This window comes from Moschus berezovskii, chromosome 3, assembly GCF_049115385.1.
Source record: "Moschus berezovskii isolate FMDL1 chromosome 3, NW_MosBer_1.0, whole genome shotgun sequence".
Classification (NCBI taxonomy): Eukaryota; Metazoa; Chordata; class Mammalia; order Artiodactyla; family Moschidae; genus Moschus; species Moschus berezovskii.
In genome coordinates, this window is record NC_142462.1 from 93,163,883 (window position 1) to 93,235,971 (window position 72,089).

Below are 72,089 nucleotides of genomic sequence, written 5' to 3' on the forward strand. Positions count from 1 at the left end.
AATCTTGAATGGGATTTTAAAAGTCTCTCTGTTTAGCCCTTCTTTCAGTTTACTAGTGAACTGACTCAAGGAAGCTTCACAAAATTTCTACTGTACTATTTTTATATATGGGAGAATTGTGTTATTTATGAGTATTCCAAAATATGCAGAAACTCCTGTTTTGCTTGCAAACGGCATTCCTCGGCAATTTTAAGGTTAAGACCTTGTAAGCCAGTCACCAGGGCAGCTTTCCTAAGTGACACTGTAAGCCTTGACTCCTTATAAATTTTGTATGTCAATTTTGTATCCTGAAACATCAAATCTGTTGATTAGTTCTATGAGTCTTTTGGTGGAGTCTTTAGGTTTTTCTCTATATAACATTAGAGACAAATAGATATAGCATTTGTCTTTTATTATTTTTTAGTTTTTGACTAATTGCTTAGACTAGGACTTCAGTGCTGTGTTGGATAGGATCGTTGATAGTGGGCCCACTTGCCTTGTTCTTGATCTCTGGGAGAAAATTGTCAACATTTCACCACTGAGTGCAATGTTGTCTGTGGACTTGTTATACCAGAGTATGTTCTTTCTATACCCACTGTGTAGACAGTTTTTATCATGAGCAGTTATTTAATTTCACCTAATGATTCATGGGGTCGCAAAGAGTTGGACACGACTGAGCGACTGAAATGAACTGAATGCTTTTTATTCTTCTATTGAGTACATCATATGATATTTATCTCACATTCTGTTAATGTGGTGTATCACACTTATTAATTTCAGTGTGTTGAATAAGCCTACATCCCAGGGATAATTCCCACAAGATAATGGCGTATGATCATTTTAGTGTATTAATAAATTCAGTTTGCTAATATTTAATTGAGAATTTTTGCATCTGTATTCACCAGGGATATTGGCGTGTAGTTTTTTTGTAATGGCCTTATCTGTCTTTGATGTCTCTCTTTTTGACTTTTCCATTTCAAAAGCTTTTTCCAAATATTTAACAGAATGAAATATAATGAATAAATGTTATATGTTATTTAGTTTTGTATACCTAATAGCTCTCAAAATTAGCTAACAATGCATAATCAATTATTGGAAAAATAGCTCATTGAAGCTTTAGTACACAGAAGAACTGCACAAAAAAGATCTTCATGACCCAGATAATCACAATGGTGTGATCACTCACCTGGAGCCAGACATCTTGGAATGTGAAGTCAAGTGGGCCTTGGAGAGCATCACTACGAACAAAGCTAGTGCAGGTGATGGAATTCCAGTTGAGCTATTTCAAATCCTGGAAGAGGATGCTGTGAAAGTGCTGCACTCAATATGCCAGCAAATTTGGAAAACTCAGCAGTGGCCACAGGACTGGAAGAGGTCAGTCTTCATTCCAATCCCAAAGAAAGGCAATGCCAAAGAATGCTCAAACTACCGCACAATTGCACTCATCTCACACACTAGTAAAGTGATGCTCAAAATTCTTCAAGCCAAGCTTCAGCAATATGTGAACCGTGAACTTCCAGATGTTTAAGCAGGTTTTAGAAAAGGCAGAGGCACCAGAGATCAAGTTGCCAACATCCACTGGATCATGGAGAAAGCAAGAGAGTTCCAGAAAAACATCTATTTCTGCTTTATTGACTATGCCAAAGCCTTTGACTGTGTGGATCACAATAAACTGTGGAACATTCTGAAAGAGATGGGAATACCAGACCACCTGACCTGCCTCTTGAGAAATCTGTATGCAGGTCAGGAAGCAACAGTTAGAACTGGACATGGAACAACAGACTGGTTCCAAATAGGAAAAGGAGTACGTCAAGGCTGTATATTGTCACCCTGCTTATTTAACTTATATGCAGAGTACATCATGAGGAACGCTGGGCTGGAAGAAGCACGAGCTGGAATCAAGATTGCTGGGAGAAATATCAATAACCTCAGATATGCAGATGACACCACCCTTATGGCAGAAAGTGAAGAGGAACCCAAAGGCCTCTTGATGAAAGTGAAAGAGGAGAGTGAAAAGGTTGACTTGAACCTCAACATTCAGAAAATGAAGATCATGGCTTCTGGTCCCATCACTTCATGGGAAATAGATGGGGAAACAGTGGAAACAGTGTCAGACTTTATTTTTGGGGGCTCCAAAATCACTGCAGATGCTGATTGCAGCCATGAAATTAAAAGACGCTTACTCCTTGGAAGGAAATTTATGACCAACCTAGATAGCATATTAAAAGCAGAGACATTACTTTGCCAACAAAGGTCCGTCTAGTCAAGGGTATGGTTTTTCCCGTGGTCATGTATGGATGTGAGAGTTGGACTGTGAAGAAGGCTGATCTCCGAAGAACTGATGCTTTTGAACTGTGATGCTGGAGAAGACTCTTGAGAGTCCCTTGGACTGCAAGGAGATTCAACCAGTCCATTCTAAAGGAGATCAATCCTGGGTGTTCATTGGGAGGACTGATGCTAAAACTGAAACTCCAATACTTTGGCCACCTCATGCGACGAGTTGACTCACTGGAAAAGAGTCTGATGCTGGGAAGGATTGGGGGTGGAAGGAGACGGGGATGGCAGAGAATGAGATGGCTGGATGGCATCACCGACTCTGTGGACATGAGTTTGAGTGAACTCCGGGAGTTGGTGATGGACAGGGAGGCCTGGCGTGCTGTGATTCATGGGGCCACAAAGAGTTGGACACGACTGAACGACTGAACTGAACTGAATTGAATGCTATATTATTTATGGATTTACGTTTTATATCTTTTAGAGGTTGATTTACCTTTGTACTATGTGGATAAGTTTTGCCGCACAGAAGTCTCTAATAATTGAAAATAAGTTATCACTTTAAGTGAACTGAAAAGGAAAATCTAAAAGTAACTTTCATGTTTGCTTTGAGTTACAGTATTAATATTCAGTACTTTACTGTTCATATTCATTATACTCTTATTTGGACTTTTATTTGAAAAGAAAAAAATCAAACAGCAATGTTTTAAACAATATTAGATGGTAATAATCCTATGCTATAGAGGATGTCTTTTGCCTTTTTATTGAAAACAAAGCTTACTATACAACTCAGTGTTCTCAATCTTATGAAATTTTTTCTCTTATATATAGATCCTTAATACTTTTTGATAAGTAGTCATTTTTCTTTCCAAAATAATATAGATAGCATTAAATTTATTCAAGACCTATAGTACCCAGTATCCCTGTCACTATATCTATAATTTAAATGGCTACCACACACACAAAAAATGTATTTTCAGAAGGAGTGATTAACTGATTTACTGGCAATTAATCTTATAAAGAGAAAGTAATTAGATAACTTTTCTCTCACAAATATGCTGCCATTGTTTTGAAGAGCAGCATGTTCCGTTCCGTTCCGTCGCTCAGTCGTGTCCGACTCTTTGCGACCCCGTGGACTGTAGCCTATCAGGCTTCTCTGTCCATGGGATTCTCCAGGCAAGAATACTGAAGTGGGTTACCGTTTCCTTCTCCAGGGGATTTTCCCACCCAGGGATCGAACCCGGGTCTCCCGCATTGGAGGCGGATGCTTTAACCTCTGAGCCACCAGGGAAGCCTAGATGCTTTTATAATTTATAACAAAACAAGTATGACAATTAATTATTATAGTTGGTATAACAATGCCTATATAGTTGCAACCTAGGTGCACTACATGTACATTTGGTCATGTCTGACTCTGCAATCCTTTGGACTTTAGTCCTCCAGGCTCCTCTGACCATGGGCTTTTCCAGGCAAGAAGACTGAAGTGGGTAGCTTTTTCTTACCCTAGGGGATCTACCTGACCCAGGGATTGAACTTGTGTCTCTTGTGTCTCCTTCATTGGCAGATGGATTCTTTACCAGTGACACCACCTGGTGAATCTGCCTTGTTACCTAGTACACCATACAAATTAGTGTTTTTATCATGCAGAATTCCAACATTTTGGAGAGAACAGTCTCATTGTGAGCAAAATGTTTCAGAATCACTTTGTGCTTCTGATTTACGCATTGAAACATTTGTACTATTAAAAATATTAAAATTTGTTTGTTTTTAAAATCGATTAACATTCCCCACTAGATTTACTGTTAGACTATGCATCATTCTAATTTATTTTGTATACCTAACTTGTCTTTTCATGGAAAAATTGACATGACTCAATTAATGTATTTATTCGGTTATGGAAAGTTTAAAGTGCTGCATTCCAATCTGGGAATTGTAAGTTTTTTAGGTCAGTGTCTTGTTTTAAAGTCTGCCTTTAGGCCAGGAGAGATCAAGTGACATTTTCATACCAGAACGGGTCAGAAAAATAAAAGATTTAATTTGTAGCAGAGCACTATTTTCAGAACATCATGATGTCTCTCAGCAGTAAAGGTGAACATAATTTTATCCTGTATCATTAAATGGATATTTTATACTATATGACTTGACATGGAATAAGAGATCAAAAGATAACACTAATATCCTATTACTATGCATCATTATTCTTATCATTTCTTCTTTTTCATGAAAGTGTTGATTGATACATATGCTCCCAAAATACATGAATTGTAGTGACTATAAAATTTATTTCATGCTTAAAGGTTTAATCTATGGGTCAGGAAGATCCCCTGACAAAGGAAAGGGCAACTCACTCCAGTATTCTTGCCTGGAGATTTCCACAGACAGAAGAGCCTAGTGGGTTACAGGTCACGGGGTCACAAAAAGTCCATTATGACAGAGTGAGTAACACTGAGATAATTCAGGGAAGTCTATTTACTGAAAAGAAAGATACATTTCTGTAGATGGTGACTATATTTACCAGCTATATATATGTATATATACATATTTGGTATTTATATCTACATTTTCCCCCTTTAGACTTATTATCTCCTGAATTTCTTATATGTATATTTGTTCTGGGACACCTGCTGTACAAGAGAGTATGAGGTTTAATGGGAATGAATGAATACTCCCCCATTCTAGTATGAGAATGATGCAGGTGATAATTTTTAAATATTGTTAGTTTATGGGAATGTGAAAGTTGATTCCTGAGATGTAGGAAATGGATAAAAGAATAAAGAGTTGAGTTTATTCATAGTTTAAAGCCTCATTTTCCTTTGGTTAACATTGAAATTATTATTATTTTGCTTTAATAATAAAAGTAATATTGTGATTAATGTCTTTGTACATATTTTCCAAGTTTGGGTAAGCTCCGAGAGTTGGAGGTGAACAGGGAGGCATGGTGTGCTGCAGTCATGGGGTCGCAAAGATTCAGACATGATTGAGCGACTGAACTGAACTGAACTGAAGTTGTTCTTAAACTTCAGAATCACCCTGGAGGCTTGTAAAAACAGATTGGTGGATCCTATTCCCTGAGTTTCTATCCAGTGGTTGCCATGTGAGATTGATGTTGCTGGTCTTGGAATCATATCTTGAGAGCCAATTCATTAGGTGCATGCTTACTTTGAACCAGTTAGCAATATGTCAAAGATGTATTTTTGATGTTTGCATAAGAAAAGTTATTGTTAGTAGACTTTCTGTCATTTAAGAGACTTGCATGAATAATAAGTTTCTTGCTTAAAATAATGACAGAAAATATGTGAATATAATTTTGTAAAAGAAAAAAAAAAGAAAAGCTGTGAAATAGTCTACAGCACTTCAGGGTAATCATTCCATTAAAATAATTTCTCAATAAAAGTGCTTAGTCTCAGAAACAAAAGCAGTGTCATCCAAAGGCAATTCAGAATAATATATGTCTTCTGCACTGCTTATAAAGCTTTTCTGAAAGAAACTTTCCTTCTTTAGGAAGTCCTCAAGGATACATTTTGTTTACTTTGTATCTACTCCTTCTGTCTCTTAATATACATATTTATATTCTTTAAATTTTTCTGTCGGTTTTACAAAGAATGTTAACTTGTATCTCATTATATGGTTTTTGAAGCTTTAACTTTTTTTACAAGATTATATATTATAGATTAATTGGTAAATTAATTAATCTTTTCTTTTATTCATATATATTTGAAATAGATATATCTCTAAATAGATATTGAAGACAAAATTAATTTTCCTTTTGGGGGTATTTTCATAGCCAGAAATTAATAACAGCTAAGGTTCAATTTTAATTACATGGAAATTATTTGAAATAAAATCTATAAAGTGATGCCAGAAGCTTTGCAATATAAGGGAGATTTTCTCATTTAAAAATCTGTTATAATCTTTCATTTCCTATGAGATCAAACTCTTCATCCTAGTCACCCTAAACCCAATTCTCTGAAGCTATCCTGCTGTACTTTATACTATTCTGTAACACTCTAGATATGATGATTTTCAAGTTAAATTACATCACCCTTTATCTCTGCAGAACATCAAGTGTAATGTCTTTCTTCTCTTACATAAAATGTTTTCTTTTTTTCTTGTTCACTTAAAAATAATCTACAGTTACTGAAGGGTTATTTCCAGCCCTGAATGTTATAAGAACATGATCAAACATGCTTTGATACTTGCAAATCTATTTCTTTCTCATATTCATAAATCTAAATAGAAATTATTTCCATTAAAATATATTTAGAATCTGTTTCTATTGAATTTTATAGGTCTTTATTTTTTTTTTAATTCTTGATAACCTTATAAGTGTATGAATTGCCAGCAACAAGACTATTAATTTCTCAGACTCAGGTATTATATGCAATGTTTGTGTCCTCTATAGTTCTTAGTCAAAATTAATATTCTTCAAAAATGCATGTTAATTTAGAAGTTAACCTGTTCTTGTAAAATGATAGATGAACTAGAATCATTTGGCTGGGAAAAGTTAAAATACAGTCTTTAAAATGTAAGTACTCCTTGCTGAGTTGAAAGGGAATAAAATGAAATAGACTTAAGCAGTGATATGGAACAAATAATAGGACAAAGAAGGATTGAATCTTTTGAAGTCAGAGTTTTTAGAGCTTTTAGAAGCTCTTTGTAAAAGGGGATATTTTACCTCCTAAATTATTTCCATGTGGTTTTCTCTTAGGAGAGGGGTGTTTATTAGTGCTCTTTGTGTGTGTGTGTGTGTATGTGTGTGTGTGTGTGTGTGCGTGTGTTTGTTTGTTTACTCAGTTTTGCCCAATTCTTTGCAGCTCTGTGGAATGTGGCCCACTAGGCTCCACTGTCCTTGGGATTTTCCAGGCAAGAGTATGTGAATGGGTTACCATTTCCTCTTCTAGGATATATTCCTGACCCAGGGATCGAACTCATATCTCCTGTGTCTCCTGCATTGCAGGATTCTTTAATGCTGAGCCACCAGGGAAGCCCCATTAGTTGTCTTTCATTTCATCAGTTGCTCAATCCTGTCTGACTCTTTGCGACCCCATGAACTGTGGAATGCTAGGCTTCTCTGTCCATCACCAACTCACAGAGCTTGCTCAAACTCATATCCATCAAGTTGGTGATGGCATCCAATTATCTCATCCTCTGTCATCCCCTTCTCCTCCCGTCAATCTTACCCAGCATCAGGGTCTTTTCCAATGAATTAGTTCTTCACATCAGGTAGCCAAACTATTGGAGTTTCTTCATCATCAGCATCAGTCCTTCCAATGAATATTCAGGACTGATTTCCTTTAGTATTGACTGGTTGGATCTTCTTGCAGTCCAAGGGAATCTCAAGAGTCTTCTCCAACACAAAAGCATCAAATCTACAGCACTCAGCTTTCTTTATAGTCAAACTTTCACATCAGTATATGACTACTGGAAAATCCATAGCTATTAAGGTTCAGACCTTTCTTGGTAAAGTAGTGTCTCTGGTTTTTAATATGCTATCTAGGTTGGTCATAGATTTTCTTCTAAGGAGCATGTGTCTTTTGATTTCATGGCTGGAGTCACCATCTGCAGTGATTTTGGAGCCCAAGAAAATAAAGTCTGTCACTGTTTCCATTGTTTCCCCACATTTGCCATGAAGTGATGGGACCAGATGCCATGATCTTCATTTTTTGAATGCTGAGTTTTAAGCCAGCTTTTTCACTCTTCTCTTTCATCAAGAGGCTCTTTAGTTCCTCTTCCCTTTTTTAAGAGTGGTTTCATCTGCATATCTGAGGTTATTGATATTTCTCCCAGCCATCTTGATTCCAGCTAGTGCTTAATCCAGCCTGACATTTCACAAGATATACTCTACATAGAAGTTAAATTAGCCAGGTGACAATATACAGCCTTGATGTACTCCTTACCCAATTTGGAATCAGTCTGTTGTTCCATGTTCATTGCTAACTGTTATTTCTTGACCTGCTTACAGATTTCTCAGGATGCAGGTAAGGTAGTCTAGTATTCCCATCTCTTGAAGAATTTTCCACAGTTTGTTTTGATCCACACTGTCAAAGACTTTTCTCATAGTCAATAAAGCAGAAGTAGATGTTTATCTGGAACTCTCTTGCTTTTTCAATGATCCGGTTCCTCTGCCTTTTCTAAATCTACCTTGAATATCTGGAATTTCTCAGTTCATGTACTGTTGAAGCCTAGCTTGGAGAATTCTGAGCATTACTTTGCTAGTGTGTGCTGCTGCTGCTGCTAAGTCACTTCAGTCGTGTCCGACTCTGTGTGACCCCATAGACGGGAGCCCACCAGGCTCCCCCGTCCCTGGGATTCTCCGGGCAAGAACACTGGAGTGGGTTGCCATTTCCTTCTCCAATGTGTGAAAGTGAAAAGTGAAAGTGAAGTCGCTCAGTCGTGTCTGACCCTTAGTGACCCCACAGGCTGCAGCCTACCAGGCTCCTTTGTCCATGGATTTTCTAGGCAAGAGTACTGGAGTGGCTTGCCATTGCCTTCTCCGGCTATTGTGTGAGATGAGTGCAATTGTGCAGCAGTTTGAACATTCTTTGGCATTGTCTTTCTTTGGGATTGGAATGAAAACTGATCTTTTCTGGTCCTTGTGGCCACTGCTGAGTTGTTCAAATTTGGTGGTCTTTAAGTCTGTATTATTTGCTGTTTGTGCTTCCCAGGTAGGACAGTGGTAAAGAATCCACCACCAGTGAAAGAGGTGAAAGAGACATGGGTTCAATCCTTGGCTCAGAAGATGCCCTGGAGTAGGAAATGGCAAGCTACTCCAGTATTCTTGCCTGGAAAATTCCATGAAGAGAGGAGCCTCACAGGCCACAATCCAGGGCGTCTTAAAGTGTTGGACGTGACTGAGCATACAGCTGTTTATATGCTTTAAACCAATTGCAGCATTGTTATTATCTTTGTAGAATATTAAAGAGAGATAAATTTAAAATGGTCAGGATAACTTTTTGACTGAGAGTTAAACTTTACTTCTAAATTACCATAGAGTGTGTTTAGAGCATCAAATACATAATTTGCATAACAAAGAAGTTTGGCAGCACAGTAACTATAACGTAGATCTTTTCATTATTCTGTAATACATAATTACCTTAAAAGTATTAATTAAAATGTAATTATTGCTAGTGACAGATGAATGTTCAGCAGTAAAGATCATTTTCTGTTTGACTGCAGTAAAGGAAACACCAGGATTGGAATCATTTGGCTGAGTTTTCAGATTTTTAATGACTTTATTTTCTGTCCTTACTTGAAGCAGTTTTGGTGCTTTCTAAACTGATTGTTATGACAAATGATATTTGTTCAAAATTGCTCAGTATTTTCTGCCAAAAATTGCTGATGCTTCATTTTGAGCAAAGAAATAACAGCAACTCCAAACACACACAAACACACACAAAATGTAATCCTATATACATGAACATATTTGGAGGAGTTATTGGCTAATTTATTTATTATTTCTTGTTACTTGAACCTGAAAAGATTGTCATGAAAAAATCTAATGTTAATTTAGCTTTATAACTGGGGATACATTTGTATGTCACTCTAGTGTTCTGGATACAGTTTGGATGTTTGTTGGCATCATTTAGGCGGTATAATACAATACATTGAGTTTGACAAAGTAAAAGTACTCTGAGATAATAGCTTTCAGATCTGATAGCGCCTGGTACTCTTGATTGTTTGTAATCCAATTTAATGGAGTGTTGCTAGTATAAAATCCATTTGCTTTCAGTGATTTAAATACTTATAAACTATTCATTAGCAGTTAGAATAAATATATGTCTTTCATTTGATAAAGTAGACTGCTAATGATTAGTGGAGGGGTACCTCGAATGCGATCAGAAAGAAAGCATTGACCAATATTTACAGCAGTGCCCAAAAATATGCACATTTTTAAGAGAAGTCAGAGAAAGAACTGTTTGACTCTCTGAATATGGAGGTGGTTATTAGAAGATAATGGCTGAAATGTTATATGTAAAGAGAGTGAGAGATGAGAGCATTTCTTGGAGAGCCTTAACCTTAAGAGATTTGTGTGCATTTTTCAGTTCAGTTCAATTCATTTCAGTTGCTCAGTCGTGTCCGACTCTTTGCGACCCCATGAACCAGAGCACGCCAGGCCTCCATGTCCATCACCATATTTACAAATATTTTGTTTGCATCATATAATATGCTATATATTATATTTTACTACATTTTTACAATGCCTGTGTATATAAACATATCTATATCTAATTATGATTATTGTACATATTATATATATTTATATTCTATAATATATTCTATATATATATTTATATTTATAGAATATAAATATATATATACATTTATATTCTATATATCTCTTTGGATAGGGGCATAGGGATCTTTAATCCCTACCTCACCAACTATATGTGATCCCTTTTAAAATTTAGTCCAATGCCTTAAGACTTTCCAGTGCTTCTTTGAATCTGTCACACATAGGCATACAGTGTTCAAATGTAGAATTAGGACATCATTTTCTCTGGTTATCTACCTCATCAAGGTTTCCAAAACTTCTTTCCTTATTTCTGCTAGCAAAAATGGAAAATTCTAGGTTTAACGGTTTTAGTTTACCATAATTCTTCATAACTTTGGCTCAACCTCTGAGAAAATCCATTTAAAATAAAATACTGGAAGCACACTTTGGCAATCACTGGTTTGAGTTTTGACTTCCTCAACAATATGCCTCTCTATTTTATAGAATAGATTTTTCAGGAACTTACCTTTCATAAAAAATAAAATTGCTTATTTTATTCATGAAATGTTAGCATTATAATCAGAAAAATCTATCATTAGGAAGCAAAACTGCTAATACCAGAGGTGGAAACACAGTATATTATTAAAAAAAATCATTTGAGAACATTTAGTTTATAATATAGTTCTTGAAGGTAAATAGCTAGATCATCCAGGATGGACATTTACCGTTTTTGTCCTAGAAAAATACTGAATTATTCACTCCCTTCAACACTTTGTGCAGTTTGTATTTTCCTATGTTTTCCTCAATACTCAATATTAGCACACTTTATCATTATTGCCAGTTTAAAAGAAGGAAACCAGGAACCTAGATTTGCTTTGCATTGTATGTCCTGTTAACAAATGATATTGGTGTTCATCTTTTTAGTGTTTAGAAAATTATCTGATTATGTCATTCTGTCCTTTGTGTCAATGGAAATCTCTGACATGCAGAACTGTGGATAGTATGTCTTAATGCATGAGAAATTATCATTAATGTTGTGTGTAAGACCCTTCTCTTATTTTATTTCTTATTTTTATTATTTTTTATTTTGCCCCCTGAATCTTTCCTGTCATTTTCTAGTTTGATTTTTCAGGGATCCCATTCTGATGTTTGCTAAAGGAAGTTAAGTATGGGTATTTTATTAAAACATATAACGCAGTTTTGTTAAGTATATATTTAAATCTATGTAAACAGTCTTGTTGGGCGCAGGAGGAGAAGGGGACGACCGAGAATGAGATGGCTGGATGGCATCACCGACTCGATGGACATGAGTTTGAGTGAACTCCGGGAGTTGGTGATGGACAGGGAGGCCTGGCGTGCTGCAGTTCATGGGGTCACAAAGAGTCGGACACGACTGAGCGACTGAACTGAACTGAAATATCATTAGCCATCTGATTAGTCTCAGCTTCATATTAGATAATTTCCAGGTATTAATTAAAATTTTATTTTGCTTGAATTAAATTCCATTTGTTTTGAAAATAACATTTAAAAAGAGAATAACTTTTATTTTAAAAAAAGTGATTATGCTAACTTGGGTGAGTAGTAGTAATAGAGTTTTTTATATACTTACAGTTAAATTTTAATCATGTAGATTCATTCTACTTGCTTTCCAAGTACAATGGGATGGAAAATTATTTCCAAATAAATACTCTAATGGAGTGTTTTCTCTTAGACTATAGGTTTTATACTAAACTCCCTTCTAAATGAATGAATCTCATAATTAAGTGAATTTAACACACATCTTATTTAATATATTAAAATGAAATATCCTTTAATACTTAGGTAATTAAGAATATATTTCATATATATATATATGTATATGGGACTAAAATCAGATTTGTATTTATGTACTCGTAACAAATAGTCTAATGGAACAGGCATTTTCTCAGCTCTCAAGACAGTTAAAGGAAGATCCACCTTATTGTCCTTTTCACATTTTTATATATTTGTCCATTTATATGTGCCACTGGTTATTTTGAATCACTGGAAAGAAAATCTCATTCCAAAGGAGTCAATAAAAGCTGTTTTTTCTCCTAATAAGTAACAAGAAATAAAGTGGACATTTTCAAGTCTTTTTTTTTTTTTAATGCAGACATCTTAAGTTTTCTAACTAAGTCCACTCCATATATTTCAATAATATTATAAGGCTTAATTGTATGGATTTTTTTAATGCAGGTGTTTAGAGAATTAAGTGGGAAGTCAATATGTATTTCTGTGTATTTGATTCAATTTGTTAATAAATGTTGTATTTCATTTGCACAATACAAAGTAACACAATATATATGTAAATTTTTGTCTTACCTATTTATCTTATATCCTTTCACCTTCCCATCCATCTGTCCATTCATTCATCTTTCCATCTTCTATTTTGAATAAATTCTGAGGGAGAAGGTTTTACAGGGCATATCAATCTCAGTCTAACCAAGAAAGAGGATGCACATAGTAATTTTAAATAAAGTAAGTTTACGATAGAGGATTATTAAGCTGTTATAAGGAGAGTGACAATAAAGATGAAAGGAGAAATCTAAAAGATGCTCTAGAGATAAAAGAAAACACCCAGTAAATGAAAAATTTGGCAGAGGATTTCAGTTCAGTTCAGTTCACTCAGTCGTGTCCGATTCTTTGCGACCTCGTGGACTGCAGCACACCAAGCCTCCCTGTCCATCACCAACTCCTGAAGTTTACTCAAACTCATGTCCATTGAGTCGGTGATGCCATCCAACCATCTCATCCTCTGTCGTCCCATACTCCTCCTGCCTTCAATCTTTCCCAGCATCAGGGTCTTTTCAAATGAATCAGCTCTTCACATCAGGTGGCCAAAGTATTGGAGCTTCAGCTTCAACATCAGTCCTTCCAATGAATATTTAGGACTGATTTCCTTTAGGATGTACTGGTTGGATCTCCTTGCAGTCCAGGAGACTCTCAAGAGTCTTCTCCAACACACCACGGTTGAAAAGCATCAATTCTTCAGCACTCAGCTTTCTTTATAGTCTAACTCTCACATCCATACATGACTCCTGGAAAAACCATAGCCTTGACTAGATAGACTTTTGTTGGCAAAGTAATGTCTCTGCATTTTAATATGCTGTCTAGGTTGGTCTTAACTTTTCTTCCAAGGAGTAAGTGTCTTTTAATTTCATGGCTGCAGTCACCATCTGCAGTGATTTTGGGGCCCAAAAAATAGAGTTTCTCATGGTTTCCACTGTTTCCCCATCTATTTGCCATGAAATGATGGGGTCAGAGGCCATGATCTTAGTTTTCTGAATGTTGAGCTTTAAGCCAACTTTTTCACTCTCCTCTTTCACTTTCATTAAGAGGCTCTTTAGTTCTTCTTCACTTTCTGCCATAAGGGTGGTATCATCTGCATCAGTTCAGTTCAGTTCAGTTCAGTCGCTCAGTCGTGTCCGACTCTCCGCGACCCCATGAATCACAGCATGCCAGGCCTCCCTGTCCATCACCAACTCCCGGAGTACACTCAAACTCATGTCCACAGAGTCGGTGATGCCATCCAGCCATCTCATTCTCGGTCGTCCCCTTCTCCTCCCGCCCCCAACCTTTCCCAGCATCAGAGTCTTTTCCAGTGAGTCAGCTCGTCGCATGAGGTGGCCAAAGTATTGCAGTTTCAGCTTTAGCATCAGTCCCTCCAATGAACATCCAGGATTGATCTCCTTTAGAATGGACTGGTTGGATCTCCTTGCAGTATAAGGAACTCTCAAGAGTCTTCTCCAACACCACAGTTCAAAAGCATCGATTCTTCGGCGATCAGCTTTCTTCACAGTCCAGCTCTCACATCCATACATGACCACGGGAAAAACCATTGCCTTGACTAGACGGACCTTGGTTGGCAAAGTAATGTCTCTGCATATCTGAGGTTATTGATATTTCTCCTGGAAATCTTGATTCCAGCTTGTGCTTCCTCCAGCCCAATATTTCTCATAATGTACTCTGCATATAAGTTAAATAAGCAGGATGACAATATACAAGAGGATTTCAAACCTTATTAAATAAACTACAGTGACAGCCCACTGGGTGTCAGAAATTACTGGGGAGTTTAAGTCAGTGCTTCTCCATAGCCTCCAGGTAAGGTTAGAACAATCCTCTGGAGTGTAGGTCAATTGAGGCTCACAGTAGGCATTTGAAAGAAGTCCCATCACACCTATCAGTTCAGATCAGTTCAGTTGCTCAGTCGTGTCCGACTCTCCGCGACCCCATGAATCACAGCACGCCAGGCCTCCCTGTCCATCACCAACTCCCGGAGCTCACTCAAACTTATGTCCACAGAGTCGGTGATGCCATCCAGCCATCTCATTCTCCGTCGTCCCCTTCTCCTCCCTCCCCCAACCTTTCCCAGCATCAGAGTCTTTTCCAGTGAGTCAGCTCGTTGCATGAGGTGGCCAAAGTATTGCAGCTTCAGCTTTAGCATCAGTCCCTCCAATGAACATCCAGGATTCTCCTTGCAGTATAAGGGACTCTCAAGAGTCTTCTCCAACACCACAGTTCAAAAGCATCAATTCTTCGGCGATCAGGTTTCTTCACAGTCCAACTCTCACATCCATACGTGACCACAGGAAAAACCATGGCCTTGACTAGACGGACCTTGGTTGGCAAAGTAATGTCTCTGCTTTTTAATATACTATCAAGGTTGGTCATAACTTTCCTTCCAAGGAGCAAGCGTCTTTTAATTTCATGGCTGCAATCAGCATCTGCAGTGATTTTGGAGCCCCAAAAAACAAAGTCTGACACTGTTTCCACTGTTTTTCCATCTATTTCCCATGAAGTGATGGGACCAGATGCCATGATCTTTGTTTTCTGAATGTTGAGCTTCAAGCCAACCTTTTCACTCTCCTCTTTCACTTTCATCAAGAGGCTTTTGAGTTCCTCTTCACTTTCTGCCATAAGGGTAGTGTCATCTGCATATCTGAGGTTATTGATATTTCTCCCAGCAATCTTGATTCCAGCTTGTGCTTCTTCCAGCCCAGCGTATAGGTAGCACTAATAGCTGGAAAATCCTCCCTCTGTTAAAATCTGGTTTTCTTCTGTGTGTACTTTTAGTAGGATGATGGGCAGAACAAATATTGGGTGGCTGGCTCTCCATGGAATGTTTTTGTGATTAAAATAAATTTCCACATAGACTTTTTCATATAGTCCTAGAAGTTATATATCTAAAAGGAACAAATATGTTTATACACTGTAAACCTAATGACAGAAATTTATTTCTTATTTGTGTCTAAAAATAGACTCATATTGGGTGCAGTTATCTGGACTGAAAATATGAAACTGTCTTTGCAGTCACCTCAAGAATAACAAATATGGCTTACATATTGTCTTAACTGCATTGAGTATGTAAATTGGTTGTTTCTACTGACAATACAATTGAAAAGTATACACACAAATACCCACATAATGGTAATATGCCTCATGCATAGTCATACCTATGTCTATTACTCAACATTCCAAAGTAACCTATGACACCTCTCATTGTCCAAACATGATTCAGACTTCTCTGAACCCTCTTTTCATCTAAGCCTTGTGCTAGAGCCTTATCTCTGGTCTGTCTAGTTTAGTTTTGCAGCAAGAATCCTTTACCCTTGAAAATGTGATCACCTTCAATATCTGATAAAATTTCTTATTCCACACCATTGATATCTGATCATCCTGGTTGGCCTCGGTAAAAATTTTGCTGGTTTAGCAAAAATCTACCTACCTTTTATGTCTCCTTGGTGATTTTCTTTCTACTAACTTCATACTCTGCTCCTTTTCTATAAATCCTCACTTTTTGTTGTATTCAGTATTGAGCCCTATCACTTTCCATATTGTCATGGTCTTGACATCTATCATAATAGTCCTGAGTAAAGTCTTATCACTTTGACAAGTGACAAAATAATTTTTTCTTCAACATAGTTCACATATGTCTACATGCTTCCAAGGGCCATGAGTGATAGAGAACCACCTGCCAATGCGGGAGAGAGAAGAAACAAGACATAAGACATAAAACCCGGGTATGATACCTGGGTCAGGAAGATCCCCTGGGGAAGGAAATAGCAACCCACTCTAGTATTCTTGCCTGGAAAATCCCATTTACAGAGAAACCTGGCGGGCTACATCCATTGAGTTGCAAAGAGTTAGACACGACTGAAGCAACGTAGCAAATAAGTCTACTGCATTAATAAAATCATCATTTCAATTGATTGTCAATATTTACATATAAAATATTAATCAAAAGTGTACTGTTCATGGAAAAAGCAAGAGAGTTCCAGAAAAACATTGATTTCTGCTTCATTGACTATGCCAAAGCCTTTACTGTGTGGATCACAATAAACTGTGGAAAATTCTGAAAGAGATGGGCATACCAGACCACCTGACCTGCCTCTTGAGAAACCTGTATGCAGGTTAGTAAACAACAGTTAGAACTGGACATGGAACAATGGACTGGTTCCAAATAGGAAAAAGAGTACGTCAAGGCTGTATATTGTCACCCTGCTTATTTAACTTATATGCAGAGTACATCATGAGGATGCTGGGTTGGAAGAAGCACAAGCTGGAATCAAGATTGCCGGGAGAAATATCAATAACCTCAGATATGCTGATGACACCACCCTTATGGCAGAAAGTGAAGAGGAACTCAAAAGCCTCTTGATGAAAGTGAAAGAGGAGAGTGAAAAGGTTGGCTTGAAGCTCAACATTCAGAAAATGAAGATCATGCCTTCTGGTCCCATCATTTCATGGGAAATAGATGAGGAAACAGTGGAAACAGTGTCGGACTTTATTTTTGGGGCTCCAAAATCACTGCAGATGCTGATTGCAGCCATGAAATTAAAAGACACTTACTCCTTGGAAGCAAAGTTATGACCAACCTTGATAGCATATTAAAAAGCAGAGACATTACTTTGCCAACCAAAGTCCATCTATTCAAGGCTATGGTTTTTCCAGTGGTCATGTATGGATGTGAGAGTTGGACTGTGATGAAAGCTGATTGCTGAAGAATTGATGCTTTTGAACTGTGGTGCTGGAGAAGACTCTTGAGAGTCCCTTGGACTGCAAGGAGATCCAACCAGTCCATTCTGGGGGAGATCAATCCTGGGTGTTCATTGGAAGGACTGATGCTAAAACTGAAACTCCAATACTTTGGCTATCTCATGCGACGAGTTGACTCACTGGAAAAGAGTCTGATGCTGGGAGTGATTGGGGGTGGGAGGAGAAGGGGCCGACAGAGAATGAGATAGCTGGATGGCATCACCGACTCAATGGACATGAGTTTGAGTGAACTCCGGGAGTTGGTGATGGACAGGGAGGCCTGGAGTGCTGTGCTTCATTGTATTGCAAAGAGTCAGACACGGCTGAACGACTGAACTGAACTGAACTGTACTGTTCATTCAATAAACTTTATCTGAAATACAAAATCATTGTGTAAACTGAGGACATAATTATATATTTTCTAACTTCATCAATTTTGGGGGATTTATTCAAAAGCTTAAAATCTTATCTAATAATACATATATGACTCAGTTCAGTTCAGTCGCTCAGTCGTGACCAACTCTTCATGATCCCATGAATCACAGCATGCCAGGCCTCCCTGTATAATAATGTAATCAAGTGGTACAGAAATTCTATGTTGAATGGGTTGTTCTACTCATCATTTAATTTGGGCAGAAAACATATAAAAAATTTCCTTGTGACATATAGTGGTTATAGTCTCTAATTAAAGAACAAATATTTCTTAAAATAAGATCGCCTTAAATGTCTAGAATTTTAGTTACTATTAGATTAATATTATTAAGTGATATAAGAGTGCTGTTGTAGGTTACTCTGGGACATTGAGTAATAAATATAGGCATGACTATGCATGAGACATATTACCATTATGTGGGTATTTGTGTGTATACTTTTCAATTCATTTATTTAAATAAAGTTTTTATTTCAGTTTTAAACTTACAAAAAAGTAGTAGAGTTAGTACAGAGTCTTTATACAGCCCACAGTAAGTTACTCTTATTAACTCGTTGCTATCATAAATGTTTCATAATTCATGAATGTATCAGTATGTGTTATTACTAAATAAGGTCCATGTTTCATCCAGATGTTTTTTTTAATAAAATCTTTTGTTTTACCTAATGTTTTGTTGATTTGGGTATGCTCAGTCGTGTCCGACTCTTTGCGGCCCTTTGGACTGTAGCCCACCAGGCTCCTCTGTCCCTGGAACTTTTTCAAGCAAAAATAATGGGGTGGGTCGCCATTTCCTTTTCTAGGGGATCTTCCCCACCCAGGAATCAAACTTGTGTCTCTCGCATCGCATGCGTTCCTGGCAGATTCTCCAGGTGTCACCAGGAGTAAAAAATCTGCCTGCCAGTGAAGGAGACTGAGTTTGTTCTCTGGGTCAGGAAGATCCCCTGGAGTGGGAACTTATAGTCTTCCAGTATTCTTGCCTGGAAGATTCAATGGATGAGGAGCCTGAAGGGCTACAGTCCAAAGGATCACAAAGAGTCTGACATGAGTGAGCACACGTGCACTGCACACTAATGTTTTGTTACTGTTCAGCATCCCTTTCAGGATAATGTGTTACGTTAATTCATCACGCTTCCTTAGTTCCTATTCTACCCAGAGACTGGGTAGAACAGTCTCTCAGGCTTTCCTTGTTTCTGGTAACCTTGAGAGTTTTGAAGAATACTGATCAAGATTTTGTAGAATCTTCAGTTTATATTGGTTGGATGTTTTCCTCATAATTAGAATAGTACTATAGGTTTTGAAGTGAAAGACAAAGTTAAAGTGACATTCTCATGACATAATATTAACTACCTTTTTTTTCTATGACATTGCTTTCGATGTTAATCTTCAATACTTGACTGAGGTAGTATTTGTCAGTTTTCTTTACTGTGAAGTTTTTTTTTTCTTCTAACCCTCTGCAAGGAAGCTGTTGTACACAACCCACATTTAAGGAGTGAAGAGTCATGCTTCACCTTCTTCATGTGTAGTGTATATTATTATTATTTATAATTCATTTGTATAATGAATTTGGCCTATCTTCCTTCCTTTATTCCTTTCTTCATCAGGCCAGACTTACAGTCATTTATTTTATACTTCAAGCTATAATTTAATATACTTTACTTATTTTTTCCTCAAATTGGTTCAGCTTTAGCCATTGAAGGATGTTTCAGTTGGCTCCTTTGTCTCTAACGTAACCATATTTTTATTCTTTTTTAAAAAGTACTTTCTTACTTTTTGGTATTATGAGATGCTCTAGTCTTAACCTTTGTACTTCCTACCCTGGTATTAGAATCAGTCATTTCTCCAAGGACCTCTGGTTCTGTTTGCTGGATAATGCTATTAGAAATTTGGATTTGGGTGCTAAATGTGTTCCTTGTTACTGGAATGATTTTGCTTCTACCTGACACAGCAAGGAGATATGTGTGTGTGTATAATAACTTTAGTGTATACACATTTCTGTATTTCTTTTTTAGTTCCTCTGTATCTGTATCAAACTGAACATGAATTCTTACTGATGTCCAAGTCCAATTAATTACATGAATGATTTCAGCCTCCTTCCTTTGTTTATTTGTGAAATCCCACTTGAATAATGAAAAATATTATCCCATGTTCTGTTACCAATTTACTTAATTGTTCAGTTCTAGGACACATGTATGGCAATATCAGAATTGTTAACCCAATGCCCATGGGAAACAACTATATCAAAGTACACTGCTTATAGACATAATGGTTTCTTTGACTTTAGTCTTACAGAACCTATTCATTTCCAAAGTTGGGTAATTCAGCAACTGTTCCCCTTTGTCTTCTTCAGTGGGATTGTTTCATATACTTGCTATGCTGTGCAATATTTTGCCACATTTGCATTCTAGTCTGAAATTTAGGATTCTGTTTTTTTTTTAATTTTTTAAAATGGCATATGTTAAGTTTGAATTTTTTTGTAGTATTCAGTTCAGTTCAGTTCAGTCTCTCAGTAGTGTCCGACTCTTTGTGACCCCATGAATCACAGCACGCCAGGCCTCCCTGTCCATCACCAACTCCCGGAGTTCACTCAAACTCATGTCCATTGAGTCGTTGATGCCATCCAGCCATCTCATTCTCTGTCATCCCCATCTCCTCCCACCCCCAATCCCTCCTATCATCAGAGTCTTTTCCAGTGAGTCAACTCGTCGCATGAGGTGGCCAAAGTATTGCAGTTTCAGCTTTAGCCTCAGTCCTTCCAATGAACACCCAGGATTAATCTCCTTTAGAATGGACTGGTTGGATCTCCTTGCAGTCCAAGGGACTCTCAAGAGTCTTCTCCAGCACCACAGTTCAAAAGCATCAATTCTTCGGCGATCAGCTTTCTTCACAGTCCAACTCTCACATCCATACATGACTACGGGAAAAATCATAGCCTTGACTAGACGGACCTTGGTTGGCAAAGTAATGTCTCTGCTTTTTAAATATGCTATCTAGGTTGGTCATAACTTTCCTTCCAAGGAGTAAGCGTCTTTTAATTTCATGGCTGCAATCAGCATCTGCAGTGATTTTGGAGCCCAAAAATATAATGTCTGACACTGTTTCCAGTTTCCCCATCTATTATGTATACACTATTGCAGTATCTTTCAAAATAGCTTTGTTTTAATGACTGTTCAGTCACTAAGTCCTGTCTGACTCTTTGAAACCTTATGGACTGCAGCATGCCAGGCCTCCCTGGCCCTCACTATCTCCCAGAGTTTGCCCAAGTTCATGTCCATTGAACTTGAATGCTAGCCAACTGTCTCATCATCTGCCACCATCTTCTCCTTTGCCTTCAGTGTTTCCCAGCTTCAGGGTCTTTTCCAATGAGTCAGAATAGATTTACTGTCTTAAATATATGCTTGATCTATTCAACCCTTTCCCTTCTTTTGTACTGATAGTAAACACTAGACTATTTATTGTGTCTTTAGTTTTGTCTTTTCAGAAAGTCATATTATGCAGTATGTGGACTTTCATAATGGTTTCTTTCTTTCACAAAGAAATATTAATCTGAAATTCATCTATGTCTTTTATTCCTTCATAGCTTACTTCTTTTTAATTCTGAAAAAATTTCTATGATGTAGATGTATCACATTTGGTTTTTATATCCACCTTTAAATAGGATCTTGTCAATTATGGATAAAGTTGTTATAAACACACATGGGCAGGTTTTATGTGGGTATAAAATCAGTTGGGTAAATATCTAGGTTCAACTAAATATGTGTTATGAGTATATTTTAAAAATATAACCAAAAGGATTGGGGATGTCCTTATAAGATATATCAAGCAATATACTGTTAGGTCATAAAAAAGATATTTGTAGGGGAAAATAAAATAAGCTGAAATCATGGTTTCCATATCATATAGAAATATTAGTAGAGAAAAATAAATTGGTATCATTTTATGTTCTTGGCATGTTGCCCAAACTTCAAAATATCATTGAATTTTTCATTTCCCATAGAAAAAATTAAATCCATAATGTTTTTCAGAGGATACAATAAATACTAAATCCTTAGTTAGAATAAAAGAACATTGTTCAGAATAAAGGCAGAAATGAAGTGGTTTTTGAATGAAATTAATGAATTTAAGATATAATGCTCAAGCAAAATATTAATAATGCTTAAGACAATATGCAATTCAATATGGAAAGTTTGATGTAGAGGTCAATGTTTTTTTCAGAGTGTATCTAATTAAATATTCTACTCTGTATTAAAATGCTTAATTTTTATTTCTATGGGTAATAATAAGCATTATTTTTAGAGAAGACTTCATTTATAGAACAAAATGAAGTGAAAAATTACATTTATATAATAAGAACTTCAAAAGATTACCATTACCAAATTGTTGGTTGAACTATATAAAGTGAGTTTTCTTGAAAATGCAATGCATTCTAGGCTCTGGAAGCTCATCATGGGCATATTATATTGAGTTTTATGGATCTGGTCATTAATTTTTATAGTTTATCTAGTGAAAATATATTTAATAGTTTATCAATGAGAGGACATATGTGGAAAAAGATTTGATATGACAGCATTTTAGATAACTTAATCATACAACTTTTGAAAATGTCTTCAGATTTAAAGATAAGAAATTTATAAAATACAGCTTGCTAAAGTGCAAATTACCAAAACAAAATTAAAATGAGGATAAATTCTATAGTTTCTGAAATTGTGACTTGCAGTGGTGCACATAAGTGAATTTTTCAGATAAATATCATTTCTCCTTCATAAACAAATTGAAGACATTTTAATGTTACAATTGAAATATAAAGTTAATTATGCATCTCCGTGTCCCCTTGATCATAGCTTATATACATTTTCTTGATGACTTTGTTCCTCTATTAGGAACATTGATAGCTCAGTAGATAAAGAATCCGCCTGCAATGCGGGAGACCCCGGTTCAATTCCTGGGTCTGGAAGATCCCCTGGAGAAGGGATAGGCTACCCACTCCAGTGTTCTTGGGTTTCCCTTGTGGCTCAGTTGGTAAAGAATCCTCCTGCAATGCATGAGACCTGGGTGCGATTACTGGGTTGGGAAGATCCCTTGGAGATGGGAAAGGTTACCCACAGCCCTGGGTGTTCATTGGAAGGACTGATGCTAAAGCTGAAACTCCAATACTTTGGCCACCTCATGCGAAGAGTTGTCTCACTGGAAAAGACCCTGATGCTGGGAGGGATTGGGGGCAGGAGGAGAAGGGGACGACAGAGAATGAGATGGCTGGATGGCATCACCGACTCAATGGACATGAGTTTGAGTGAACTCCGGGAGTTGGTGATGGACAGGGAGGCCTGGCGTGCTGTGATTCATGGGGTCGCGGAGAGTCGGACACGACTGAGCGACTGAACTGAACTGAACCCACTCTTGTATTCTGGCCTGGAGAAATAGTCCATGGGGTCGCAAAGATTCAGATACGACTGAGTGACTTTCACTATGAGCATTACTCAGTAAGTCTGAAAAACAAGGATGCCCATAGTGATCTCTTGGAATTTGCAACCATCAATAATAGGCTCTACCTTTATGGTCTCTATATGTCTTATCATTTTATTTTTCACATTCTTTCTCTTCTGTTATACATTGCTGGTTTCAGAATTTTGACTTCAGATCTGCTGCTTCACTTTACATGTAATTGTTAAGTGATTGTGCTTCAGCTTTCACATATCAGTTTGGAAGCTATGTTCTAGGTATTTAATCTGAAAAAAGGCATAAATCTGAAAGAGTAAATAAGGCATTGCAGGCACCCTTTATGAGACTCGTAAATGATATCTGAGTACATGAAAATGTACAAATGCATTTTCAATATTTCGATGATAAATGTTGGTAGCAGTTTTAATCTGTATATCAACTGCTAGTTAATCAGAAGCCTTCTGTTTATTTCCTTTTTTCTTTTTTAAGAAAATGCATACTTCCAAATATCTTGGAAGATTAACAGTTTTATATAGGAAGCCTCTTCTTTTTCACTTCTTCATAGGAAATTTTGCAACTTGTACAGTATTTCTCTGACTTCACTTTTGAAAAAAAATCATTTTGGAAGTTTATCACTCATTTTATTATTCTGCTAGTATTTAATGCTGACCGATTCTTGAACTCTGGGTTACTATGGCCAGAGCAGCAAGATCATGTATTAAAAGTTTTTTTTTTTAAATGACATTTATACTATCTAAATGGTGATATTGATTAAACTGGATCATTTATTAAATTATATGTCAGGTTTCACCTAACTAGGATTAACAAGCTGCACTTGATTTCTGAGTTTAGATTGCCACTAGCGGATTATCCTCCCTTAAAGATAGCTGATATTTGCAGAAGTCTTGCTGTCAAATATATATGTTACAATAATTTATAAATAAAATCTAAAAGATGAAAGCCAAACATATGTCATCAGCTATTTATCATCTAAGTGAGGTCCTTGGCAAGATTCAGTTTAAGTATCATCTCCTCTAGCAACTATTTCCCCATTTATTGAAAGGGCCCTTTACCTTTAGTTCCAGAGTTCCTTCTTTTAGCTTTTTCCTACACTATCTTTTAATTGTCTTTTTTCCACTTTACTATATTTTACTTTTACTAACCTGTCTTCACCTTACTAACTTTTAAGCTTCCTGCAAGCAGAATCTCATCTTTGCATTTCTAGCAACTGGTCTAATATCTGTCTTACAGTTAGCCCTCAGAGTTAATAGTTTTTATCTGAAATGAACCTAAGGTTATCAGATTTCTTTATTACTTTAGAAAGTTTTGTTCTTGTCTCTTAATAAACTCCTATTAGAGAAAGATGAAAAATACACATACAGAAAATATACAAGAAATATACTATATACAGAGATAAATATTTCATAGATAACAAATAGTTAATGTTAATAATAGGTATCCATGCATAACTCATAAATATAATATTCATTTATTTGATTTCCCTATGTCTCATCAAAAATTGAGGTAGAACACACAATGAGGTAGAACACAACCAAGAGCTCATATTATTGCTGTAATCAGCGACAATCTAACATTCCAATAAATTTACCTCATTTTTGAAAAATTAATGTAAAGTCAATGTTATTTTAGTTATAGAAGTTATGACATGTAAAGCCAATGCATTTTTAGAGGAATTAACATAGAACTAAATTCTGCTATATTGGTTTTCAGAATAACAATGTTTTAACCTTGTATATTTCAGAATATACAAGGCTAAAATAACATATCATACACTTTGCATTTTGAAATTCTACTTTTCCTTATCTAGTAAAATATCTTTAGGAGTCATTTTGAACACGACATCTGTGGTCACATGGTTGTCAGCAATGAATAGTAGATTGACCCTTTATCCCTGGCAGTGAAAATAATTCGATGTATTGTGCTGAATGAAGCATTTCATGTTTATTAAAATGGTATTTATAATATTTTATAAATTTATAATATTTATAAATTTATAAATATAAACATAAATATTCATTTTAGTATAAAGTTTATATTTATAATATTTATAAAATATATAGCATTTTATAAAAATTATATTTAATTTTGCATAAATTATATTTTCATATCTTTTGACGATTTAATTGACACAGTGTTTTGTTTGTTGTTGTTCAATCTTTCAGTCATGTCTGACTCTGTGGCTCCATGAATTGCAGGATGCCAGACTTCCCTGTCCTTTACCATATTCTGGAGTTTGCTCAGACTCGTGTCCAGTGAGTTGATGATGTCATCCAAGTATCTTATCCTCTTCTTGCCAGCTTAAATAATATAGGCCTTAACATTTGCTATAAATATATATTGGTAGGCTTTATTTTTAATTTAATATGCTCTTTTATTCATGTTTATGAGTAAGTTATTAGTATTTTCCATCAGACTTTGTGGAATTTTAACTCAACAATAATTTTATTGCATTAATATTTTGTCAATAACCTGATCTAGCTTCGTCCTAGATTAGATAATGGTGCATTCATTATTTTAACTTTTGCAACATTAATATATTTTTGTCTTTAGTTAGAACTTTAAAAAATGAAATGCCTAAAAAGTTGTATATATAAAGACCTTGATATTCTGTGAAAAGTAATGTTGGCAAGTATAATAACCACTCTTTTTAATGTGTGCCTAACCCATGATGACCCCCTTCTTCTCTCAAAATGGTACCACCTCCTACCACTTCCTACACTGTTGGTCCTCTGTATCACATGCTCCTGTGTATAGATAAAGATTGGACTAGGCTCTTTTCCTGAACTTAACTTATATAGCTAGTTTGGCTGTATACTGACCATCTTTCAAGTGCATTGACAAATAAAAAGGATGGAGCAGGGATGCCACGAGAAGCTGGGGAATGGCAAGAAGAAAAAGGAGAAAAATAGAAATACCCATAACTTGGTTCTTGATAATTTGGTGTTCTCTAGTTTCATGTTCCTGTTTCTCTCAGGGCATGTTGGCCGAGGTACTTTGAATAATTTCTTATTGTCAAACTGACAAATCCTACTTACTCAGTGATTCTTACAGAAAAAGGCTTTGACAAAGACATTAAGGATGACCAGGATCCTGGCCTCCCAAACAAACCAATATCCTGTATATTTTCATATGTTGCTTTGTGCTTCACTCTGAGAATATTTTGTAGCCTTTTCTCTGAAGTTTGTTGTAAACTCTGTGTGTGGGTTTCCATTTTAAGTTAGCATTTCTGAAGATAATAAAATAATTTAAGTTAGAATATAAGAAAATAAAATAGAGATAGATATATTCTAGAGACAGGTGGGCAGTTCTTTGGGTCAGAAATCATATCAGTCTGAAAAGACTGATAATATTCTTCCTTGTGTGAAAATATAGCCATTAACCTTAAAAATAGACAGTTCAACTAATGGATGGATGCATAAAAGGCTGATTCACACATTTTATTATATAAAATGTTATATAATATTATTATATATTATAATAAATGTTCAGTAAATATTAGCTAAATGAATCGTTAAATGCATGAATTCAAGTAATTGATGTAGGGAGAATCTAGTAAATAGAGAGAAGTTAGTTTGACTCTTAATTATAGAAAATGTAAGGTATTGCATAACTTTTCAGACAAGAAACTTCATTTATTAAGTTGCTTGATCTAGTATATTTGCTCCAACTATATTTCCTTTAGGTTTAATTACTTCTTATGTGTCTGTAATACTTTAATATAGGTATTTTATTTTATCAATTTCATTGAGAACATGGAATAACGTACTTTCCTATTTATCTTCACTAAGTATATGTCACTAATTTTGCTAACTTTTGAACATTATAATTATATAACTGATGATTTTATATATTTATTGTTATAATTTATAACTTTATTCTTAATACTACTAAATGATTAATTAACTCTGCTGACACAGAAACTTTAGAATATGATGAAGAAGTCTAATGTGGTGATTGTACTTCCCAAATTTGTATTCACCATGTATTTAGAGGCTTCAATTTTATCTTAAACCATGTGTGAAAGGAATCCTGATTAGATATGTTGCTTTTCTTACTGTTTACAAAAGCTAAACATATGCAGTAAGAGTATCTATCTTTCACTAGGCTTCATTATGAAAAAAAAAAAAAAGGATTTTGATAATTTTGTGAGAATGTCACATAAGTTGGCTTTTCAGAGGTTTAAAGTTAAAATATCAAATCAATAGCCATTACTCATATTGTAGAAGAATGTCAGCATTGCAATTGTGATCATTTCTTAAATGAAGGTTTTCTGGATATCCTTATAGGGAGATTTTTAAAACAAAGATTTCAACAAATATGTTCTGAATTATTTAATTCTGATCCATACAAAGGTTCAGGAAAACTCCAAAACCAATAGGACCTAATTATATTTTATTGTGATTATCGAATTAGCAGCTTTTACTTAAAGTGTTGGCCATGAAACTGAGACAAAGCTCTCTTTTCACAAAATCAGGGAAACACATAGAACACATTTTTCAAAGAATTTCCATGTGTTTAGACCTATCAATTGATTTAGGATGGAGTGTGCTATCCCCACATCCCTTCTTAGAGAGTTAGGATATGGAGTAAACAGTCTACTAGTAGGGAATACATGAACACCATACCTTAAAGGAGTGTTATGTTAAAGAACATTCATATAGAACAAGATCACTGGCCACTGGATAATTATATCATATTTAAAACAAAACTCAGAGTTTAGGGCAAGTTGCCTCAGAAGTCTATAAAATATACAGTGGTATTCAGTGTGTGTTGTGCGGATTTAGGGCAAAGTTGCTTTGCATTGTGCAGTTGGTCAGTTGTGCCAACACTTTGCAACCCCATGAACTGCAGCACGCCAGGCTTGCTGTCCTTCACCATCTCCCTGAGCTTGCTAGATTCATGTCTATTGAGTCAATGATGTCATCCAGTCTTCTCAACTTCTGTCATCCCCTTCTTCTCCTGCCTTCAATATTTCCCAGGATCAGGGTCTTTTCCAATGAGTAGGCTCTTCACATCACATGGCCAAAGTATTGGAGCTTCAGCTTCAACATCAGTCCTTCCAATGAATATTCAGGGCTGATTTCTTTTAGGATTGACTGGTTTGAAAGGGCAGAGTTAACCCAGGGTAATTTTGCTGTAATAAAGCACTTTTGACACTTTCATTTACTTATTTATGAATTTACTGTTCAAGCATTTATAGTCTGTGTTATGTAAATGAGTTTTAAGCATTTATAAACACCTGCATATGTAGCCCCTTCCTATTTCCTTTGAGTCTATATTAGAAATGTCTAACATAAAAACAAAAAAAATTGGAGAAAGAAATAACAATCCACTCAGTATTCTTGCCTGGGAAATCCCATGTGCAAAGGAGGCTGGTGGGCTACAGTCCATGGGGTCGCAAAGAGTCTGACAGGACTTAGCGACTAAAACAAAAAAACAAAGCAAAAGGACCTTACTTTGACTAATGAAACTTGTATATTTTGTTTTAAATTTTAAATTCTTTAATGTTTCTCTTAAAAAAAAATACCCAGATTAAAAGAAAACACTTAACTATTAGTAAAATCATCATAGTTAAAAATGTTTTAAAATTGCTTTTAAAGACAAACATGTAATACATCTATTAAAAAATGCTACAGCTATACTTGCAAACTTTAGTTTGGATAAATAGTTTAAACATTAAAATGTGTAACCATATAGATGAACTGATACTATAAAAAAAGAGTAAGATTTACTCATTTTACTACTTTTCCATTTTAAAATTTCTACTTTTGAAGGTTTATACTCATAATTTCTTGGATATGTAGGCTTTGGTGATCATAAATCAAGTAAAAATAATTAGATGAGGATAAAACATAAAAATGCTTTTTAAAGTAATTACTGAATTTTATTTGTAATTGACCAAAATGTTTATTGGTGATGGATTTTTTTCCTATACCATATATATTTTAACAGTACTCTCATATCCAAAGTGAAAAACAATATAGACTCCTTAATATAAAATTTTAAAAAATAACAAAAATAATTTTAGACACTATTTTTGTTTATGAAAAATCCAAAATTGGAATGGTAAGAAATTAGGCTTTAGCTACTAGTATAGTGGTATGGGTTATTAAAATAATTCATGAGAAGAATAATGTTAATTTTTTAAAGATCAAGATGATGCAGTGAAAATAGTTGAGAATTTTTGACTGACCAAATATATATTCTAGTTATATATATATATATATATATATATTTCAATTTCAAGCGAGAATTTTTAAATCATATTATGTGCAGGGTCTTAGAATATGTCACATATCATAGGTAAATGTAGAATATAAACTTGTTTGCAATAATTGAAATTAAGAGGCTTATCTTAAGATGTGAGCTAAAATGCCCTTGACATTTCATCAAGTGTATCATCAAATAAGTCAGAAGTTATTTATAACTGTTTAAAAAAGTTTCTGGAAGAATAAAATTCAAAATAGAGTATTGTGTACAGTTGGAAAGTCAAAAGCAATTTCAAGCTTAGCATCAAGGTTAATTTTGTAATCAAAGTGTTGGGTTAGAAGGGAAAAATTTTTTAAATGTTGAATAAAATACTCTATTGTAACTTGAATAAATAATTTAAAATAAAATAATTTCAGTCAGTTTTAAGAATATTTGTATAATTTAATTATGCATTAAAATCTGTATTGATCCATAATGATATGGTTTAAGTTCTATGTACATTTCAATTAATAATAATGTCTTTATGCAGGATTCAAGTAAAGGGCATTAATGAGAGATAGCCTTATACTATGTAGGGCAAGTTATTTGTTTAAATTCAAGTATCTGGGAGGGGTGGAGAGGGGCTTCTCTGCTCCTCTTGCTTATATCTTGAACCAGGCTCTCTGTCCCTGAGAGTTCAGGTGAGGCTTTCTTATTGACCCACTTCTGCTTCACCTTTAAACAAATATTTCCACATGTCTTTGTCATACCCTGTGTTGGGAACATGTTTTGTTTTCCTCTTCAGCAGTTAGGAGGCTTCTAATGGTCTGGGAGCAGGACATTTTCTTACCCCTTCTCTCAAAATAGACGGCTTTTTCACTTTTTTTTAAATGTTTTATTTTTTTTCCTTCAAAGAGCCAGAATGGATCTTCTCTTTTTGCTGGAGAAACTGTGTTTCTGGTGGTTTCACCCAGCGGCTTAAAGCTTTTTGTATAGGGTGCTTTTTCATGTTTATAACCACTTCCTTCCTCCAGGTCTTAACTGTGTCAGAAGTTTACTTTTTTCTTTCCCTCTAAAAAACTCAGAAAGGAGATGACCTAGAGAAATTCCTTCAAGAGGGGAAAAACTCCTCCCAGAAGTTCTATAGTTTCATTTAGCCATTCATTGAGATTTTTAGAACTCTTCCCACCTGCTTTTACAGCAGCTCTCTGTTATAGGCAAATCAGTGATCATGTCTTGCCTTTCTTGAGAGGAACCGTCTTTCCTTAGATTTGAATTTCAGTTTAGTTGCTTACCCTGAGACTTTAACTGTGATAAGTTCAGGAAAAGTTGTGATTTTCTTAATTACTCTTCTTGTTATTAGGTATAAGTGACACTGAATCTTGCTTTTATATCCTGAATGAAAGATAGTGGCCTTCTATGCAAGGGAGGGAGAAGGCAATGGCAAGCCACTCCAGTACTCTTGCCTAGAAAATCCCATGGATGGAGGAGCCTGGTAGGCTGCAGTCCGTGGGGTCGCTAAGGGTCAGACACGACTGAGCAACTTTACTTTCACTTTTCACTTTCACACATTGGAGAAGGAAATGGCAACCCACTCCAGTGTTCTTGCCTGGAGAATCCCAGGGAAGGGGGAGCCTGGTGGGCTTCCGTCTATGGGGTCACACAGAGTCGGACACGACTGAAGTGACTTAGCAGCAGCAGCAGCATGCAAGGGAGGGAGCAGAGAGAAGGGTTTGCCCTAGAGACTGAACCCATAAATTCCTCATGATCCATTTCATGATCTTTTTTTTTTACTTTCATCAAATTACTTATGCTTCTCTTCTGAATTTTCTCATTTATAAATAGAATGATAATATAGTTCTTAGGGTTAAATATGGCCAATGCATGCATGCATGCTAAGTCGCTTCAGTCATGTCCGACTCTGTGCGACCCTATGGACAGTAACCCACCATGCTCCTCCATCCACAGGATTCTCTAGGCAAGAATACTGGAGTGGGTTGCCATTTCCTTCTCCAAATATGGCCGATGGGTTAGTGGGTAAAGAATCTGCCTACAACGCAGGAGACACAGGAACATGGGTTTGATCCCTGGGTCAGGAAGATCTCCTGGAGTAAGAAATGGCAACCCACTCCAGTATTCTTGCCTGGAAAATTTCATGGACAGAGAAGCCTGGCAGGGTACAGTCCATGAGGTCCCAAAGAGTTGGACATGACAGAGCAACTAAGCACACTTGGAGGTTAAACAGATGAATGTGTGGAATGGTGAGTGCTTCATCACACACATCAACACAAGATGATGTAACACACATCACAAGATTGTGAAACAGAAAAGCACTATTACCATCTCTATTTTCAGAAGAATTTCAAAGACTATTACACTTAAATTATCCCTAATTGTTCTGAATGTAAAAAGAAAACTAAAATTTTCTGAAGAAAAAATTGTTTTCCTTAAAATAAAAAAGGGGGGGCATTTACATAAATTTTCAATAGTCTTATTTGTGTGGTGCTTATGAAGTTAGAATTGCAATTTCTAAGATGAAGATATTTGACTGTTGACAATTTTATATGGTATAAACTAATATATTTAGGGGAAATGTAAATGTTTTATATCTGTTTATTTTCTGAACATATAATATTTACATTAGAGTTTGAAGCAGGATACAATTTGGTGTGTTATACAGATATATCTTTTTGCCATTTACGTTTTAGTAAAATTAAGTATAGTTTGATAACTATTTAAAATTTTGTATAGGTCCTGTCATTTTATTTGATGTCAAATTTTATTACTGCCAACTATCCACGGGTAACATTTGGTTTTGGTAATAGATTTTATTTTTCCTTTCGGTTAGTGTACTCAATATAGCTTACTCAGAATTCTAAAAGCATAGTTTGTTACAAAGAGAAATTAAATAGGGAGAGAAGATTTTAACAGTGACTCTCAACAGAATTATATTTAGACTTTGCATACTATATTTCATCTTGATTAACTTAGGAAATTTAGTCCATAAATACACAGAGTACCCTTGTGAGGCAGATTATAGTGTTCTGTTGTTAGAATGCAGAGTTAAAACAATTTATCTAAGCACACTTGAATTCAGGACAAAGTGGAAGTGTAATTAAGAGGTACTTTTCATCAAACACAACTTTAAATAAATATATATACATACACATACATGTATGTACATATGTATACATGTATGTATATATATATGTTTCATTTTATGTACTGTGCACTGTTTTAAAAAGGAAGCTAGCAGGTGTGTGAACAGTAGAGAGTACTTCTTTTATATTTAAAAAAACTATTTGTATATGGACAGAATTTGAATATGAAATAGATTTACCCTCGGTATAGCTAGCAGATTTTATCAAAATGTCCAGCTTAAAAAAAAGAGACCCAAAATATATTTGAGAGTTATCTCCTCCAAATTCCTGTAAATTCAGGGATCTCACACAGCGTACCTCTGACATCATCCTGTGCCTAAACATTAATGGCTATCAGCATAGTACCTTGAAAAGTAGCCTACATCCTGCTTGACAGTTCTAGAAGTCATTTGCTTGTCTCTGTAATTTCAATCATTGGTGACGGGCACATAAGAGCAACAGAGAGCAAGTCTACCCTGACTTCTGTATCCTCTTCATTCACTCAGCTGTCCATTCAGTCATATATACTTTCAGATTAGTTCAATTCAGTCGCTCAGTCATGTCCGACTCTTTGCAACCCGATGAATCACAGCACGCCAGTCCTCCCTGTCCATCACCAACTCCCGGAGTTCACTCAAACTCATGTCCATCGAGTCGGTGATGCATATATACTTAGCTAGTGACAAAAGTTTGTATCAGATCCTGATGTGGAAATGGATATTAGAATTTTGTGCTCCTGGGACTTCCTGGCAGTCCAGTGCTTAGGATTCCACACTGCCAATGCAGGGGGCACAGGCTTGATCTGGGAACTAAGATCCCACATGCAATAGGGTGTGCCCTAAATTTTTTTTTAAATATATAAATAAAATTCTATGCCCCTGAAAAGTGAGCAAGCCAGTCGATCGCTATAATCAATGCTATAAAGAAAGTACATCAACAGTTGTTACAGAAGCTAAGAGAAGTATTTTCACTACTGATGTTGAATGCCAAGGAAATCTTCAAAAAAGAAAAGACCCCTTCCTAGAGCCACAAATTCTGATGGAGACAAAAACAAGAAGTCAAACAGAAAAGAACATGAGTTTCAGAGTATTATAATTTGTACGCAGATTGAAGTGAGTTGAAGTGACAATCAAAAGGTTAAAGAGAGTTATGGTAACAAACCATTTTCTCTTTTATAGATGCATCCTTAGTTCTTTCATTTATTATATAGTTTGGTTTCCATGTACCTTTATTAACAAGGTCAGGAGGCAACAGTTAGAACTGGACATGGAACAACAGACTGGTTCCAAATAGGGAAAGGAGTAGGTCAAGGTTGTATACTGTCATCCTGCTTATTTAACTTCTATGCAGAGTACATCATGAGGAACGCTGGGCTGGAAGAAGCACAAGCTGGAATCAAGATTGCCGGGAGAAATATCAATAACCTCAGATATGCAGATGACACCACCCTTATGGCAGAAAGTGAAGAGGAACTCAAAAGCCTCTTGATGAAAGTGAAAGAGGAGAGTGAAAATGTTGGCTTGAAGCTCAACATTCAGAAAACAAAGATCATGGCATCCGGTCCCATCACTTCATGGGAAATAGATGGGGAAACAGTGGAAACAGTGTCAGACTTTATTTTTTTGGGCTCCAAAATCACTGCAGATGCTGACTGCAGCCATGAAATTAAAAGACACTTACTTTTTGGAAGGAAAGTTATGACCAACCTAGATAGTATATTAAAAAGCAGAGACATTACTTTGCCAACCAAGGTCCGCCTAGTCAGGGTATGGTTTTTCCCGTGGTCATGTATGTATGTAAGAACTGGACTGTGAAGAAAGCTGATCGCCGAAGAATTGATGCTTTTGAAGTGTGGTGTTGGAGAAGATTCTTGAGAGTCCCTTGGACTGCAAGGAGATCCAACCAGTCCATTCTAAAGGAGATCAATCCTGGGTGTTCATTGGAAGGACTGATGCTAAAGCTGAAACTGCAATACTTTGGCCACCTCATGCGATGAGTTGACTCATTGGAAAAGACTCTGATGCTGGGAGGGATTGGGGGTGGGAGGAGAAGGGGACGACAGAGAATGAGATGGCTGGATGGCATCACCGATTCGATGGACATGAATTTGAGTGAACTCTGGGAGTTGGTGATGGACAGGGAGGCCTGGCGTGCTGTGATTCATGGGGTCTCAAAGAGTCAGACACGACTGAGCGACTGAACTGAACAGTGGTTTAAGAAAGCAAAAAATCAAAATGGCTGTCTGAGGAGGCCTTACAAAGAGCAGTGAAAATTAGAGAAGTGAAAAGCAAAGGCGAAAAGGAAAGATATACCCATCAGAGTTCCAAAGAATAGCAAGGAGAGATAAGAAAGCCTTTCTTAGTAATAAGTGCAAAGAAATCCAGGAAAAAAAAACAAAATGGAAAAGACTAGAGATCTCTTCAAGAAAATTAGAAATACCAAGGGAAAATTTTATACAAAGATGGACTCAATAAAGGACAGAAATGGTATGGACCTAACAGAAGCAGAAGATATTAAGAAGAGGTAGCAAGAATACACAGAACTGTAAAAAAAGATCTTCACGACCCAGATAATCATGATGGTTTGATCACTCACATAGAGCCAGACATCCTGAAATGTGAAATCAAGTGGACCTTAGGAAACATCACTACGAACAAAGCTGGTGGAGGTGATGGAATTCCAGTTGAGCTATTTCAAATTCTAAAAGATGATGTTGTTAAAGTTCCACACTCAATATGCCAGCAAATTTAGAAAACTCAGCAGTGGCCATAGGACTGGAAAAGGTCAGTTTTCATTCCAATCCCAAAGAAAGGCAATGTCTAATAATGCTTAAACTACACTCCAGTAAAGTCATGCTCAAAATTCTCCAAGCCAGGCTTCAGCAATATGGGAATCAAGAACTTCCAGATGTTCAAGCTGGTTTTAGAAAAGGCAGAGGAGCCAGAGGTCAAATTGCTAACATCTGCTGGATCATCGAAAAAGCAAGAGAGTTTCAGAAAAACATGTTTCTACTTTATTTACCATGCCAAAGCCATTGACTCTGAGGATCACAATAAACTGTGGAAAATTCTGAAAGAATTGGGAATACCAGAGCACAGGGCCTGCCTCTTGAGAAACCTGTATGCAGGTCAGGAAGCCAAAGTTAGAACTGGACATGGGGAGAAGGAACAAGATGGCGGAGGAATAGGACGGCGAGACCACTCTCTCCCCCACAAATTCATCAAAAGAACATTTGAACGCGGAGTAAAGTCCACAAAACAACTTCTGAATGCTGGCAGAGGACGTCAGGCACCCAGAAAAGCAGCCCATTGTCTTCGAAAGGAGGTAGGAAAAAACATAAAAGATAAAAAGCGAGACAAAAGAAGTAAGGACGGAGCTCCGTCCCGGGAAGGGAGGCTTTAAAAAGAGAGAACTTTCCAAACACCAGGAAACACTCTCACTGGCGAATCTGTGGCGAGCCTTGGAAGCTCAGAGGGCCACATAACCCTCTTTTTTTTTTTAAGATTTTTTTAAAACCCACAGATTACCCGCCAAACGGTAACTCCCAATGGAGAAGCAGCGCAGACGCCTGCAGACTCCATTAGCAAGCAGGGGCTGGGCAGGGAGGAGCCGGCTGAACTGCTTAGAGAGAGGACTGGGCTTGAATGCCGCGAGAACAATTTGAGAGAACTGGGGAGAGCAAAGCAGACTGTGGGATAGCTTCCCCACGAAAAGGCGGAAAGCTCTAACCTATGACTCGGCCAGCCCCGCTCACAGAATAAAGGACTGAGCAGAGCGAGCCGGCTGTGGTTGGCCCATCCCCCATCCCCCGCTGAGACAGGCAGGGAGTGCAGCCAGAGCCGGAGCGGGCAACCGCGGCCCCAGAAAGGCATCTGATACAAACTGCACACAGGCTTGTTGCTATTCAGAACTTCTTGGGCTCGGGCCGGTCGATATCCCCCTGAGAAGGTGCGCCGGTTGTACACCCAGAAAACTGAGTGGCAGGGACTGGGGAGGCGATAAGTCGCAGAGACCGCGCTCGCCAAACACCTGGTACCCTGAGCTGCTCGGACCGGGGAAGGCACAAAACGCAGGCCCAACCAAGTCTGCGCCTTTGTGGAGTACCTGAGATCCTGAACTTGAGCCGCTCAGACCTGGGAAGTGCATACAACCCGGCGCCGGCCTCAGACAGTTCCCGGCAGAGCAACCTAGAGCCTGTGCAGTATAGACTGGGACAGCATACGTGCTGTGAGCGGGGGCAAACCCAGTGTGGCCGAGACGCTGCGAGCACTCCCCACAGACGCCAGAGATATTCGACTGCAGCGTTCCTCCCTTCCCAGAACAGGACTGAACAACTGAGCCTTAAAAAGTGTCCACCTGCCCCCTAATATCAGGGCGGAAATTAGACACTGAAGAGACCAGCAAACAGAAGCTAAAACAGAGGGAACCACCTTGGAAATGACAGATAGAGACGTCTAGAGGCTACTCCAAGAATAAGACCAAAAACCAGAGGCAAGAGGCTTAAGGCCAAATCCTGGGAACACCAGAGAACTCCTGACTCCAGGGAACATTAATCGATAGGAGCTCATCAAACGTCTCCATACCTACACTATAACCAAGCACCACCCAAGGGTCAACAAGTTCCAGAGCAAGACATACCACACAAATTCTCCAGTAACACAGGAAACTAGCCCTGAGCTTCAATATACAGGCTGCCCAAAGTCACTCCAAACCCACTGACATCTCATAACTCATGACTGGACACTTCATTGCACTCCAGAGAGAACAAATCCAGCTGCACCCATCAGAACACCAACACAAGCTTCCATAACAAGGGAACTTTGACAAGTCACCTGTCCAACCCCACACACAGAGAGGAAACTACATAATAAAGAGATCTCCACAAACGGCCAGAAGAGGGAAAGGCCACCACAAGCAAAGCATTATAAGCAAGATGAAGAGGCAGAGAAATACCCAGCAAGTAAAGGAACAAGATAAATGCCCACCAACACAAACAAAAGAGGAAGATATAGGGAATCTACCTGATAAAGAATTTTGAATTTTGGTGGTGAAAATGATTCAAAATCTTGAAAGCAGAATGGAGTTACAGATAAATAACTTGGAGAAAAGGATTGAGAAGATGGAAGAAAGGTTTAAAAAGGACTTAGAGGAAATAAAAAAGAGTCAATATACAATGAATAATGCAATAGATGAGATCAGAAACACTCTGGAGGGAACAAGCAGTAGAATAACAGAGGCAGAAGACAGGATAAGCGAGCTAGAAGATAGAATTGTAGAAATAAATGAAACAGAGAGGAAAAAAGAAAAACAAATTAAAAGAAATGAGAACAATATTAGAGACCTCTGGGACAATGTTAAACGCTCCAACATTCGAATCATAGGAGTCCCAGAAGAAGAAGACAAAAAGAAAGACCATGAAAGAATACTTGAGGAGATAATAGTTGAAAACTTCCCTAAAATGGGGAAAGAAATAATCACCCAAGTCCAAGAAACCCAGAGAGTCCCCAACAGAATAAACACAAGGCGAAATACTCCAAGAGACATATTAATCAAATTAACAAAGATCAAACACAAAGAACAAATATTAAAAGCAGCAAGGGAAAAACAGCAAATAACACACAAGGGGATTCCCATAAGGATAACAGCTGATCTTTCAACAGAAACTCTTCAGGCCAGGAGGGAATGGCAAGACATACTTAAAGTGATAAAAGAAAATACCCTACAGCCCAGACTACTGTACCCAGCAAGGATCTCATTCAAATATGAAGGAGAAATCAAAAGCTTTACAGACAAGCAAAAGCTGAGAGAATTCAGTATTACCAAACCAGCTCTCCAACAAATGCTAAAGGATCTTTTCTAGACAGGAAACACAGAAAGGGTGTATAAACTCTAACCCAAGGCAATAAAGAAAATGGCTACGGGATCGGACTTATCAATAATTACCTTAAACGTAAATGGGTTGAATGCCCCAACCAAAAGACAAAGGCTGGCTGAATGGATACAAAAACAAGACCCCCATATATGTTGTCTGCAAGAGACCCACCTCAAAACGAGGGACACATACAGACTGAAAGTGAAGGGCTGGAAAAAGATATTCCATGCAAATAGAGACCAAAAGAAAGCAGGAGTAGCAATACTCATATCAGATAAAATAGACTTTAAAACCAAGGCTGTGAAAAGAGACAAAGAAGGAAACTACATAATGATCAAAGGATCAATCGAAGATGAAGATATAACAATTATAAATATTTATGCACCCAACATAGGAGCACCGCAATATGTAAGACAATTACTAACAAGTATGAAAGGGGAAATTAACAATAATGCAATAATAGTGGGAGATTTTAATACCCCACTTACATCTATGGATAGATCAACTAAACAGAAAATTAACAAGGAAACACAAACTTTAAATGATACAATAGACCAGTTAGACCTAATAGATATCTATAGGACATTTCACCCCAAAACAATGAATTTCACCTTTTTCTCAAGTGCACACGGAACCTTTTCCAGGATAGATCACATCCTGGGCCATAAATCTAGCCTTGGTAAATTCAAAAAAGTTGAAATCATTCCATGCATCTTTTCTGACCACAATGCAGTAAGATTAGATCTCAATTACGGGAGAAAAACTATTAAAAATGCCAACATATGGAGGCTGAACAACACGCTGCTGAATAATGAACAAATCATAGAAGAAATCAAAAGAGAAATCAAAATATGCATAGAAATGAATAAAAATGAAAACACAACAACCCAAAACCTCTGGGACACTGTAAAAGCAGTGCTAAGGGGGAAGTTCATAGCAATACAGGCACACATCAAAAAACAAGAAAAAAGTCAACTAAATAACCTAACTCTACATCTAAAGCAACTAGAAAAGGAAGAAATGAAGAACCCCAGGGTCAGCAGAAGGAAAGAAATCGTAAAAATTAGGGCAAAGATAAATGCAAAAGAAACAAAAGAGACCAGAGCTAAAATCAACAAAGCCAAAAGCTGGTTCTTTGAGAAGGTAAATAAAATTGACAAACCACTAGTCAGACTTATCAAGAAACAAAGGGAGAAGAACCAAATCAATAAAATTAGAAATGAAAATGGAGAGATCACAACTGACAACACAGAAATGCAAAGGATTATTAGAGAATACTATCAGCAATTATATGGCAATAAAATGAATAACCTGGAAGAAATGGACAAATTCCTAGAAAAGTACAACTTTCCAAAAATGAACCAGGAAGAAATAGAAAATCTGAACAGACCCATCACAAGCACGGAAATTGAAACTGTAATCAAAAATCTCCCAGCAAACAAAAGCCCAGGTCCAGACGGCTTCACAGCTGAATTCTACCAAAAATTTAGAGAAGAGCTAACACCTATTCTACTCAAACTCTTCCAGAAAATTGCTGAGGAAGGGAAACTTCCAAACTCATTCTATGAGGCCACCATCACCCTAATCCCAAAACCTGGTAAAGACCCCACAAAAAAAGAAAACTACAGGCCAATATCACTGATGAACATAGATGCAAAAATCCTTAACAAAATTCTAGCAATCAGAATCCAACAACATATTAAGAAGATCATACATCATGACCAAGTGGGCTTTATCCCAGGAATGCAAGGATTCTTCAATATCCGCAAATCAATCAACGTAATACACCACATTAACAAACTGAAAAATAAAAATCATATGATTATCTCAATAGATGCAGAGAAAGCCTTCGACAAAATTCAACATCCATTTATGATAAAAACCCTCCAGAAAGTGGGAATAGAAGGGACATATCTCAACATAATAAAAGCTATATATGACAACCCACAGCAAACATTATCCTCAATGGTGAAAAACTGAAAGCATTTCCCCTAAAGTCAGGAACAAGACAAGGGTGCCCACTCTCACCACTACTATTCAACATAGTTCTGGAAGTTTTGGCCACAGCAATCAGAGCAGAAAAAGACATAAAAGGAATCCAAATTGGAAAAGAAGAAGTAAAACTTTCACTGTTCGCTGATGACATGATCCTCTACACAGAAAACCCTAGAGACTCTACCAGAAAACTACTAGAGCTAATCAATGATTACAGTAATGTTGCAGGATATAAAATCAACACACAGAAGAGAAATTAAGGAAACTATTCCATTCACTGTTGCAACGAAAAGAATTAAATACTTAGGAATATATCTACCTAAGGAAACAAAAGACTTGTACATAGAAAACTATAAAACACTACTGAAAGCAATCAAAGAGGACACTAATAGATGGAGAAATATACCATGTTCATGGATTGGAAGAATAAATATTGTAAAAATGAGTATACTACCCAAAGTAATTTATACATTCAATGCAATCCCTATCAAGCTACCAACGATATTTTTCACAGAACTAGAACAAATAATCTCACAATTTATATGGAAATACAAAAAACCTCGAATAGCCAAAGCAATCTTGAGGAAGAAAAATGGAACTGGGGGAATTAACCTGCCGGACTTCAGGCTCTACTACAAAGCCACAATCATCAAGACAGTATGGTACTGGCATAAAGACAGAAATATAGATCAATGGAACAAAATAGAAAGCCCAGAGATAAATCCATGCACCTATGGACACCTCATCTTTGACAAAGGAGGCAAGAATATAAAGTGGAGAAAAGACAGTCTCTTTAACAAGTGGTGCTGGGAAAACTGGTCAGCCACCTGTAAAAGAATGAAACTAGAACACTTCCTAACACCATACACAAAAATAAATTCAAAATGGATTAGAGACCTAAATGTAAGACCAGAAACTATAAAACTCCTAGAGGAGAACGTAGGCAAAACACTCTCCGACATAAATCACAGCAGGATCCTCCATTACCCACCTCCCAGAATATTGGAAATAAAAGCAAAAATAAACAAATGGGACCTAATTAAAATGAAAAGCTTCTGCACAGCAAAGGAAACTATAAGCAAGGTGAAAAGACAGCCTTCAGAATGGGAGAAAATAATAGCAAATGAAGCAACGGATAAAGGATTAATCTCCAAAATATACAAGCAGCTCCTGCAGCTCAATTCCAGAAAAATAAATGACCCAATCAAAAAATGAGCCAAAGAACTAAACAGACATTTCTCCAAAGAAGACATAAAGATGGCTAACAAACACATGAAAAAATGCTCAACATCCCTCATAATCAGAGAGATGCAAATCAAAACCACAATGAGATACCATTTCACACCAGTCAGAATGGCTGCTATCCAAAAGTCTACATGCAATAAATGCTGGAGAGGATGTGGAGAGAAAGGAACCCTCTTACACTGTTGGTGGGAATGCAAACTAGTACAGCCACTATGGAGAACAGTGTGGAGATTCCTCAGAAAACTGGAAATAGAACTGCCATATGATCCAGCAATCGCACTCCTAGGCATACACACCGAGGAAACCAGAATTGAAAGAGACACATGTACTCCAATGTTCATTGCAGCACTGTTTATAATAGCCAGGACATGGAAGCAACCTAGATGTCCATCTGCAGACGAATGGATAAGAAAGCTTTGGTACATATACACAATGGAGTATTATTCAGCCATTAAAAAGAATACATTTGAATCAGTTCTAATGAGGTGGGTGAAACTGGAGCCTATTATACAGAGTGAAGTAAGCCAGAAAGAAAAACACCAATACAGTATAGTAACGCATATATATGGAATTTAGAAAGATGCAAATGATAACCCTGTATACGAGACAGCAAAAGAGACTCAGATGTATAGAACAGTCTTTGGGACTCTATGGGAGAGGGTGAGGGTGGGAGGATTTGGGAGAATGGCATTGAAACACGTATGTTGTCATATGTGAAGCAAATCACTAGTTCAGGGTCGATGCATGTTATAGGATGCTCGGGGCTGGCATGCGGGGATGACCCAGAGGGAGGATAAAGGGAGGAGGGAGGTGGGATGGGGATTAAGGAGGGGGAACTTATATAAACCCGGGGCGAATTCATGTCAATGTATGGCAAAACCAACCAATATAATATTGTAAAATAATTTGCCTCCAATAAAAAATAAATTAATTACCAAAAAAAAAAAAAAAAAGAACTGGACATGGAACAATAGACTGGTTCCAAATAGGAAAAGGAGTATGTCAAGGCTGTATATTGTCACCCTGCTTATTTAACTTATATGCAGTGTACATCATGAGAAACACTGGGCTGGAAGAAGCACAAGCTGGAATCAAGATTGCTGGGAGAAATATCAATAACCTCAGATATGCAAATGACACCACCCTTATGGCAAAAGTGAAGAAGAACTAAAGAGCCTCTTGATGAATGTGAAAGAAGGGAGTGAAAAACCTGGCTTGAAACTCAACATTCAAAAAACTAAGATCATGACATCTGGTCCCATCACTTCATTGCAAATAGATGGGGAAACAATGGAAACAGTGTCAGACTTTATTTTTCTTGCCTACAAAATTACTACAGATGGTGACTGCAACGATGAAATTAAGAGACACTTAGTCCTTGGTAGGATAGTTTTGACCAACCTAGACAGCGTATTAATAAACAGAGACATGACTTTGTCAACAAAGGTGGGTCTAGTCAAGGCTATGGTTTTTCCAGTAATCATGTATGGATGTGAGAGTTGGACTATAAAGAAAACTGAGCACTGAAGAATTGATGGTTTTGAACTCTGGTGTTGGAGAATACTCTTGAGAGTCCCTTGGACTGCAAGGAGTTCCAACCAGTCCATTCTAAAGGAGAGCAGTTCTGAGTGTTCATTGGAAGGACTGATGCTGAAGTTGAAGCTCCAATACTTTGGCCACCTGATGCAAAGAGGTGACTCATTTGAAAAGATCCTGATGCTGGGAAAGGTTGAGGGCAGGAGGAGAAGGGGACAACAGAGGATGAGATGGTTGGATGGCATCACCGACTCGATGGACATGGGTTTGGTATGTCTCCAGGAGTTGGTGATGGACAGGGAGGCCTGGCGTGCTGCGGTTCATGGGGTCGCAAATAGTCGGACACGACTGAGCAACTGAACTGTGGTTTAATTTATCAAAAATGTTGTGTTTAGACAGGACAATTAACTTACATATCCAGAGTGCCTTCAGATTTATCTTTGAAAAGAGCACTGTTAAAATATTTTTTAAAGCAAATTGGGTGACGCTGTTGAGCTAACGTAGTAAGACAAAATGCATGCATGCATGCTAAGTTGCTTCAGTCATATCGGACTCTTTGAGACCTGATGGATTGTAGCCCTCTGTGCTCCTCTGTCTATAGGATTATCCAGGCAAGAATACTGAGCGGGCTGCCATGCCTCCCTCCAGGGGACCTTCCTGCCCTGGAATCGAACCTGCATCTCCTACGGCTCTGCATTGCAAGCCAATTCTTTACCGCTGACCCACCAGGGAAGCCCAAGAGTAAATACCAGCAACTCTAAATATCCTACCACATTATATAGATGTTGCTCTCATAATTTAGAGGTATTTTTTAATTGAAATATAGTTGTGATATAGCAAAAGAAAGTGCTGTGTCAGTTTCTTCTATACAACAAAGTCAATCAGTCGTACGTATATATATATCCCCCCTTTTTGCTTTCCCATTTAGGTCACTACAGAGTACCGAGTACAGTTCCCTATGCTATACAGTAGGTTCTCATTAGTTATCTATTTTATTTATTTATTTTTAAAATTTATTTATTTTAATTTGAGGCTAATTACTTTACATTACTGTACATTATTGCTTTTGCCGTACATTGACATGATGCTGCCCCGGGTGTACATGTGTTCCCCATCTTGAACTCCCCTCCCATCTCCCTCCCCATCGCATCCCTCTGATTCATCCCAGTGCACCAGCCTGGACTGGCGATTCGTTTCACATATGATAATATACATGTTTCATTATTTTATATATAGTAGTGTATATGTTACTAAATCTCCCAATTCATTCAACCCCTCCCCTCTTTGTTATCCAAATATTTATGCTTTATGTCTGTGTTCTATTTCTGCTTTGCAAATAAGATCATCTGTATCACTTTTCTGGATTCCACCTATATGTATTGATATCTGAATTATTTTTTCTGTTTCTGACTTGCTCTAGTCTGTATGATAGTCTCTATGTCCATCCACATCTCTGCAAATGATACAGTTTCGTTCCTTTTTATGGCTGAGTATTATTCTTTTTATATCTTTATGTAGTGAACAATATTCCACACATAGATAGATAGATAGGTAGATAGATACATCTTCTCTATCCATTCCTCTATTGATGGACATTTATATCATTTCCATGTTCTGGCTATTGTAAATAATCCTGCAGTGAATATTGGGGTGCATCTTTCTTCTTGAATTGTGCTTTTCACTGGGTATATGCACAGTTGTGGTATTGCTGGGTCATATGGAAGTTATACTTTTAGAGATATTTTTAATGGAGGTTCAAAAATGTCAGCTGTGAAAAATTCTTAAAAATTTGTTTTATCATCATGTAAAGTCTGTATAACTTTTTACATGAATCTCCTAATATCATTTGGTAGGGGCAAGGTTAAGCTGATATTTAGCAGCATGTATCCATTAAGTTTACTGAATTTCTCACCTGGTACACATCAACCATCTGGAAATCAAAGGAGGAGTCTATGAATTTTAATTTGCTGTGTTCCTCTTATAAAGATTTTAAGAAACAGTAGGTAGTTGAGAAAAGAGGGAAGTAGGGTGAGAAAACCCATGCTCCTGTGATAAGCAACTTCCAAATAGCTAAGTAGCAGCTGGAAATTTATGTCAGCATTAGTCATAGGTCATTTAACTTTATACTTGATCGCATTGGAAACTAAAATAAGGTAGTCATTGAATCCAGGGATTCACAGTAAACCCCAAATTGACCATCAGCTTCTGGCTGTTTGAGATCTCATCTGTGTGCCTCTTCAGGAGCAAGGTCAGATAGCCTTTGTACCTTTGGGTAGCCTTTGTACATATATAAGAAACTTTGTTTTTTCTTATTATTAAACAAAGAATGCTTACACTTCCTTACGTAAAAAGAAGAATCACTTGCACAGCATGATTATCAAAGCACATGTGTCCCTTATTTGTCTGTTAAAATGGTATCAGTAGTCCTTGTGCCCTGGTGGTTCAGAGCAAGGGCTCAACTAATTCCTGGATTCATATATCAGGTTTGCTACTAGTACCTGTGAGGACATGACTTAAGCCTATTGATTAATCTTTCTGCGTCCCAGTTATAGATAAATAAGAATAATAATGTCCAGTTTACTGAGTTGTTACTATTTGACTAGGTATATGAAAAGTGAAAGTGAAAATCGCTCATCTGGGTCTGACTCTTTGCGACCCCACGGACTATAAAGTCCATGGAATTCTCCAGGCCAGAATACTGCGGTGGGTAACCTTTCCCTTCTGCAGGGGATCTTCCCAGGGATCGAACCCAGGTCTCCCACATTGTAGGTGGATTCTTTACCAGCTGAGCCACAAGGGAAGCCCTTGGCATATAATAGATATTCAGTAAATTGAGGCTATTGTTGCATATTGACTTCCTTCACTATCTATTTTCTTCATGCATTTACCTTCCTTTCCTAACAAGGCTGCTATGGGAAAGAACAGTGGTGGTCATAGGACTTTACCACAAGTTTATATGGGATTCCCACTTTATGTGGGCTGGCTTGGAATCAATAGCTTACAATGAACAAAGTCGGATTCATGATTACGGAAGGAGATTTAGCTTCGGGACCAGGGACCAATCTTGATCACTCAAGAGCTTTTGTGTAGCAAACTTTTATTAAAGTAAGAAAAGAGACAGAGAAAACTTCTGACATCTGTGTCAGAAGGGCGACAGACACTGGCCCTCTCACTAGTGTTAGCAAGGGGGTTATATACTTTTTAAATTGGTTATTACAATAAATCCAAAGAATGTCTCAAGTTTGTGAGAATTTTACCAGACCCACTCCCACAATTTACATTTTAGGATAACAGGATTAGAACTTAACAATAAAAAGATCCCAGGAGACCCACCCCCATAATATATATTTTAAGATATCAGAATTAGTCAGAATGTTTTCAGGAAGGAGAAACTCTCCTCAAGCAGGATATATTGTTGTTATATAATCCCTAGTACAGAGTTTAAACTGAGTTGTTTGTTGTGTAATCATCAGTTCTGGGCTTAAAGAAAACAATGTTTTATGTGACTAAGACTAAGGAATGTAGAGGAAAGGGGGAAAAAAAGTGTTTGTCCTTTCCTCCTCCTTGAGAATTCCAGACCCCTATCTCCTCTTCGAGAACCCCAGACCCTTTTCTCCTCCTCGGGGACCTCGGGCTTTTCATCAATCTGCCTAGGAATTGACTCTCTCAGAATCTTGCTTTGCTAATCAGCTACCACGAAAGCTAATTATAGACTGAATGAGTGGCTGATTACCTGCCTGATGGAGTCTCACTATATTTTTGCTTTTGTCATCTATGCTTTTTGTGTCTTATTCAAGACCAATATCAAGAAGCTTTTCCCCTGTGTTTACCTCTAGGAGTTTTACAGTTTGTCTGACTTTTAAGTTTTTAACTGCTTCAGGATAATTTTTGTGTATTCTTTAAGGTACATTTTCATTATTTTGCAAGTGAATATCCAGTTTTCCCAGCACTTGTTGAAGAGGCTGTTCTTTCCCCATTGCTTGGCAGACATGTTGGCAGTAGGTTGACTGTCCATGTGTTGTTTTACTTCTGGGGTCTGTATTATGTTCATAGGTCTATGTGTTGCCTTTATACCAGTACCATACTCTTTGAATTACTGTAACTTTATAATATTTTGAAATCAGGAAGTGTAATGCTTCCAGCTTTGTTTTTCTTTTTCATGATTGTTTTGGCTTTTTGGAGTCATATGTGTTTCACGTGCTTGAAGGCAAAGTGTTTAAATAAACTGTTTGGAATGATTCTGCACTGGAGACTTGTCTTTTGTCCCCCATTTATTTATCTATTCAGTCATTTATGTCAGTATGAACTCATGGACATTTATTTTATAATTTCAGTTGTAATCCAATACTGCTTTATTTATTTCGTTGCTCAGATTATTTCAGTTTGGCTACTGGCAAAGGGACACAGTTAGCTCCTATGTCCCTTAGATATATGCTATCATTGCACGGTTTTGCTTTGTTGTGTGTGTTTTATTTGTTGAGCAATTCCTTATTTTCTGGCTCTATAAGACACTCTATAAACTCCAGGCTCATCTTTTATATTTTCTGTTCCAGTCCTGGAATCAGCCATTTGTCCAAGGAAATCACGATCTGGGGACTTGGTGTACTTTCTGTCCCTTGTCAGTTTATTATAACATATTATGGTGTATATAAATTTATCAATTTAATAGCTATTACACCCATAAAACTTAAGCATAAATATAAACTGAATGTATATTCTTATGCTCAAATTTCTCTACAATAATATAAACCAACACTTTTTAGATAAACTGAACATTTGATAAGTTGCTAATTAAGAAATATAAATATATAAAATCAAAAACAGATATAATGATATTGACAATATTATTACTCATAAATTTAGTGAGAAAATATTTTATATGGTAGAATATAAATTAAATATTTAAAAACATTTATTTTATGTTTATTTCATCCATTTATATTTCTGTTTCATGTATATTTTATAATGTGCAAAATATAATCATACCTGTAATGAAGTTATAAATGTTGAAATATTAACCATTATGCTAATTTCTGGAGAAGGAAATGGCAACCAACTTCAGTATTTTTGCCTGGAAAATCCCATGGAAGGAGAGGCCTGTGGAGGGCTATAGTCCATGGGGTCACAAAGAGTCAGACATGACTGAGCAACTTCACTTGCTTTTCACTTTTTTCATACTAATTTTAACCATTAAGATTACGGTAAGTACTTTTGCGATCCTTGTTATTTCTCCCCTTTTTTTCTGGAGCTGCTTCTGTCAGTGTTACTTCAGCATAGACTACATAGAAGTGTATCAAACGTAATGGGCATATGAGTCAACTAGGATTCTTGTTAAAAATGAAGATTCTGACTTAGTAAGTTTGTTTTCTGTTGCAGTGTAACTACATACCACAGACATCATCACTCAAAACAACACATATTTATTATCTCACAGTTTCTGTGGGTCAGAATTGTGGCTACGAGCTACCTGGCTCTCTTGATCAGTTGGAGAAGGAAATGGCAACCCACTCCAGTATTCTTGCCTGGAGAATCCTGCGGACAGAGGGCCTGTTGGGCTTCTGTCCATGGCGTCACACAGAGTTGGACACGACTGAAGCAACTTAGCAGCAGCAGCAGCAACATGATCAGTGGTCTATCAGGCTGAAATTAAGGTATTTCCAGGGGCTTCAACTCCATATAAAACACTGAATCCTTTGTCAAGCTCATTGGTTCTTGGCAAAATTTTATTTCTTCATTTGGAGAACCAAAAACCTCAGGTTCTATAGGTACCCCATCATTCCCTGCCATGTGTTCCTCCTCAGAGGGCAGTTTCTGTCTTTAAGACAAACGGGACTGTATCTCTGCTGCTTGAAATCTCTTTGGCTTCTCTAGTTATATGGGTAAATTTCCTTGGTGAAAATTGTTTGAGCTACATACTTACGACTTTTTCACTTTCATATTTAAGTTATACTTTAGTAAGTTGTATAGAAATGACTTAAAGACTTTAGATGGAATATTATGATTATAAACTCTATAAAGGAATATAACTGGAAAACAATGAGAGTTTCTAAAATGCAATTCAAATTCTGCAATTGAAAACAATTCACATGAAAGAGAGAAAAGTAATTTAAAGAAATTGTTGGCTCTATATTATAAGATCAAATTGAAAATAAATGTTCAAACTTCAGAAACAGGGGTATATAAATGTTGAAAAATATTACAAATTGTTGTGAGTCTTTAAGAATAGCCTCCAGGAAGTCCAATGCACAAACTGGGGGATATGAAAAATGCTGAAATCAACAAAGTGTGTCTGAATCTGTAGGAATAGAAATAAAATGAGCAAAGAAAAGATGAGATAGTAAACTCTGATTTATTAGATTAAAGGCATAAATGTAAGATATCTTTATTTTTAAGCTTCTATGTAAATGTTTCACTATTTAAATATGAAAGAAAAGCTATACATGATAAAACAGGGCAGAAAAATGAATTCAAATTGCAGAATTCTCTGTGAAATATCGGAGACCAATGTTGGATATTAGTCAGAACACTGAATGTTAATAAGAAACACTTCAGTGTATAAATGTGCTGTTAACTGGGGCTGTTCTGGAGGATCTTAGAAATCAAAATTGAAAAAAAAGCAAATGTTAGTGAACGGCTTGAAAGAAGTTAAAAGAAGTGAGTGTAGATGGGTGTGGAATTGGAGAAGGTCTTCCAGGAAGTTGAAACAGTACTTGCAAAAACCCTGAGCAGAAATGACATGCATACGTGTATGTCACAAAGAGCTGGACACAACTGAACTACTGAACTGATGTGTATGTGAAGTTCATTATGTCTGGACTTTGTAGGTTATAAAGAGCTATGTAATGAACAGAAAACAAACAGCATATATTGGGGGATTCAGTCAGTTCAACTCATGTCCATTGAGTTGGTGATGCCATCCAACCATCTCACATACCTCTGTCATTCCCTTCTCCTGCCTTCAATCTTTGTCAACATCAGGGTCTTTTCCAGTGAGTCAATTCTCCACATTATGTGGCCAAGTATTGGATCTTCAGCTCCAGCATCAGTCCTTCCAATGAATTTCCAGGACTGATTTCCTGGTTTGATCTCCTTGCAGTCCAGGGGACTCTCAATCAAGAGTCTTCTCCAACACTACAGTTCAAAAGCATCAATTCTTTGACACTCAACTTTCTTTATGATCCAACTCTCACATGCATACATGACTACTGGAAAAACCATAGCTGTGACTAGATGAACTTTTGTTGGCAAAGTAATGTCTCTGCTTTTTAATATGCTCTCTAGGTTGGTCATAGCTTTTCTTCCAAGGAGTAAGCATCTTTTAATTTCAAGGATGATTTTCATCCCATGAAGTGATAGGACCAGATGCCATGATCTTAGTTTTCTGAATGTTGAGTCAAATTTTTCACTCTCCTCTTTCACTTTCTTCAAGAGGATCTTTAGTTACTTTCACTTTCTGCCATAAGGATGGTGTCATTTGCATATCTGAGGTTATTGATATTTCCCTCAGCAATCTAGATTCTAGCTGGTCCTTCATCCAGCCTGGCATTTGCCGTGATGGACTCTGCATATAAGTTAAATAAGCAGGGTGACAATATACAGCCTTGACATACTCCTTTCCCAATTTGGAACTAGTTTGTTGTTCCATGTCCAGTTCTAACTGTTGGTTCTTGACCTGCATACAGATTTCTCAGGATGCAGGTCAGGTGGTCTGGTATTCCCATCTCTTTAAGAAATTTCCACAGTTTGTTGTGATCCATACAGTCAAAGGCTTCGGTGTAGTCAATAAAGCAGAAGTAGATGCTTTTCTGGAATTCTCTTGTTTTTCTATAATCCAGTGGATGTTGGTAATTTGATCTCTGGTTCCTCTGCCTTTTCTAAATCCAACTTGAACAAATGGAAGTTCTCAGTTCACATATTGTTGAAACCTAGCTTGGAGAATTTTGAGCATTACTTTGGTAGCATGCAAGATAGATTAGATTTAACATTTTGCATTTTAATTTTCAGAATAAATAACATACTTGCTCAATGACTAGAAATCTAGATTCAAATTGAGGATTTCCATTTGGCTACATGGTTTCTGTGGAAAGAATGTGTGATGTACCTGGTAAAAGCAAGCAAGCAGAAAGACATACACATACTGGTCTAAAAATATCCACATGCAGCTGAAGTTGCAGCAGAAAACTTTTATCTATATCTGTGTATAGATACAGAAAATACATTTCTCTGACCATGGCTCTTTGTTATTCCACTGATGGTGCATTATATCCCATTGCAGGTGCCCCACAGAAAAAGAAGGTTGACAAACTAATATTCCCAAGCAGATTTCCCCAGGGTTTGGAGGGTCCATGTGTGAGATAAGCCAAGGAAGTTGTGAAGGCTTCACCTGAAGAAGAAAAGGAATATCAGGGACAATATTGTATCTTAAAATACCTAAAAAACTTTTATTTGGAAGAAAGAGTTGATGTACTTTGTGTTTCTTCACAATGTAGAACTAGGAACAGTGGTCAGGCACATTTTTGCTCCAAATAATACAGGACTTTCTGAAAATAATAGCTTTCAAAATAAAGGAATCCTTTCCACCATACACTCCCTGCTATGACCTCATTTTAGGGGAGCTTGATGTCCATTTCCTAAACATGCTATACAGTGTATTCATTCATTGATTTGGAGATTGGACTACACGGCCCTTCTATTTCTATGGGTTGTGATTATGTGTTTCATGTACTATCTTTCTCTTCATTGTGTGGCACAGCTAAAAGAATAAAAACCTGTTCAATTCAGTTCAGTTCAATTCAGTCGCTAGTCGTGTCTGACTCTTTGTGACCCCATGGGCTACAGCACACCAGACTTCCCTGTCCATCACCATCTCCCAGATTTTATTCAAACTCATGTCCATTGAGTTTGTGATGCCATCCAACCATCTCATCCTCTGTAATCACCTTCTCCTCCTGTCTTCAATCTTTCCCAGCATCAGGGTCTTTTCAAATGAATCAGTTCTTCACATCAGGTGGCCAAAGTGTTGGAGTTTCAGCTTCAGCATCAGTCCTTCCAATGAATATTCAGGACTGATTTCCATTACGATGGACTGGTTGGATCTCCCTGCTGTCCACGGGAATCTCAAGAGTCTTCTTCAACACCACAGTTAAAAATGTTTTAAATGACTTGTCCAAAAGGTAGTTTCTGATACTCCTTCAGAACATTTGCTGACTGTGGCTGTTGATTTAGTTTTCTGTTCAGACAAAAGTTTTGAATTTGATTATGTTAGGCTGAGTTCTGTTGGGGACCCCCAAGCACAAAGCAGCCTTGTAACAACATGAATCACAGAAAATATAGTGATTAATCTTCTATGAACTAAACAGCACCCACCATCCTGTATGGCAGGGTAATCATCTTTAGAAAACCATTTATAATAATACATTACATGTGTTTATTTTCCTAGCTTTATATACATTCCAAATATCTTCCAGCAGCATTCTGTTTGATATTTTAACATTTTTGATATTTTAAACATATAAAAGTTGTTTTTCCTCATAATAATTTTCTTATTACTTAAAATTGTGTTCTCTCTCTCTCTCTTTTTTCTGTTCTCATACATTACATTAGACATTTAGTCTTTACATTATAACCTAGTGATGAGATAATATTTTTTATTATGGAAATAAATGGACTTATATTCATACACACACACACACAATCATGTAATCTCCTACACATGCAGATATTTCCTTTTATTTTTTACTTAGTGTTTATTTTCTATTTCATCATTTCATTGAAATATTTTAAATTTTAATTATTCAAAGCAGTATCAGTTCAGTTCAGTTCAGTTCAGTCACTCAGTCATGTCCGATTCTCTGTGACCCCCTGAACCACAGCATGCCAGGCCTCCCTGTCCATCACCAACTCCCGGAGTTCACTCAAACTCATGTCCACAGAGTTGGTGATGCCATCCAGCCATCTCATTCTCTGTTGTCCCCTTCTCCTCCCGCCCCCAACCTTTCCCAGCATCAGAGTCTTTTCCAGTGAGTCAACTTGTCGCATGAGGTGGCCAAAGTATTGGAGATTCAGCTTTAGCATCAGTCCTTCCAATGAACACCCAGGATTGATCTCCCTTTAGAATGTACTGGTTGGATCTCCTTGCAGTCCAAGGGACTCTCAACAGTCTTCTCCAGCATCACAGTTCAAAAGCATTAATTCTTTGGCAGTATATGAAGTATCAAACATTGGATTTATATGTCAGGTGTATTTTGGAATCTGTATCTCAGTGTTTAGTCATGGACCTAATGAGTGAGTTGGGCTTTCCTTGTGGTTCAGCTGGTAAAGAATCTGCCTGCAATGTGGGAGACCTGGGTTCTATCCCTGGGTTGTGAAGATCCCCCAGAGAAGCTACCCACTCCAGTATTCTGGCTTGGAGAATTCCTTGGACTATATATAGTCCATGGGGTCGCAAAGAGTCAGACATGACTGAGCAGCTTTCACATTCACTTTAATGAGTGAATTAAGCTGGGATATCTAATAGGTTGCCTTGGTCCTGGACATAGTGCCATATATTAGGTAGCATACATACCGAAAACAATATTTGATATCTTGGTGATAGATTTTGGTGATGACAACTATAGTTATCCAAGTTAGTTACAATAATCACATTTTACGCTTTATTTGGCATTGTAGTTTTGATTTGTATTCTTAGGCTTCCTTTGTGGCTCAGCTAGTAAAGAATTACCTGCAATGCAGAAGACCTGTGTTCAATCCCTGGGTTGGGAAAATCCCCTGGAGAAGGGAAAAACATAGGGCTTCCATCAAAGCTCTGTCAGTAAAGAATCTGCCTACAATGCAGGAGACCTGGGTTCAATCCCTGGGATGAGAAGACCCCCTGGAAAAGGAAATGGCAACCCACTCCAGTATTCTTGCCTGGAGAATCCCATGGACAGAGGAGCCTATCACCATGAACAGCTAATTTCTGAAGTGTCCTTCTTAGGAAGGCTTTCCCCAAGGATATGTTTAAATGATTTAAAAGTCCACAGTGAAGAATAAGCTATTCTATGTCAATCCTGGATGTTCATTGGAGGGACTGATGCTAAAGCTGAAACTGCAATACTTTGGCCACCTCATGCGATGAGTTGACTCACTGGAAAAGACTCTGATGCTGGGAAAGGTTGGGGGTGGGAGGAGAAGGGGACGACGGAGAATGAGATGGCTGGATGGCATCACCAACTCTGTGGACATGAGTTTGAGTGAACTCCGGGGGTTGGTGATGGACAGGGAGGCCTGGCGTGCTGTGATTCATGGGGTCGCGGAGAGTTGGACACGACTGAGCAACTGATCTGATCTGATCTGATCTGATGTATTTTTGCTAATAAGACACTCAGTCAACACTTGAAGATGTGTTAATGTACTAGATCATAGAAATGATTTATTTAATTGATTGAATTTCATAGTGTATAAATTGCAGAAACATTGAACAGAAATTCATACCCTTGCAATAATAGAGTTTTAAGAATGGATTCAGTCCTATTACTGATGCAGTTTAGAATGATGCTCTGGGTTTAGTATTCCAAAATGGTTTAGTGTCCAGAAAGTGACACAGGGGATCCTTCGTCACATGACTCTGTGTAAATGCTCATTTGAAAATTTGGCTGCATCTGCCTTGAATGGATTTTTCATATAAGTTGCTGTCATAACACCCAAAGAACAAAGAACTGTGACTACAGTAAGGTTAGAGAAAGCTGCTATCAATGTAGTTTGGTTCTGTTTATTTATAAAGATATGAGTGATAGTATTTCATGTGAAAATTATAATTATAACCTTAATCCTTATAGATTATTAGTGGGGAAGTATATATTCATGAACTACCTCTATAGAAAGGGCTGATAATTACTGAAAGGAAACTAATAAGTTCAAACCATCAGATCGGTTCAGGTTAATGTGCAAAAGACGGTAATATTATAAAAATCTATTTCCCACGTAGATTGTTCTGGATATCACTAAAAAGGTGATAATGTAGCACATTTATGATACTTCCTTAGTCATTAAGGAAATGTCATAAATGTACTACATCTTAGATATAAAACTTATAAATTCCTGAATAAATATTTCTTTTATTTTCTGCTATTACATACCAGGTATGTCAAGGGAGCTTGCTTTAGGAGAAAAGCAAAACCAAACCGAACTCTCCCCACCTCCCAAATAGCCAACAGAGAAAGAGCCCTCCCTCCAGGACCAAAAAAGCAGAGCAGACACAAAAAAATCCAAATCCATAAACTATTACAACTTGATATAATGACATTAATAATATTTAAATTACCTTCCATTGGTAAAATATTATTTTGTATTGTCTTACTCACATGTATAATTAGGGCTCTGTTAGGACAGTTGTTTTTGATATCTCACATTTTACAACTCGCAACTGTTTGCAGTTGATATGGCAAAGCTCAGCAACGATTTGTTCTCCAGGAAGGATTTGTTGTCACAGCTGCTGGAAGCATTTGTCAGTAGATATCCTTCAGCTGTCATGCCTTTTGCAGTTGCCTAAGATGTGGAGAATGTCTTTGCTAGAAGTCATGCCCTTCCTTGTGCAGCCCACCTCAATGACTTATATGAGAGATTATAAAGGCTCAGCTGTTTGAGATCAACTTAAGCACAACTCTGATGAGCCACATTTGCTCCAGAGATTCCTTTGGAGCCAGAGGAGGCAGTTACCACCTGGCATCTTACTTCCATATCTTCACCTACTCAAATCTGCTTTCTCTCGTATGGCTGCTTATCTCCCAAGGGCATTGCCTTATAGAAATTCTACACATTGAAATCCATCTCTAAATTCTCCTTCCTGGAGAATCCAGCCAAGGACACTATTTTTTAAATTTTTTCATCTAGTATGTTAGTTTTAAAAAATATGGCTGCTTGGTTCAGAAATCAGAGGTGTTTTCATATCTAGTTTTCTTGAATTACTGCATCTTCTATATTCCTGCTAGGGCTTAATTAGAGCATACATAACAGTTATTCTATAGATAATATGACAATATAAATTTACACATTTTATCTTTAAATAAACATGCAAAATTATTTATTCTCCTAAAAACATAATTTATTACTGTTATTTCCCCAAAACATAAAAAATTTAGAAAATTTCAGTCAGTCATATTAATTCAGTGGAAACACTTGTTAAAATGTAGATTCTAGAAACCCACAGACATAAACTGAATCAAAATCTCTCAGAGCAACTTAATTTATATTTTAAGACACAAACAAGGGAATTTGATGCACCAAAATACTGAACAGCATGTGGAAATTTCTGATAGATCATCCCTTTCTGTGGTGAGGAATAAGGGAAGGGAAACTATGCTGGAATACTGAATGCTCCTAGCTGAGCTTACATGGTGCATTGTTCCTTCAGTAAGGATGTGTTCTGTAGAAGGATGTTTTATCTATTTCATCTGTGCTTCTTTTAAAATAGGTAATTTTATTAGGACTGAAGAGTAGAAAGGCTTGAAACATTTTATTAAAAATGTCCTATTTCTTTACCGTGTACTTATTTATGCTCTGCAGAGTCTACTTGCAATATGTGCTAACTCCAGAAGGATTGGTTAATAGGATATTGGAAAATGAGTTGAAATATGCTTCTGGTTTTATATAAAAGATGTAATCAATAACCGATAGAAAAAGCTTGTTTTTTCTTCTTTAGTAAAAAAGGATTTGTGATCAAACTTGCTTCCTCCAATATAGAAATAATTGTAATGTGTCCTTTATATTATATGGAGTATTTTGAAGGTCAAAAGCAATTGAAAACATTGATACAATGTAATGCATAGTGAAAAACACCTGTTAGCTTATATTAAGCTTATATTAGATTATAAATTTGGGTAGTATATTATTATGAATAATTATTTCATAAGCTTCTTAATAAGCATCTTTCATTTGTTAATTGTTTTTCAGTGTAGAAATTGTACTTAATGTCTAACCAAATATTGATGATTCCATATTTATTTCCTCTTGTTCCCTCTTCTATAAAAAGTAATGAAAACACACCAGTAAAATTCTAATCATTCTTTAAATATTTGTAGAAGCTCAGAAAGTTTCTCCTGTTGTATAATCTCAAAGCTTACTAGCTGTGAATCTTTTTAGTTTTTTATATTTGATATAGTTTTCTTCCTGAAACAATCCCTTTCATATTTTATGTATCACTTATTTTCACTTAAAAATGAGAAACAGTGCTTATATTCATAGTGTGGAGAGCTGTTGCCATCTTCTTGTGCCTATCTTGAGTGACAAAGTTTCTAGATGAGCAATAACTTCATTCAGATTTTGAACGAATGTGCTTTTGGCCTTCTTACTGACAAGTTTAGGTTAAGTCAAATCATCCCTCATGTTTTGCATTTTGTAGATTCAGAACCCACCTGCCAATACAGGAGATGTAAAGACACGGGTTTGATCCCTGGGTCGGGAAGATCTCTTAGAAAAGTGCATGGCAACCCACTCCAGTATTCATGCATGGAGAATCTCAGGGACAGACGAGCCTGGTGGGCTACAGTCCACAGGGTTGCAAAGAGTTGGACACAACTGAAATGACTCATATTAATTAATTAATTACTAATTAATTAAATAACATTAATTTAAAGTAACTTCATTCAATGTTTTCTTATTATATCTCATATATGCATATTTAAATACTAAAATGATACTTATTTATATTGTATATTGCAAGTAAAACAATATGACAGCATATATTGTTTCCTCTAAAGCCAGTCTTATTGCCAGACGTACCTAATTTCAAGGGCCAAGAGTATCCATCTTCAATTCTCCCCACATTCCTACATATAGAAATGTACAAAGTAAGGGTTATTTTTAGAAAATTGAAAGCTGATGCTAAGCATATTTTACATTTTAATTTTCAACATGTGCTCCTCTTAAAAAATTATTGAAATGTAGATAATTCATTTACATTTGTATAAACATTCATGGTATGGATATATTGACATTAACTCAAAATTTTCCCTTATTAATAAGTATTTACTCTTTATTTTTTGCCATTTTTTGTATTAAAACATGGTTTAAATAATTACCCTTCAATTCACCTTAAAGTACTGCTACTTTTGTATCTAAAGTGTACATTCTCTAAATGAGTTCATTGTGTCAAAAATTATGTGTCTCTTAAAGTTTCTCATAGTTTTACCCAGTGTATTTGTGCTGAGTCACTTCAGTTGTGTCTGACTGTTTGTGACTGCATGGACTGTAGCCCACCAGGCTCTTCTGTCCATAGGAATATCCAACAAAAATACTGGAGTGGGCTGTTATTTCCTCCTCAGGAATCTTCCTGAATCAGGGAACAAATTTGAGTCTTCTGCATTAACAGGCGGATTCTTAAGAACTTGGGCCACCTGGGAAGCCCAGTTTTATCCAGTCATGTTGCATAACTTTGTAGTTTAATAAAATCTTTAAATGTTCTTTTAAGTGTGTTTTTTTAGGTTTGTATCCCTCATTCAATATACATGTAGTTTTCTTTGAAATCAAAGTGTAAACCCGGCTTATTGTATACGTTAAATTCATTTAATTGAAGCTATTCTAGAATGTCCAGTTATTTGAGAACATGTCTTCTATCACTGAACAAAAATGTTTCTCTGTCTTTTATATTGTTTCTATAACCACTTAGTTAAAAAATTTAATAAATATTTCCTGAGTAGCTGATGTATTACTTCCACACAAAACTGAATGTCTCAACACATCCTCCCAAACTATACAGAATAAGAAAAATAAAAGCTTTTCAATCAAATACATTCAATATAAATGGAAGACTGAGAATGCTACAAATTTCAAATATTTCCAGTGGAAAAAATAACATTTAAAGCCTGGATATTTCTTTTTATTTTTTCACTTTAGCACTTTATGATGAGTGAGGCAGAGTCTCAAGAGAACAAAAACAAGGGAGAATTGAAAAGAAGGAATGAAAGGGTCTAAACTGACTGTGTGGATCACAATAAACTGTGGAAAATTCTGAAAGAGATGGTAATACCAGACCTCCTGACTTGCCTCTTGAGAAACCTGGATGCAGGTCAGGAAGCAACAGTTAGAACTGGACATGGAACAACAGACTGGTTCCAAATAGGAAAAGGAATACGTCAAGGTTGTATATTGTCACCCTGCCTATTTAACTTATATGCAGAGTACATCATGAGAAACTCTGGGCTTGAAGAAGCACAAGCTGGAATCAAGATCGCCAGGAGAAATATCAATAACCTCAGATATGCAGATGACACCACCCTTATGGCAGAAAGTGAAGAAGAACTAAAGGGCCTCTTGATGAAAGGGAAAGAGGAGAGTGAAAAAGTTAGCTTAAAGCTCAACATTCAGAAAACTAAAATCATGGCATCCGGTCCCATCACTTCATGGCAAGTAGATGGGGAAACTGGTTGACTATTTTTATGTGCTCCAAAATCACTGCAGATGGTGACTGCAGCCATGAAATTAAAAGACGCTTACTTCTTGGAAGGAAAGTTATGACCAACCTAGACAGCATATTAAAAAGCAAAGACATTACTTTGCCAACAAAGTTCCATCTAGTCAAGGCTATGGTTTTTCCCGTGGTCATGTATGGATGTGAGAGTTGGACTGTGAAGAAAGCGGAGTGCTGAAGAATTGATGCTTTTGAACTGTGGTGCTGGAGGACTCTTGAGAGTCCCTTGGACTGCAAGGAGATCCAACCATTCCATCCTAAAGATCAGTCCTGGGTGTTCATTGGAAGAACTGATGTTGAAGCTGAAACTCCTATATTTTGGCCACCTGATACAAAGAGCTGACTCATTGGAAAGGACCCTGATGCTGGGAAAGATTGAGGGCAGGAGGAGAAAGGGATGACAGAGGGTAAGATGGTTGGATGGCATCACCCACTCGATAGACATGGGTTTGGGTGGACTCCGGGAGTTGGTATTGGACAGGGAGGCCTGGCATGCTGCAGTTCATGGGGTCGCAAAGAGTTGGACATGACTGAGCAACTGAACTGAACTGAAGCTGAAGTAAAAGCACCAGATACATTAAGCTTTCATTTAAAATGAGAAATATACATGAAAAAATATAGTTAATACTCCTTGACAATCAAATACAACAGTAGGTAATATACTTAAAATTCTAATAGAGGAATTTTTTTAAAAAATAAGACTTACCCTGTTATCTGAAACAGTCAAAAAGATATACATAAAAATGTTTTTCAAGCAGTGCAGAACAGTGATCCCTGAGAGAGGGGAAACAAAGTAAATTCTACAACTGCTACAGATTGCTGGCTTTATAAAGAGAGTTTTCGGACCTCAAAACAGGGAAGGGGAATGGAACGGTTGTTCTGAGTTTGGTAGATAATGCTGAAACACACAGAATATAAAAGCAACTAGAATTCAAATGGCATAGTACTGAAAAGGAGAGAGGTGTTGGGATATGTGGAGAGCAAGGTATCTGTGAAGGGTCGCTCTTGAGTCTTCAACTAAGTAACAGTGCATACATGTGAGAAACCTGAACAAAACCAGGGAAAACTACTCAAAAGAAGGAGTAGAAAAAAAAAAAAAAATCCCTGGAATCACAGAAGACTCGGAATAGTTCTTATTTCCTATAGGCAAATCAAAATCATAATTCATGGGATATTGTATCATATACAAAGAAATTCTTTTCATCAATATTGTGAAAAAATTGGTCTTAAAGGACTCTTTGTCCCTGTTTGTCCCTCTCTTGTCCCTGAAAAGTACAACTTATGATGGAACTGTTACCTGGTAACTTAATTCTATTCTAGAACAAAGCATGAGAATATTTACAGGAAAACAAAAATAAGTTACACACAATATGGTAAAATTTACAATATCAGTATCTAATCATAAAATATAGATCATGAAAGAACCTGGAAAATATGACCCATTTGAGAAGAAAAAGCATTCAATAGGAACAGAAAGATAATGACACAGATTATTATTACTATACTATATATGCTCAAGGGGATAGAAGAAAACATTGAGCATGTTAAGCAGAGACATAGAAGATATCACAATAATCCAATGTTTTAAAGATAAATTGTACCATATTTTAAAGTAAAAAACAATAGATGAGATTAATAATAGATCCTGCAGAAACAGAGATTAGTGAACTCAAAGATCAAGCAAGGAAAACTTTCGCAACTGAAACTCACATCTGTGGTCAAGAGTGACATCAGCATCGTGGTGGAATGAAATATTTCCTTTGTTTTGTCCCTCAATATATAACCAACAACAACCCACAAATCTTTTAATGCAGAAGTGTAAGAAAAAGAAGATAAAAGGAACAAAGCAGAATAGTCGTATAGAAAACAAATGGCAAGAGAAAAGACCAAACAAACCATGTAAGAATGATATTCAGTTTAAATAATCTAAATACAATAACTAAAAGTCAGATGTTGCCAATATTATTTTTTAAAAAGCAGAATCCAAATATATGATGCTTACAAGGAGTATATTGTCAAGAACAAGACACAAATAAAACAAAAGTATGGAAAAATATGCCATATTAACACCAAAAAAAATAAATTCTGAAGTAGTTATACCCATATTACATAAAGTAGATTTCAGAGCAAAAAAAGAAAAAAGTTACCAGGGTTAGAGGATATAGCCTTTATAAACATTTGCAAATAGAGCTCAGATATACAAAAAACCCTTCCCTGATGGCTCAGTGGGATTTTCCTGGTTGCTCAGTAGTAAAGAATCTGCCTGCCAATGCAGGAGACATGGGTTTGATTCCCTGGTTTGGGAAGATCCCCAGGAGAAGGAAATGGCAACTCTCTCTAGTATTCTTGCCTAGGAAATCCTATGGACAGAGAAGCCTGACAGACTATAGTCCTTAGGGTCACAAAGATTTGGAAATGACTGGGTGACTAAACAACACAAAAGAGAAAAAGTCAGAGGTCTACAAAATATGTGTAAATCCCTTGTAATAGTTGGCAATTTTTATCATTCGTTTCTCAATGATGGAACAAATTGGCAGAAAATTAATAATAAATGTATACAAATTTGAACAATGGCCATATAAATTACAGTACATTTTAAAGGATTAATTTTAAAATTAACATCTTTTAACTGCAATAAATTCTATCAGAAATTAGTTTTTAAAAAGGTATCTGGAAAATCCCTAAATATTTGGAATAAATTACACATTTCTAATGGTCTTTTAGACTCAATAGTAAAGACCCTGCCAGCAATGCTGCAGGACACCTGGGTTCGATCACTTGTTTGGGAAGATCCCCTGGAGAAGGACATGGCAACCCACTCCTGTATTCTTGCCTGGAGAATCCAACGGACAGAGGAGCTGGGCAGGCTACAGTCCATGAGGTCTCAAAGAGTCAGACAAAATTGAAGCGATTTAGCACACACTCATGGAAAAATGGACTGGTTCCAAATTGTGAAAGGAGTATGACAAGGCTGTATTTTGTAACCTTGCTTATTTAACTGATATGCAGAGTACATCATGTGAAATGCCAGACTGGAGGAAGCACAAGCTGGAATCCTGATTGCAGGGAGAAATATCAATAACCTCAGATGTGCAGATGACACCACCCTTATGGCAGACAGCAAAGAGGAACTAAAGAGTCTCTTGATGAAAGTGAAAGAGGAGAGTGAAAAAGCTGGCTTAAAATTCAGCACTCTAAAAACAAAAATCAGGGCATCTGGTCCCATCACTTCCTGGCAAATAGATGGAGAAACAATGGAAATAGTGATAGACTATTTTCTTGGGCTCCAAAATCACTGCAGATGGTGACTGCAAGCATGAAATTAAAGCTATGGAAGAAACGCTATGACCAACCTAGACAGTATATTAAAAAGCAGAGTTGCTATTTTACTGACAAAGTTTTGTCTAATCAAAGCTATAGTTTTTCCAGTAGTCATGTATGGATGTGAGAGTTTGACCACAAGGAAAGCTGAGCACCAAATAATGATGCTTTTGAACTGGGGTGTTGGAGAAGACTCTTGAGAGTCCTTTTGGATGCAAGGAGATCAAACCAGTCCATCCTAAAGGTAATCAGTCCTGAATATTCATTGGAAGGACTGATGCTGAAGCTGAAATTCCAATACTTTGCCACCTGATGCAAAGAACTGACTCACTGGAAAAGACCCTGATGCTGGGCAAGTTTGCAGGCAGGAGGAGAAGGGGATGACAGAGGAAGAGATGATTAGATGGCATCACCCACTTGATGGGCATGAGTTTAAGCAAGTCCGGAAGTTGGTGATGGACAGGGAAGCCTGGCATGCTTCAGTCCATGGGGTCGCTGAGTCGGACATGACTGAGTGACTGAACTGAACTAACTGAGCATGCACTCATGCTTGTGCTTTTAAATAACCCAAAAGCTGAATAAGAAAAGAAGGGGGTCAAATTAGAGAAAATATAAAATAAATGATTATAGAAATATAATGCCTTAAAATATGTCAGCTACATTAAAGCAGTACACAGAGAGAAACAATAAGCATCTCAGCTTCTATATTGTAGTAGTAGAAAATAAAGTGCAGATTATACCAAAGGAAGAGAAAGAAGAGAAAGAGAAATTTATAATAAACATCTGAGCTTCTATATTGGAGTAGTAGAAAATGAAGCACAGATTATACCAAAGGAAGAGAAAGAAGGAAATTATACCAAAGGAAGAGAAAGAAGAAAATTGTGAAGAGAAGAAATTAATGAGACAGAAAAAAGTAAATCAATAAAGAGTTCAATAAATTCAAATTCATGAACAAAAGACCTATATATTTAAATAAAAGAAGTGAAATTCTCATTACTTGTAGACTTTACCAGTCGGAAATGGTGTGTCTACGTATGAAATCTTATAAACTCTACTAGAAATACTCTAATAAAGTTTCAAAATACACTCTAATGAGCTAAAATCAACTATGTTCCACCGATAAACAAGTAGATATTGAAATCAAAATAAAAAATACAATAGCATCAAAAATATTCACTACTTTATCATATATCTTACAAATGATGTGCATCACCATCAAGGCTGAAATTTACTAATTACTGAGAAAAGGGTATTTAAATAAAGTGGTACACCTTGTTCACTATTGGAATATTCCTTAGATATTAATTTTCCTAAAATTGATCTATAGATGTGAATGAATTCCATTTAAAATTTCAAAAGTTTTTTATTTATAAATTGGAAAGCTGATTCTAAAGTCACATAGATATGTAAATGTTCTAGAATAGCCAAAACAACTTTGAAAAATATAGTATCTGATAGCATATCTAATAAACATGAGGAGATGTCCACAGACAGATTAATGAATAAAAACAATTGTTTTACACACACACACACACACACACACACACACACACACACATACATACATACATACACACAGTGGAATATTATGCCGCTTTAAAAAAGAAAAACCCTGTCACTTGCCTCAACATGGATGAACCTGGAGGGCATTATGATAAGTGAAATAAACCAGACACAGAAAGATACACATTGCATGATCACAGATGTGGAATCTTAAACACACTCATAGAAACAGCAAGAGTGGCTGACAGGGGCAGGTAAGAGGAGCACTGGGAGATGTTGTTCAAAGGGTAAAAGGCTGAAGTTACACAAGATGAATGAGTTCTGGAGATCTAATATACAGCATGGGGACAGCAGTTAACAACACTACATGCTTGAAATTTGCTAAGAAGGTAGATAGATAAGTGTCTCACCACTGGAGGGAAAAAAAGGGAGGGGGAAAGGAAAGAAAATGGTAACTATGTGAAATGACAGATATGTTAACTGGCTTGATTGTAGCAAACATCTCACAATGTTGAAATATATCAAAACATCAAATCTACACCTTACATATATATGATTCTTATGGGTCAATTATATTAATAATTCAACAAAGTTGCAAGAAATCAATCAACAAAACAAGGACAGGAAACTTTAATGTGAAATAATAAACATGACTAAAGGCCCCCCCCAAAAAAATTTCAGTAATCAAGGAAGTGTCGTTTTCACAAAATAGGAATATGAATTAGTGGAATAATAGAGGATCTAGAAGTAGACTCATACCCATATGGATATGGGCCTTTATGAACTGATTTGTGGCAAAGATATAAAGGAAATTCAGTGGAAAAAGGATAACTTTTTAAACAGATTATCCTGGAATAGTTGGCTTTATGTCATTGACTATGCTTTTCAGGTGATCTTTACTGGTTTCACCATATCCAACTGATTTTTAACTTTGGAGTGCTGTTGATCTTGGTCCTCAGACCTCTGTTTCTCTCCATTCCAATTCCCTCATTTCATCCAATCTCATGGCTTCAAGTCTTAGCTTGCCATGATGGTGATTCTCAAATGTACACATCTTGCTTGGAATGTAATGCTATCTCCAGAAACAAATATCTACTAAGTGTCTACAGTTTGATGAGTAGTAGGCATTATCAGTATAACAAATCCAAAACCAAATGCCTGATCCTGCCCCTAACATTGAATCTCTTAATCATTTGCTACCATCCTGGCTAATATAACAATTTTTGTCTATTAGAAGATACAATCCATGAGAACACATATTATGTTATTGCTATAACCCAGCACCTAGAAGGAACATGGCAACAATATTAGTTAAATAATTTGCCCCAATAGAAAATTTCTTCTGTCTGTTATTGGCATATAGTTGCTGATAGATCCAAGGATCTCTTATGATCCTTCATATTTCTGTGTTGTCTGCTGTGATTTCTCCATTTTCATTTCTAATTTTGATGGTTTGATTCTTCTCCCCTTTTTATTCTTGATAAGTCTGGCTAATGGTTTGTCTATTGTATATATCTTCTTAAAGAACCAGCTTTTAGTTTTGTTGATTTTTGGTATAGTCTCCTTTGTTTCTTTTTCATGTATTTATGCTCTGATTTTTATGATTTCATTCCTTCTACTAACTTTGCGGTTCTTATTTCTTCTTTTTCTAGTTGCTTTAGGTGTAAAGTTAGGTTATTTATTTGATTTTTCTCTTGTTTCTTGAGGTAAGCTTGTATTGGTATAAAACTTCCCCTTAGCACTGCTTTTACTGAATCCCATAGGGTTTGGGTTGTTGTGCTTTCATTTTCATTTGTTTCTATGCACATTTTGATTTCCTTTTTTATGTCTTCCATGATTTGTTGGTTATTCAGAAGCGTGATGTTTAACCTCCATATATTTGTATTTTTATAGTTTTTTTATGTATTTGATACCTGATCTTACCATATTGTGATCAGAAAAGGTTCTTGAAATGATTTCTATTTTTTTGAATTTACCAAGGCTAGATTTATGGCCCAGGATGTGATCTGTCCTGGAGAATCTTCTGTGTGCACTTGAGAAAAAAGTGAAATTTGTTGCTTTCAGGTGAAATGTCCTATAGATATCAATTAGGTCTAATTGGTCCATTGTATTACTTAATGATTGTGTTTCCTTTCTAATTTTCTGTTTGGTTGATCTATCCATTGGTGTGAGTGGAGTATTAAAGTCTCCCACTATTATTGTGTTACTGTTAATTTCCCCTTTCATTCTTATTAGCATTTCCCTTACATATTGAAGTGCTCCTATGTTGGATGCATATATATTTATAATTGTTATGTCTTCTTAGATTGATCCTTTGATCATTATGTAGAGTCCTTTGTCTCTTTTCACGACCTTTATTTCAAAGTCTGTTTTATCTTGTATGAGTATTGCTATTCCTCCTTTCTTTTGATCTCCATTTGCATTAAATGTCTGTCTCCAACCCTTCACTTTCAGTCTGTTTGTGTCACTTGGTTTGAGGTGGATCTCTTGCAGACAGCATATATAGGGGTCTTGCTTTTGTCATTCAGTCAGTCTTAATCTTTTGGTTGGGGCATTCAAGCCATTTACATTTAAGGTGATTATTGATAAGTATGATACTGTTGCCATTTACTTTGTTGTTTGGGTTCGACTTTATAAACCGTTTCTGTGTTTCCTGTCTAGAGAAGATCTTTTAGCATTTGTTGAAGAGCTGGTTTGGTGTGCTGAATTCTTTCTTGCTTCTCTGTAAGGCTTTTGATTTCTGCTTCATATATGAATGAGATCATTGCTGGGTATAGTAATCCAGATTGTAGTTTTTTCTCTTTCATCACTTTAAATATGTCCTATCATTTCCTTCTGGCCTGAAGAGTTTCTCTTGAAAGATCAGCTGTTATCCTTATGGGGATCCGCTTGTGTGTTATTTGTTACTTTTCCCTGGTTGCTTTTAATATTTGTCCTTTGTGTTTGACTTTCATTAATTTGATTACAGTGTGTCTTGCACTGTTTCACTTTGGGTTTATCCTGTTTGAGATTCCCTGGGTTTTTTTTGGACTTGAGTGGCTATTTCCTTCCCCATTTTGGGATTTTTTCAACTATGATCTCCTCAAGTATTTTCTCATGCCCTTTCTTTTTTTCTTCTTCTGGGATTCCTATGATTTGAGTGTTGGAGCATTTAACAAACATTGTCCCAGAGGTCTCTGAGGTTGACCTCATTTCTTTTAATTTTTTTTTCTGCTTCATTTATTTCCACCATTCTATCTCCCACCCCACTTATCCTATCCTCTGCCTCATTTATTCTACTGCTGGTTCCCTCCAGAGTGCTTTTGGTCTCAGTTATTGTATTATTCATTATTGATTGACTCTTCTTTATTTCTTCCAAGTTAAACATTTCTTGCATCTTCTCAATCTTTGTCTATAGTCTATTTATCTGTAACTCCTTTTTGTTTTCAGCATTTGAATCATCTTTACTCTCATTATTCTTAATTCTTTTTCAGGTAGACTCCCTGTGTCCTCCTCTTTTGTTTGGTTTGGTAGGCATTTATCATGTTCCTTCTCCTGCTGAATATTTCTCTGCCTTTTCATTCTGTTTAGATTTCTGTGTTTGGGGTGCCTTTTCTGTAGGCTCCTCTTTATTGTGGAACCTTTCCCTGTGGCTGGGGTTGGACTAGCACCTTGTCAAGGTTTCCTGGTTAGGAAAGCTTGCATCTGTATTCTGGTGGGTGGAGCTGGCTCTCTTCCCTCTGGAGTGCAATGAAGTGTCCAGTAGTGACTTTTGGGTGTCTTTGGGTTTGGCATGGCTTTGGACAGCCTGTCTTTTAATGCTTAGGGCTGTGTTCCTGTGTTGCTGGAGAATTAGCATGGTATGTCTTTCTCTGGAACTTGTTGGTTCTTGGGTGGAGCTTGGTTTCAGTGTAGGTATAGAGGTTTTTGAATGAGCTCTTGTCTATTAATGTTCCCTAGAATCAGGAGTTCTGTGTCATTCTCTAGTTTGGAGTTAAGTCTCCTGTCTCTGGCTTTCAGTCTTATTCTTATAGTAACCCACGACTTCTTTATCCATACAGCACAGATGATAAAACATCAAGGTTATGGTGAAACGATTCTCCACAGTGAGGGACACCCAGAGAGATTCTCATAGTTACATAGTGAAGAGAAGAGGGAGGAGGGAGATAGAGGTGACCAGGAGGAGAAGAGGGGTAGTCAAAAGGGGAGAGACCAATCTAGTCAGTAATCATTTCCCTAAGTATTCTCCACAGCCCAGAACACCCAGAGAGATTCACAGAGTCAAGTAGAGAAGAGATGGGAGAGGGAGGAGATAGAGTTGACCTGGGGGAGAAAAGGGAGAGTGCAAAGGGGAGAGAGCAAGCAAGACAGTAACGACACCCCTAAGTGAAAATGGATACTGAAGATTAGATTCTTAAAGGTACAAAATTGGTAACAGATACCAAAAAGCAAAGATTAAAAATCTAGAGTAGAGGTTAGACTCTCAAAAATACAATATTAGATATATAAAACAAAATCAATCACAGAAATTATAAAAAATATAGATATGAAATTTGCTTTAAAATACGGTCTTTTTTTGCGAGGTAATGTTAGTGTTAGTCACTCAGTCGTGCCCGACTCTTTGAGACCCCATGGACTGCAGCTCCTCTGTCCATGAGATTTTCCAGGCAAGGACACTGGAGTGGGTTGCCATTTCCTTCTCCAGGGGATCTTCCCAACCCAGGGATCAAACCTAGGTCTCCTGCACTGCAGGCAGATTCTTTACAAACTGAGCTAAAGGTAGGTTATAAAAAATGAAAATTAAAGGAGTAATAAGAACTTAATTTTTTAAAAAAAATTAAGTGATAATATTAAAAATATATCTAGGATTTTCTCTGGAGCTGTTGTGGGCAGTATGGGGTCAGTTCAGTTTCAGATAGTTCCTTGTTCCAGCTGTACTTATTCTCAAGGTCTGTTGACCTGCTTCAATGCTTAGTCAATGTTAGCTATAGGGTTTTAATCTGTTTCACCTATCACTTCCAGAGCAGTTCCCTCTTTTTTATTTTGGCTTCCTCTGTTTGCAAGTCTCTTCTGTGTCTAATTTCTGCCCTGACACAAGTGGGTGAAGGTGGTCACTTATTTAGGTTCACTTATTCAGTTTTGTCATGGGAAGGGAGGAACACTGCAAGCAAATATCACTGGCATGTGTGGGGAGTGCTTGTGGTGTGTGGACCACACTGGGTTTGCCCCAGTTCACAGTGGCATATGCTTTCCAGGTCCACACTGCTCAGGCTCCAGGGTGCTCTGCAGGGCACTGTCCAAAGCAGGCCCTGCATTTTGAGTATTTCCCAGGTCTAAGCTGCTCAGGTTCAGGTTCTCAGGTACTCCGCAAGGGCACAGACTCGGCTGGGTGTGCATTTTGTGCCTTTCCCAGGTCCAAGCAACTCAGGCAACCAGGTACTGGCAAGCACACTGTCCCAGTTGGGCCATGAGTCTTAACCATGCGTCTTAATACCAGGTCATGGCCACTCTGTTTCCTGGGTGCACCATGAGAGCACCATCTCAGGTGCACCATGTGTCTCCTCTGGGGAGCTGATATCAGGCTGTGACCCTCCTGGCAGATATCAACCGTCTAGGATCCCAGGAAGACATGGCTAGCAACTGGGAGCCTACTCACAGTTTAGTGGAAGATGCCTGTCTTAGGGGCTGAGATTGGAGCCCTTCCCTTATGGTTCTGGTTGTCAAATGCCTGCCTCTCTGCCTCTGGCGGGGTGCAGGGGCCTGTATGCCATGGGTAGCGTTCAATGCTTTTTTCTGTGACCTAACTAAGCTGCGCATTAGAGCCTTTCGCAGGAAAATTCTCTTTTTTTTTTCCTCTCTGGAGATCCCACAGTTTGGGTTGCTATCTCACATTAGCTCTCTGACACTGTCCTCAGGGCATTCAAGCCCAGTCCTTACCCTGAGGACTGATGATGATGCAGACAGCCCCTCCCTGTCCAGCCCTTGCTTGCTGGTGGTGGATGCATGTGTCTGGGCTACTTCTCCGCTGGCAATTGTGGTTAGATGCCTATTCTGTAGGCTTTTTTTTTTCTCTTGGTTATGTTGCCCGCTGAGATTCCAAAACTCCCTACGGACCCACCTGTGAGAGGGTTTCATGCTGTTTGAAAACTTCTTCTTCACAACTCCCTCCCCAAGATGGGTCTCCATCCCTAACTCTTTTGTCTCTCTTTTTGGCTTTTTTATTTTGTCCTACCTTCTTTCAAAGAGAATAGGCTGCCTTTCTGGGTGCCTGGGGCCTGGTGTTCACATCTCTTAGTTCTCCTGCATTGGCAGGCGGATTCTTTACCACTAGCACCATCTGGGAAGTCCCTATCACCCTGATTCATACTCAAATTTTTACCAGTTTCTTTATGTTTTAAATTCTTTGGTCTTCCTCCAATACTTTGTTAAACATGAGTGTGTCCATGTACTATCTTTCCTTAGAGGTGCCTGTATTTCTTTAAATTTTAAGCAAATTTGCTGATCTCCCATCTCAGTTCTCAGACATTTTCAAGAAAAGTTATGATTTTGTAGATTATCCACATTATTACACGGGAGGGATGATATTTCCTACTCCCTTCATTTTAAGCAGAAGTCAGTAGTCTGTGCCTAGATTTTTATATTGTTATCCCTCTGTCTTTCAAACTCCACTGCAACCCTGGTATTAGTTCAATATCACATTCAATGTCTACCACAAAAACTTAGGAATCCAACAAAAAACTTCAGTGTGTGAGGATCCCATTTAATTCAAATGACAATTTTAATTTCAGAAAGACTCAAAACTAATTCCCAACTTTATAGCATATTCTTTTCTTGGTATCTGATTTTGATTGTTTCATCATCATAATCTAAATCTATTCAAAAGCAAATTATAGACATATACGGTATTTTAAAATCTATCTTCAGTGTATTCTTTATTTCCCTATAACACACTTCAGTTGAAGTATTGTATTCACGGTTCTAAAAACCATCCAAGAGAAAAACCCATCCCAGTGACCCTCAATATTTAGGGCATCCAAATGCTTATCTGTTCTCTTGTTCAAGAAAACAGATTAGTCATTTCTCATAACATTAGGTAGTTTTATTGGTTCTGTGTTTTAGGGTTTTTGGCATGACTTTTTCCATTCTATGTAAAGTTTATGCCATTATAAGGAAACCTGAAGATAGTGTTAACATTCAGGTCTTTGGAACAATGTCTGGAGGATAGATGCAAAAGTCATTTAAAATTCACGATGCCACCTCATGCGATGAGCTGACTCACTGGAAAAGAGTCTGATGCTGGGAGGGACTGGGGGTGGGAGGCGACGGGGACGACAGAGAATGAGGTGGCTGGATGGCATCACCGACTCGATGGACATGAGTTTGAGTGAACTCCGGGAGTTGGTGATGGACAGGGAAGCCTGGCGTGCTGTGAGTCATGGGGTCGCAAAGAGTCGGACACG